Consider the following 60,948-nt stretch of genomic DNA (forward strand, 5'->3'; position numbering starts at 1 on the left):
AAGGGTACTGACAATTCTTTAGCTGCTTCTCGTACGACACGAGCTGGTATACCAACCAATCCGACAGATGTATTGATATTGAGGTTCTGCAATGGACCACTCACCTCCACTTCATTCACCACAATTCCCGTATAATCTACTGGTTCATTCATTTCTGCAATGTCACCACCTGGATGATATATTCTTGCAAAGTGCTCACTGAATAAATCAACTATATCAACTTATCTGATTCAGTTACCTCCCTACCATCGGCATTCTTTAAAATCATTCTGCCATATATATTTTTCCTTTTACTTGCAACATATCGAAAAAACTGTTTAGGATTCTCTTTAGCCTGCATAGCCAATGTTCTTTCGTAATCCTTTTTTGCTTTTCTTACCACACTCGTTACCCTCCTGGCCTGCGCTTTATACCGTTCATGTGCCTGGTGGTGGTTACCTTTCCTCCTTAAATTCTCTCCATAGTTGTTTTTTGTTTGCAGCTGAAGCTTAATGGTATTATTCATCCATTTAACCCCTACTTGATTTATTATTCGGACTCTGGGTATACAGTCAGCTTCATGCAAACACTTCTTAACTGCTTCCCATGCACTATCAACTTCCAGTCCTTGCAGTTGTACATGCCATAGCACTGAACCAATCAAACTCCTAAGCTTGTCATACTTTCCAGTCCGATAATTCCACATGTACCCTGTCTGAATTGTAAATTCCACACCTTTAGCCACCTCCCAAGACAAAACCCTAAGATCACTCACCAATTGGTGGCAATCTGGTCATATTTGTTACAGTCAAATCCTCAGATGTAATTACTAGGTCAAGCACTCTCTGACCCCTAGTGGTTTCCATTACATGCTGTTGCAGATAGTTATTCCTTAATAACCGCATAAAATCCAATTCCTTCCTCCCATGTTTCCTCTCCTCACCCCAATCAATGCGACCATAGTTGAAATCTCCCATAATAATTACCCTCCTTCCACTCATTTCTTCTATTTGCTTGTGTATACTGTCTCCACCATCTTTTCCATCACCTGGTCTATAGCAGCACCCAATTGTATATTTTGTTCTGCTAGCCACTAACTCACACCAAATGGCCTCAAATGTGCTCTTTTCTTTATCCTGCAATTCAACTTCTATTCTCCTTGGCTGGAGCTCATCAGCTATCATCAACAATACTCCTTCCCCCCATTTTATTTTCCCTGTCATTCCTGAACACACTATACCCATCACATTCAATCCCACTAGCTATATCATCTACAGTAAGCCATGATTCACTAATGCCAATAACCTGTGGTCCGGAAGTGCCAACCATGGCCAAAAGCTCTTCCTTCTTGTTCCTAATACTCCTAGTATTAGTGTACATGAATTTAAGACCCCCATTAGCCCCATTTCGTCGGTTTCTAAACGAAACATTGCCCAGCGTTGGATTGGAAGCATGGGACTCCACGACTTGGCATTACACTCTTGGCCTTCAAAATCTGATCTCCGGACATCACACCTTGTGGCTTCTTTTTATGGGGATACGTAAATGTGTTTATGTTCCTCCATTACCCGCTGACCTGGATGAGCTCAGAACCAGAATCATGGCTGCAGTAAATTATGTGACAGAAGACACTCTCAGACACGTTGGGATGAATCCAGCTATCGGCTTGATGTTGTTCGTGCAGCAGGTGGATGGCACATTGAGCTTTTGTAATTGCGGTGAGTGAAACTTTAGGCCTTACTTCATACTTGGTAATTTATTTTGTAACTGTACCACATTTTAATTATTAAATATAATTATTTGAAATCGGGTCATTCTTTTTGAAACACCATGTATAGTTCTTCGGTTTTCATGATAGAGCAATCTGACATCTTTAAATAATTTTCTTCAAAAATCAGTAGGTAGAGATGCATATATTTTCGGTGTCCATTTTTGACTTTTTGTAAAATAGAGTATCCGTTAGCAAATGACAAAATGAGCCATCTGTAGTACATGCTAAAATGCCCCAGGTGCTTGTTGAAGTTTTGAATGATGTCATACGATTGTCTCTGATTAATTCGATGCTTAAAAAAAATTGATGCTTTACAATTTTGCATTTAACGTTTAATAAAATATGCTGCATAATTTTATGCAATTCCATAAGCTCTATCGTACATTTTTTTTTTTTTTTAATTTTCGATAGTATGAAATTTTACTGGCAAATCGACCAAATAAAACACAAGCAATTTACAGATAAAATATACTATTATTAGTGGCAGTGGACGGTAGATGGCGTTGTGGTGGTATGATTGTAAGCAGTTGGGAAATTTAGCTGCTGAGGTGAGTTATTGGATTCATTGGAAGTTTCACGTAATAATTGTAATAACATTTTATTTATGAATTTCATTTATGAAACTTTTTTTCTTGGTTCTGTAGTTTCATTTCGAAGGAATTAACAGCAAGAATTCACTATTTTATTATTTTTTTCGTTACAATGTGATAACAGGTAATTACTACTTAAAGATTGGCAATAATGTATTAACTTTTACAATATTACCTTAACTACGTTGTCATAGCAATCCCAAGGAACTGTGAGATTTGTTTTCACTGTCAGTCTCACCTGATTGAAATGGGTGTGTCGGGGGGAAGCAACGTGTATGTATAAAAAATTCCTTGATTAGGTTGCGTAGTTTGACGACGGACCTTTGCCTTCTAGTTGCGTGTTACGTCAATTAGTTACATGGGTGTTGTGACGTTTCCTGGAAATTGGGTAAGGTGATAAAAGCATGATCTTTGGCTGTGGTTTGCAGAGGTACTGTACTCTTATCAGGAAATTGGAAGTACTTTTGATAATAGTTATTTTAATGATTCGAGCTTTTGTGTCTGGTATTAACAGAATTAATAAGTCAACAGGTTGTCGAATCATAAGTATGGATAAACAGGATGACGTCCGTAGTATACATGCTGCTCACATACGTGAAGTTTACGATATCCCCATGCATGTACTTATCAGGCCATTTCCCTCTGTATTAGATGAACCAAAGGTAGAAAGTCTAATGAAAACTCTCCAGGTAAGATGCCAGTTATCGATTAACGTATTGGATAGGAATGTAATAAATTTTGTATCCCTTACAGCGGAATTTCCAAGACGAGTCTTCTGGTTCTATGCAGGTTCATGTAATAATAAACTCATATATTTTTAGCGTTAATCATAAGTGACAGCATAAAAACTGTCACTTTTCACTTTTGTTTTTCGAATTTGTCACTTTTTAACGTATACTTGTGATATTCTATTTTTTCTAAGAGTATTTCGTCTAAATCTTTTTCACACTGCAATTAGGTAAGTGAAAAAAATGAAAATCGTGTTTCTAGTTTTGTTTCTACTGGCTGCTCAATGTAGGTTTATTTCTGAATTCATTTTAGGGCATGCATTGTAGCTTCATTTATTTGCACAAATAATAAAAAATCGGGATTTTTAAAACTAATTTTAAAATTTATGAGGATAGAGATCTGAAATTCAGAGGGCACATTGCAAGAGTTGGCAAAGTAGCTCAGAGGACTGGGATCGGAATGTGGTATAGAGGCTTCAGAGATGAGTACCAAGCTGGTAACAGATATGTGGAATGTTCCTGAATCTGCAATTATTTGGACAATTATCTGTAGAATGAGTGAGGATGAGAAGATAAAGACATTTATGTTTGGTATTTTGGATGGTTTAAACAGAAGAGATAGATCATACAGAAAATGGATAGACGATATAAAGGACTGGTATGGAATGGGTGTACAGAAAGCGCGACTGGACAAAGAAAGGTGGAAGAAGATAGTGAAGGAGCCATCGGACAGCAATGGGCAGTGAGCCCATGGTTTGTGATGATCAGCTACACTCAAATCCAAGTTACCAGATTGATATCCATCCCCATTTGTCTAATTAATGCAAGAGCGTTCTATGTGGAATCCTATCAAATGTTTTTGTAAAAAAAAAAAATCTATCATTATCACTGAGTAGCCATTTCCCTTATCCAAATCCATTGTCACTTTATTATAAAATGTAAGCAAATTACTAAGGCAGAACCTAACCTTCACAAAACCAAGTTGTCCCTTATAAAGTATATCATATTCCTATCCACTTAGTACTTTTTTTTTAATAAAAATTTTTTCTCCCATTTTTATAATTCTTTTAATTATGCCAACTCAGTATTTCATTATTGAAATACTGAGTTGGCAGTATTCAGTATTGAAACAAGCCTCTTTTATGCAGTGGGGTTATTTTGACCTCTTTCCTTTCACTGGCATGTTCTCAGTACTGAGGCTTAAATTAAATAACTTGGTCAGTGGAATTGATAATTCCTTTGCACATTCTCATAATACACAGGCTGACATGCCATCTAATCCAATAAGCACATTTACATTGAGGTTCTGCAATATCTAAGATATTGCAGAACCTCCAAATTTTTATGCCATGGTACTGCTGAAAGTGGACTCTTAGCTTGTCATAATCACCTGCTTTGTAATTCCACACATATATCCCTCCTTAATAGAAAATTTTGCATGTTTGGCAATCTACCAGGTTAAGACTACAAAAAATTTAGCCTAATCCTTTATCCAAGTATGAGCAAACAAAGTTTACGCCTGAAATTTCTTCATCCTCTATTCTCCATTCAGCATCATCTGGCATTGCAACATCACCACCTGGATGGTACATCTTTGCAAAATGATCTTTCAGTAATTCAACAACTTGGTTTGCTTCTGTTACCTCCCCACTATTAGCACATTTTAAAGTTATCCTTCCATAGCCATCTCTCCTTTAACTTATCACATAGCAAAAGAAACAACTCTTTAGGATTCCTTTCGGCCTCATCAGATAGCTTCTTCTCATAATTAGCTTTGCCCTTCCTTACCATAAATGTCACCCTTCTTACCTGTGTCTTGTACTGCTCACGGGCATGCGGATAACCTTTTCTTTAACATTCCCTCCACAACTTTTTTTTTGCAACTTCTCCATGATGCTATTCATCCATCTAACTCATGCCTGATTTATCCTTCTGACTTTGCTTTCTTCAAACATCCCTTGACCACCTTGCATGTACCACCACCACTTCTCACCATCCTCCAAATTTTTATGCCATGGTACTGCTGAAAGTGGACTCTTAGCTTGTCATAATCACCTGCTTTGTAATTCCACACATATATCTCTCCTTAATAGAAAATTTTGCATGTTTGGCAATCTACCAGGTTAAGACTACAAAAAATTTAGCCTAATCCTTTATCCAAGTGTGAGCAAACAAAGTTTGTGCCTGAAAGTATCTTCAGGACTGGGGTTAGGTGGTACAACACCAGGAAACTCGTTGCAAAGGTGGAGCAAGTTAACATCACTCCTTTCTCAGGAGTGATGTTAGGCACTTTCAGGTGCAAACTTTGTTTGCTCACACTTGGATAAAGGATTAAACTAAATTTATTATAATGTAACCATGTGAAAAATAAACTTTCAACATCTTTCTTTCTCTAAATCCAGAGTAATATAATAAAAAGGTGTACAGAAGAGACCTCAATAAAGTTCGAAACTATTTGGGTAGTGGCCCTTCCCTTAATGCATAACATTTTACATATCCGCAAGGGGATGTGTTTTGCATTATAAGAGGTACTGAGATAGGAGTGATGTTAGCTTGCTCCACCTTTGCAACAAGTTGCCTGGTGTTGTACCACCTTATTCCAGTCCTGAAGATACTTTCAGGTGCAAACTTTGTTTGCTCACACTTGGATAAAGGATTAAACTAAATTTATTATACTACATGATCACTTTTCGCAAGCAGAGGCAGCATAATTAGATTTGTTATTGTTAAGTTCTCTGATACCATGACTAGAACCAACTCTCAAACCTTGTCCCCCCCCCCCCCTACATCTGTCTCAGGTCATTATCACTCAGTAGCTGTATAAATTCCATTTTCTTCCCTCTCTGTTGTCATTCCTCCTCCTGTCTATTTAGGTTCCAATAGTTGAAATTCCCCATAATAATTACTCAACTTGCACTAATTGTGTTCATTTGCTAATACAGGTCATCTACAATTCTCCCTTTCTACTCATTCTCCCTTCTTGTGCGAATAAGACTTCTTTCATCTCTAGGCCATATGAAACACTATCCCCCTTTGGCCTTAACTCTACCTGGATTCCCTCTGCACCCAGGGGTCTTCTTAGTGTCATTAAGCTCCTTTAACTGATCTTTCACTCTGATGCATAAGTGGAGGTGGTTCTAACTTATATTTTCCTGGAGTCTCTTCAAATTTTTCCTCATTCACCCTGATGTATAGTTCCTTAAAGTATTATTTCCATATATTTTTGATCTTCTGTTTTTCTGACATTTCTCCATTCTTATCCTTGATCAATTTGGATTTAAAACTTGTACTTAAGGTCATGAACTAATCTAAACATCCTTTTATAATTGTGCCTCCTCATCTGTAACTCTCTCTTCACATTGTGCATATCCTGTCTGATATGTTTTCTAACTTCTATGTAATCTCTTACATCCTTCAGTCCATGTGTCTCTTTGCTTATTGAACATCCTTCTTGTGATCAGATCCTTTTGAACAGAAGGAATGACAAGTTTCTAATAACTTATCCTGGTAAACAACAATTTTGTAACCAAGATCCAAATAGATGGAATCAGTGTATTTTAAGGCACATAATTTGAAAACAAAACTTGTTTCTTTCCCAGCACATCAGGGATCTTAGCTTAGCCATTATTGCTCATTGATTTAAAATTCTTGACATCTCTCATGTCAGCAACAGTAGCTTCCCATTAAATTAGCATTCTGTTGTTGTTCCATTATTGTTGACATCCTTATGGAGCCATTCACTGAAAATCAAGTTTTCCAGGAAAGACATTCAGGTGATATTGCAGATAGTGAATCTTCATTTCAATAAATCTGGCCTGATTAGTCTAATGGTTAACATACTCAATCTCCAGCTAATAGGTTGCAGGTTTGAATCCCACCATGGGCATGGATATTTGTAATTGTTTTTAGCTGGAAGGTGGACAATAAATTTCAATATCCATTGTGAGACCACTGCTGTTTCACCTATTGGAAACTTGAAGTGGTTTGAAAAATGTTCCATGTTTAGTCTCTAGAGCAGGATTTTTGGACTATGTAGAAAATAAAATAATTTTTTGTAAAATTACAGTATATGGTAAAAAATATTTCCCCAGCTCACTCATGGTACTGATGTATGAATACTATGCATTTACAACCGTTTGAGTTGGAAAAACATTTTGTAGTGGTGGTATGTGGGCGGGGGGGGAGAACTAGTTTGTTATAATTTTCAGCGGTATTTCCCAAATGCTAATTGACCCTTTAAAAATATTTCAAAATGAAGTATAAAGCATTCAATTTTTTATTTATTTTTTTAAATTTTAGTGTTTTAAATTCTATATCTTTTAGTACTTTGCAAATTTGAGGCCAGAAAGGATACTCCTTTAAGTCAGGCTTCTGAAGTTTTTTGGAAATCTTTCAGAAAGGTACTGAAATGCAGTTCAGTTTTATTGCATGCTTTAATAGAAAAGCATATGATCTCAGTTTTTGTATTTAAATTGTTTAAATAGTAAAGGATTGCCAGATAGAAATGCACATGATATTTATGACATAAGTCTTTGAATTTGTTGTGGAAATCTGAATTATTTTCCTGAAGTCTGCCAAATCTTTCTATCAATTATAATATAAAGGATCAAGATGTGGTATGCAGTATGTACCACACACATTATAGGCAGTGATACTTAGCACTATGAACTTCAAACAAAGAATGATAATGCAGTACAATTGAGTGTCAACTGTAAATTATAATTGAAGGGAGAGTTATCTCCAGTGCAAAAAAAAAAAGCCACATCCATATGAACTGCAATGAAGAATATTTTATGGCAATAAATGCCTGTCAGTCAGGGAAAAAAAAAACTGGATTATATCCCAACAACGAAAGAGGCATTTTGTTTTTCAAAACTAGTCTATGTAATCAGTTTTCTTTCAGCAACCATACTAGATCTGTTTAAGATTATGCACAACTGCTGTCTTATGTTATCTGTGTGAATGCAAACCAAACGTTTACTTTAAAAATATGAATAAAACAATTACCAGTTTAAAATTGTAAGTATTGTTTATACTGTACTTAAGAACACACTGTATATTAATGAATAAATATTGTTGTTATTTATAGAATCCTTCTACAAGAAGCCAGGTTCCACCTATTGATGTTTTATGGATTACTGGGAGAGAAGGAGGAGATTATTACTATTCATTTGGAGGTTGTCATCGCTTTGAAGCACATAAGAGATTAAATTTACCAACTATAAAAGCCAAACTTGTGAAATCTACAGTTAGGGATCTAAGGACTTACTTAGGAGCATCAACACCAGACCTTAAATAACTTTGAACAAATGTTCTAGTCTATATGAAGAAATTTAGATCATTCTTTTTTCCTATTTGAATAAATTTTATTTTGTAATATATAAAGTTGTAAAAGTAAACTATAAAAACTATATTAAAGAAAATGTAGTTGAGTTATACTAAATAAATTTTAAGGTAGCATGCAGCAGGAATGTGCCAACATTTTTAGTTGTCTTTGAAATGGACTTAATTATTAGTACTGTTGACAGGAAATTATAAATAAATCTGATTGATTGAGCAGCAACATTGTTCTTAATGATATTTTGCTGCACTGCTTTTCACTCTTCTCATTTCATCTAGCTCTTTCAGCTACTAAAAATAAAGCTTTGTTTCAATATCAAATAGCATACAGCTTGCATAATAAATGATTTAATGGGATATGCTTTAAAGAATAAACAACTTTAAGTTATGGCCCAATAACTATATTCTGGACATCTCAGGAGAAAATCTAGACTGATGCACCAAATTCAGCACACATTCTCAGCTAGTTTCTCTTCTGAAAGATGGAAAAACCAGAGTTTTAAAAAACATACACAAAGCAAAAATCAGTTTCCTTCATTTTGTTCCATTTGCTTATACAGGAAGTAATACCTGAAGAATTTCTAAGAGAGCTTAGTCTTTTTATAAAAAATGAGGAGCGTGAGGGGAAAAAAATGTACATGACGTCATAGTAATTTGGGTATATTTTATCTACTTAATATTACATTTTCATTATGTTTATGCTTAATTTATTTTTTTTTAAGCACCATGTACTGCATGAAAATCTGAGCCACCTTATAATTGCTTACATCTAATCTCCTCCCTTTATTTATAAAGGGGAAAATCAATAATAGGTAGAATTCATTATAAATTGATAAAAAAAAATGTTTTTGTTAATAATCATTATTGCCACACAAAGTTTAATGATAAACAGATGCAGAATTTAAAAAAAAATTGTAATGAAATCTGTAAAAAGAAAATAACTATACTCTTTGAGGTTATCTTGGAAGTAAAGAAATATCCTACAGGCCGTACTGCTTCCAAAGGTAGCAGGATGTTAGTTTGCTGTTACTATGGCAACAGTCGTGATAGATAATTGCATTTTCCAAAAATAAGTTCCCTGTAACAATTTAATAGTATGAAACATATAATTCTAGCATCAGCAAGTAAGGAAGTAGTAAACTAATTATACACAAAGTATCACACGATGTGATAACATAAAAAATTTAAGGAACTATTCTATGCAGCGTAAGCCTATGGTAAGAAAAGCCAAAAATGTAGCTTATTCCGCTACTTCCAAGATAACCTGAATTATAATAATTGATCTCTGTTTATGTATATGTATTATACTATTTTTTTTTTTTTTTTTTTGTCAATTTTTAAAATTAAGTTTGAACAGTAAGTAGATTTAGAGAACTGACCCACATTCCTTCTTTTTCTTGTTACCCTGAGAATAATTCAGATGAGCATTTTAATGATTTGAAAGTAAAAATTATTCATGATTACTTTTCATAATCTAATATTATAGACTAGACTTCAAGAATTTTGGTATGGTTATAACCAGGCCCTTCCCTAACATTTGTGGCCAAGAGTACAAATGGAGGTCCTCATATCACATATTTAAAAGTTATAAATCAAGTTAACAGTGCTAACTTGATTTAAAACCGGCTTTAAAAAGCCAGTTAAAAACAGCTTCCTTGGAGAGGGATTCACAAAGGCTTTTGATAGATTACTGCACGATAAGTTGATATTCAAACTAGAGCAGACGGGATTGGATATTAGATTAGTGCATTGGATCGGAGACTGACTAACTGACAGGTATCAGCAAGTTGCGTATGAGGAAGCAATATCCAGGAGGATGAAAGTCACTAGTGGTGTGCCTCAGGGATCTGTTTTAGGGCCATTGCTATCTAACCTGTATGTTAATGATATTGGCAAAGATATGGATTGGGATATTCAGTTGTTTGCATATGATGCAAAATTGGGAGGAACTAAGAAGAGTAGAGAAGATGTTGTGGCCTTACAAAACTTGAATAGATTGAGTGAATGGGCACAGAAATGGGGATGCAATTTCAGTGTTGCAAAATTTGGAAAACAAAGATGGGATGTAGAATTTACACTTGCGGAGGGTATATTTTTGGAGATGGAGGAAATAAGAGTTCTTGGGGTGATAGTGGATAAGGATCTGAAATTTAGGGGTCACATTGCCAAAATTGTGAGGACAACACAAAGAATTCTGGGAATGATGCCGAGGACAATGACTTGAAGTAAGGAGATTCTTGTTCCAATGTATAAGCCTTTGATTAGGCCACACATGAACTTCTGTGCACAGATTTGGTCACCTAGTTTTCAAAAGGACAAAGAGATGCTGGAAAGGATCCAGAGATGACTTACTAAGGTAGTTTCTGATTTCTGAAATGTCAAATATGAGAAAAGGTTGAGAAGATGTAATTTACAAGGTTTAGTGGATAAGAGGAATGATATGATAGAGACCCAAGTTAGTAAGGGGTTGTTATAGGATCAATGTTGGAGAGGTTTTACAGCAAATGGTGGGAGATCGGGAAGAACCAGAGGACATCTCTGGATGCTATATAAGGAGTGATAAGCAGGTTTTTTGCATGTAGAGTTTTGAATGGAATACTTTGCCTGAGAGTGTGGTGTCTGCAGAGAATTTGAGTGCTTTTAAGGCATGGTATGATGAGCTGTGTGTATGAAAAAAGGACCTCCTAGATGAGTCTTTGACTCCATGGGGTCTTGGGATAATAATAACAAATTCTGTTCTCCTACCTTGACAAATAAACCTTCATAATGACAAAAATCAAAATGTATGCAAAGCTATGATTTCCTTAAATCGACAAAATATCGATGATGACCGAACTTGATTATTACTGCACATGTTCAGGTGTTCTGTTGATTGGTGGTGATGTTTGGATGAGTAATAAAATAAAAACACACCTGTCTAAATATTATATTTATTCCATAATATTTATTTTCCCCATCAGATTAATTTGAATATTTAATTGTTTATAACTCTTATTTTTTTGTATTTGTGATATGCGAGGCCCTTTAAAGTGCTGGGCTTGGGACATGCCCTCGTTTAGAAGTCTATGGATCGTTGTCATGTGGTCCTTAACATCATTTATTCCTCTCTTCAGTGATTCTCTTCATTTTTCTACATCTTGTTCCTGAATCTTCACACAGTTGTTTGAAGTCCATTTTTGGTTTTCCCTTGTTCTTTTACCCAGAATTTTCAATTCTATTACTGTTTTGAGGAAATTGTTTAGAAACTGCTTGGTTACATGCCTGTAGATGCCCTATCCATTTGAGTAAACTCTTCTTTAGTCTTCAATATACTTCTTTTCCAACTTCTCTGAGAGCTTTATCATTGGTTTTCTTTTCTTTCTAATTCACTTTCATTAACAGTCTCCAGCATCACATCTTGAAGTATTTTTGATCTTGTTTGAGGGGGTATCCAGGTTTCTGATGCATATAATGTAACTGGCCAGACAAAGGTCTTTACTAGTTTTTTCCTTAGTTTGATGTATGTAATATTTATCGTAAAATGCTTTTTTTTTTTTTTTTTTTTTGCCTATGCAATTCTTGATTTTCCTTCTTTTGTGCAATGTGCATCTTCTGTGACCATTTGTCCCAAGTATTGAAAGGAAGTTAATTTTTTAATGAGTTTATCTTCTATTCTAATGTTCACAGTATGGGGTTTCTTTCCTATTATCATTGCCTTTTGATTTTGTGTACTTTATTTTCATTCTTTTCAGCATTTTCTCTAGTCCATTGTACAAATCTTTAGAACAGTTGGAGAGATGCCAACAGAGTCAGGAGATATTCCACCATCAGCATTCGTTCCCAAATCAAATGAATACCCCCCCCCCTTCCCCAAAACACTTTTCCTTCTAGTGGACACTTTAAAAGTATGTTGCCACATGATAGTCTAAACTGTTCCTGCTGTTTTCACAGGCTTTTTCATTCTCTTCACACCTGGTAGCAATACTGGAAGGACATAAGCTTCTTTGCTTTATCCTCCATGGGTAGGCTACCATACCTTGGACTCCTTGGAGGTGCCATATAATAATAATATAAAGCTTCATACTTTGATCTGTGTAAATGCTTCATCATGCTCCTACAAGCCAATCCTGTTCTGAAAAATTTCCTTTGTATTAATCTTGTAAAAATCCTTTAGTAATTTGTATGTCTTAATCATACCACCCCTTTTCTGCCTGTCAACCAATTTCTGTAACACATAAATCTTCAACCTGTTATCATAAGGTTCATTCTATAAACCTGCTACTAACTTGGTTACTTGCCTCTAGATCCTCTTCACCTCTTCCTCATCACCAAGAAACCCAGGTAACCAGATCTGTGCTCAGTAGTCAAGATTGGATCTTATCAAGGCTTGATAAAGAAGGATAATAACCTGCTTGTAAAAGTCTTCTTCAGTAACCAAGTAATTTGATGAGCTGCTTTAGCCACTTTTGCGATGTGCCATCTAAACTTTAAATCCAAATCAATTTCTGGAGTACAGTTCCACCAATTATGGTATATAGCTAGCAATCTTTTCATCCTTAAATGTATAACCTTGCCCTTTATTGCATTAAACTGTCCACAGATTTCAGGGTTATGAACCCAGTACATAAAGTATAAATGGATTAATACTTATAGGCATTAGGATTATTTTCTTATACAGTGGAGTGCTACTATAGAAACGCAAATAGTTTCTTATAGAGAATAGATAACTGGATATAGTAAATTTTCTTCAGCATAATATCGCCTATGGGGCTCTGGTTGGAATTTTTAGTATTCTGTTACAGTGAGTGACTGTTATAATAATGGTGTTTGCTGTAGTGAAAACTGACTATAACTACAAACCCTTATCTGTGTAAAAAATAAAAAACTGTGTCTCATGTTTCTATTATAAATTTGCCTGGTTAATTGTAGAATGCTCATTTGCACATATTGCTATTTAACATACTGATGCTGGCCCAAAATTCACACTTTCCATTGCATTTTGTAAATGTTAATTAGTATTTTTTTTTATTTAATCTACAAATATTTTCTCTACTTTTCATTTAAACAATGATTATGTTCATGCAATATTCATGCCACATTTTCCAGTTTAACCCAAATTTACATGAATAATTTTTCCTGTTTGCTTGTTCTCGAAGATGTCTCTCACACACAGGGTTAAATACTATACATACTACACAACACATTCACATTTACTGATTGTTTCTTCAATAAATGAAAAATATGAAAAATTTCTTTATGCTATTGATTTTCTGAAGATTGAGATTTTTATGGAGTCAGACATCTTAGTAAGTTTGACATCTAAAAAAGGCAGAGATTCATTTTCTTCAATTTTGATAGTCAACTTGATGTCTGGGTGGAAGTTGTTTAAGTGATTTAAAAAAATGTGAAGATTATCTATACCGTATTCCAAAATAAGGAATATCTCATCAACATATTTTAGGTTTAAGTGTAGCAGAGGAGATTGCCTTTTCTTTGAAATCCTCAAAAAAAATGTTGGCTAGTATTGGAGACAGGGGGCTGCCCATTGCCAATCCCTTATTTTGTTTATAAATTTTTCCTTCAAACTCAAAGTAGCCTGAATTAACACGATGTGATAGCAGAGCAAACATCTTTTTTTGAGATCTTATTACTTAAAATATTAAGAATTTTCTGAAAATTCTTAATATTTTAAGTATTTCAACTCAAAATATTGAGTTGGAATATTTGTGAAGAGTGCCACCACGCCAAAGCCAGCCATGATATCTGAATTCTTGAGCTTTATATTTTTAATTTTAGATGGATCGTCATTTTTTAGATGTCAAACTTATTAAGATGTCTGACTCTATAAAAATCTCGATCTTCAGAAAATTAATGCACAAAAAATCAATGCACAGATAGATACCTGCATGCGTTCTCACACCACTATCCAGCACAGAAGTTGGGTATCATCTCCACTCTAGCGCATCGTGCCAGGTCTGTATTGTCAGATGAAGAGGAGCTAAAAAATGAACTACAACATATAAAAAGAACCTTTGCAAATAATGGCTACTCTTCAAAAACTATTAATAAACTATACTGCCGTCCTCAAAGCAACCTAGAAACACAGGACAACCCCAAAGGTTATATCTCTTTACTGTACATCAGCTCGCTCTCCCAGAAATTAAGAAATATTTTTAAAAAAATTAACATAAAAACATGCTTTTCCACTCTACCTAAACTCAATTCTAAGCAAACTAAAACAGGCTCACAACCATCTTCAGTTTTCCAGGGGTGTATAAAATCACATGCGACTGTGGGAAGCCATATTATGGTCAAACTGAGAAGTCCATCCTCCTACATCTTGAGGAACATCAAAGAGACATTGCTTACAACAGAACCAGAGCAAGTGCCCTCTCAAGCCATGTCCTCTTCTTGGGGAACAAAAATAGTGAAGGCCACCAACATGAGATAAACTGGGCCACAACATCAAACCTTCATATATGCCATGACGAGGTAGAATGCCACATAGTTGAGCCTAAAGAAATTGTCCTGAACTCTTATCATATAAACAGTAACCTTAGTTATAATTTACCAGGCTCATTTAGCTCTGCTATCAGATACTGGTGCACTCGTGAAGTTATATGCTCGCAGATGCCTAACAATAGAACTTTAGCCCAGACTGTAGCTTCAGTTCAAACTTAACAGTAGTTTGTAGTTGGTTTTGTAGTGATACAATGTTTCTTTATTGTGTTTTTTATGTTTGCTTTTAATGTTCTCATGCCTGAAGAAGTCAGCTTTCTGACGAGACATGTTGTGTGTTAAATAAAATTAACTGTTTGTCTAATTCTTGGAATTTGGTCAGTAAAAAATATGAACATGTATATATATCCCCTGATAATCACATGTTATGCTGAAAAAATCACTATGCAGTTAAGCATTGCAGTCTGTACTTACATACAATACAGACTAAAACTTTTCAGAGTAGAATTATTTCAATATGTTTTTTGTCCCTTTATGCTCCTGATAATTAGTTGACAAGTTTTATAAAGACTCCATATATCAAATTTGAGTAAAATTCATCCAGTCAGCATTCTGGAATAAACTTACAGACAACCACTCTTATAGATGAAGCATCCATAAGATATATTTTAAATCAAAGTACTGGCTACACCAATATTTCCTAATGAAAAGCCATTTCATTAAGAAATACTGATACAACAAATGAAAACTATTTAAACACTTCTTTACTATATTAAAGTTCCCATGGTGCATACATGCACTTAACAAATAATAAATTAGCAGCATTATCGCCCATGACGTGCATACACGTCAAAGTTATCACATGAGAAGTACATGTTAAAACTGTCGTACCAGTGATATTACATTGAAATATATGATGGATATGAAGTGTACGAGGAGTGATGTATTTTTTCTGTATTGACATCGATGTGGTTAAACTCTTGCATCTCTACCTTGTATGGACATAACTCTTTCTCTATCATCAATAGCACTCCCCCTCCCTTTTTACCCCTTCTATCCTCAGGAAACACATACCTTTCTATCTCTATTCCTGTCAGGATATCGTCCTCATATAACCATGTCTCACTTATTCCGACAATCTCTGGGTGCACAGACGCAATTAGTGCAACCATTTCATTTGCCTTGTTTCTTATACTTCTAGCATTGGTATACAAACACAACTCATTTCTGGATCTACAGCTAGTTCCACTGATACCACTCACTTGATGTGATCTCTCCATGCTGGACTGGGGCCATTTCCCTTTCTGCTTCTTCATTTTAGAACCCTTTGCAATTCCATTTATTTCCTCTTGATCCCTGGTCATCCCATTACTTTCCTGCCTACACATGCTCTCACCTCCTCTTGGAGCATCCACCTTTCCCAAGCTGTGTATCCCTGTCCACCCTGAGCCTCCCCATGCTCCTCTTGCACACCCATTCTCTCATTTTCTATACTCATACCACTCACTTCCCCATTAATTTCCACTTCTTCAATCTCTCCTGTCTTACTTTCCTGCTCTTCCACATCACTCCCCTCTCGATCTGATTCATTCTCTCTATTCACTTCTCTACTTTCCAGCAGCAGTCTCTCCAAGCGACTCACACCATAACTACTCAAATGCAGTCCATCTCTCCCATACAGCTCACTTTGTCCCTCAAACTCATTCCACACATTAACAAACTGTACTCCCATCTCCTCGCACATTTCAGCCAGAATATCATTCATAATCCTTGCTCTCTGCCTCATTTCACCACAATCATACCTAGGCAACACACTGACTACCCTTCCTGTCACACTATTCTCTTTTATCTTTCCAAGCAGTCTCCTGACATTCATTTTGACATGCTCTTTGTTCTCTCTCAAATCATTTGTACCAATTAATACAATTAACTCTTTTGCTCGCTCCCGCCTCATATTCAATGCCTCAATCACTCTACTCATTTTACCGCCTGGAAAACATACCTTGTGCATTTTATTCTCTAGCACACCTTTAATAATGGAGTTGCCATACAACGCCACTCGCTCATCTTTCGTTAACTCTTTCATGCCATCATGATTTATTTTAATAGTTTTGACCTGAATTCTCTTCATTTCATTCCGCATCCATTTCATTTCTTGCTTCATCCAATCCAATTCACCTTCCGAACCTCGCGACACATTCTCTCTATCATTAAATCTTTCTAACTCTCGACCCCCTCTTCTCAATTAGATGTGACTTCTCTATAACTTCTTCGAGCTATTCTTTTTCTCTTTATCCCTCCCAGAACATTTTTCCAATCAGACTATTCTCCCAACATTCCATGCTATACCTTCTTGTCCACATACACACTCATTCATTTCTCTTTTAGCAGCAAGCTTTCTCATGCTGTGTTCCCCCCTATCCATTTTGAATCCTCCATTTGTCATGTACACTTGTTCCCTCATTCTCTATACTAATGCAACCCAGTTCTCTATTCAATAAGCACCACTTCAATTTCTCTTTCCTTAGTGTCCTGCTCTTTTGCACCATTCAGATGACTTGCTCAGATTCATTCTCTGCACTCATTACTCTCCCTTCCAGCAGCAGCCTCTCCAAAGAAAGAAAGATGCCTGATGCATTTGATTTGACGTTTATGTTTGTATATTTTGCAAAATTCTCTTTCTTTTTTGCTGTTTTGTTGTGTATTATAATTTAAACAATTAAAAGTAGTAGTAAAAATCTATAAGTAATAGTAAAAAGCAGATAAAAGAAACAGATAACTTACATTAAATAAATAATTTTTAATGTTAGAATGTAAATACAACTTTAAGATTAGATGGGATATCAGTTGGGTTTTGCGAGAATGTGCAAGGAAACTGGCAATGCCTTTGACTAGATTAAGTCTCAGCTCTGGTAAGTTCCAAGTGAGTGGAAAGAGGACAAAATAATTTCTTTGCATAAGGGAGGTTCTAATAATAGCCCAATAATAATTACCAATAATAGCAAATAATAGACCAATCACTATCTCAGGTGTGGTAAAAGTACTAGAAAAATTGGTAAAAAAAAGAATTCAAGAATGGGTAGATAACAATATGATACTGTATGAGTGTCAACATGTCTTTATGAAGGGTCAAGCCATGCCGCAGTAATTTACTAACTTTTAATAATAGAGTAACAGCTGAGGTGGATAAAGGAAATGCTACAAGATGACTTTGCTGGATTTTTGCAAAGGCATTTGACAGAATACTACATGGAACTCTGTTATGCAAATTAGAACAAATGGGGATGGATATAACACTGGTTAAGAGGGAGACTGCTGAACAGATATCAGAAAGTAGTATATGGAGGGGAAGAAGCAAGGCAAAAACAGGTGACCAGTGTGCCGCAAGGTTCAGTGCTGGGACCACTGCTGTTTAATTTCTACATAAATGATATAGGAAATAATCAAATGAAATATTCAGTTGTTTGCTGATGGTTGCAAAATTAGATAAAGTAATAGTTAATCAAGGCAATGTGGAGAGCTTACAGGATTATTTAAATAGGCTGTCAGTATGGGCAAAAGTTAATGGGTGTCAGTTTAATGTCGAGAAACATAAAGTTATGCATTTTGGGATAAATACATTAGAAGCCATGTATCACATTGATGGCACTGTACTTACTCCAGCAAGTAGATGAAGCTAGAGATTTATAGAGATTTAGGAGTGGTGGCAGACAGTTAAATTTTAGAGGACATATTGCTAAAGTGGCCCATAAGATTGCTTAGATATTGAAGAACACATTAACAAATAAAAGATAAGTTAGTATTCCTCTTTATAAGGCCTTGATACACCCTCTTCTGCATTACAGTGCTCAAGTCTTTTCCCCTGGGTTTCTTGGGGATGAGGAAGCAGTGAAGAAGATTCAGAAGGGCAGTGACAAAGATGGTGAGTGTCCTTGGAATGTTCCCTATGAGAGTAGATTGAAGGTGTGTGGATTGCAGAAGTTGATTGATAGGAGAAAAAAGAGGGGATATGATAAAAATGTTTAAGTTGCTTAAAGGGTTTTATAGGATAGATGCAGGGAAAATGTTTCAGCACCTGGCTAGACGGACTAAATTTTTTGCTTGGAGAGTCATGAATGAGTGGAATGTGTTGCCAGATTCAGCTGTTAGTGCTTTGTTTGTTAATGGATTCAGGGAGAGGTATGATATGAGGTACTCATAGCTGGAGACCCATCCAGCTATGAGTCTTCGTACTCCATAAAGGTGCCTGTATAATAATAAATTTTCACCTATATATCTAAGGTATCTGAAGTACACTTATAAAAAATGAAAGAAATAATACAATTATCTGAAAGATTCTGAAAAGTGTCACAATAGCTTTAGTAAAATAGTCAAGCAAATCCTAATTAATAAAATGAAAATAAAATAAATTAGGAAAGGATAGCAGACTGAAAAAGTACTATCTTCCATAAAGAGGATAAATGTTGTTATATCTATTTATGTTGGAACAATGTAGTGAAGTTTCACAATTTTCCTTAACACATTCCATAAGGAATCTGCTATTACGTAGAATTTCAATCTTATTTCAGAGAACTCTGTGCTTAGTACAGACAGCATGTTTAGTAAGGCCAGACTGCTGAAGCTCAAGATACCCAATATATGAAAAATTTCCACATCAGAAGAGCCATTCCAAACTGCAAAATATATCAATAAATCTGCACCAAAGTATAGGTTTGAGAGAAGTATTGTTGAGGAGACACTGTTTGAAGCATTGCATAAAGTGTCACCAAGTGTGGGTGAAAGAAGAATTCCCATTTTTGTACCTTCAATTTATTGCTACAATTTATTTTCAATTATAAAATATCTAGAATAAAGAACAAAATGAAAAATTTTAACCATATAAGGAAAATTTTACTTGAATAATTTGAATAATCCAGTAAATGAAAGTTGGTGGATATATCAGACATTACTTGTATGCTATCAATTTTGATATAGCAAATACTATATATTACAAAAAATTAACTACTTTACATGAAAAGCTTCTAAGGAAGTATCTTCAATAATATTTATCCCAAACCTATACTTCGGTATAGATATGTTGTCATCTTTGCAATGTTTTTTTTTGGTCAAATAATAGATGCTGGTACCCATTCCTTGCTAGCAGGAAAATTTGAAAATCAAAATGATATTGGCCAGTACTCTGTACTGCCCCCCCCCCCCAAAGCTCTGTTTCTTGTTATTATTTCTAGAAAAGTACATATCCAAAATAAATACAGTTCCACCCAGAGTACACTTCACTTTAGAAAATGAAGAAAACAACCAATTAACCTTCTTGGATCTGCAGATTCTTTGTCAACCAGATGATAGTCTTCAATTCTAAGTAGTATTTCAGAAGAAAAATTGCACAGCAGACTATTATATTCATGCAACCATCCTTAAAAAAAAAAAAAAAAAAAGGAATATTACGACCTTAATACATAGCATTTATGCTTTATGTTCTATAGATAACTATCATAAAGAGTTGAATTACATCAACCATCTTGACAAATAGTTTCAGTGAAGTTTTCATTAACTAAATTTTTAACAGCTATAGAATTCCTGCTGCTTCTGTTCATGAAGAAATTACTTGTATTTGACTGCTCTATGTTAAAGAAATATTTGCATGCAATGTGAAAATTTTAGAGCCTCTCAATGTCTATGCTGAATTTTATCGTATAGAAAAAATCTTCATCTTTTTCTCTTCAAGAAAACACAGGATGCATCTGCTTAATTTTCCAGGTGTTCAAAGATTCCTTATATTGCAGCTTGTCTTATTTTGGACAAACTGGAAGATCTGCCTTTGTCCATCATAGGAACATAAATTATTATATATTATATATCATGGGAGTCACCCTCATGAAGTCACAAGACTCATTGTGGGAGGTCAACACTAGTGAACACAAATTCTATCATACTACTTAAAATCATCTACAATCTGCATGTTCACCACCCTCTCTGGCAATGCATTCCATTCTCCTACCACTCCCATGCAAAAACTTACTTTTTACCTTTTATTCACCCACCTTCTTTTGCAACTTCCAGGGATGGCCTCTTTGTCCTTTTCTTCATTCTACCATATGAAAAATCTGTTCAGTGTTAATATGATAATAACCATTCAACAGCTTAAATGTCTCAATCATATACCATCTTTGCCTTCTATCCACCAAATTCTGCAGTCTCTTCATGCCCTCAGACTATACTCACAATCAACATTGTACAGTCCTGACAGGTTGAAACCCAAGTCAAAAGTTAGAAGTTAGCAAAGAGAGAGGGTAGAATCCCTAGTATCGAATAATTCTTTGAATTTATTTTAATTAGCAGTTTTTTAATTTCAATATAAAGACTTTCCTCAAACAAAAAGTGAATAGGCATGAATATTTTTTTTAACATCCAGAAACATCAAAACAGTCATGATTGTCATGTTTCTAAGCCAGCCTGATCTGAGAATTATCTGATTACTCAATTACTATATTATACTTGAACAAGAAATTCTTGTTTTCATTCTTATTTTGCCTAAGCATCAAACAAAAGTATATGCATGAAATATCAGAAAACATGCAATTTACAGAAAAAAAAAAAAAAAGATACTAGTAGTGGGCAGTAGATAGTGTTGGTGTAGATGATGATGGTAGTTACAATTCCCTGTAGTTGGCAAATTAAGTGGTGGAGACAGAGCTGTAGATTAGATGCCCTCCCTCTATGAGTCTTTGGACTCCTTGGAGGTGTTGAGTAATCTCTATCCACAATCACCTTGTGGATCGAGATTTGGTTGCATTAAACTTTTAATTTTTAAAGCTTTTTTAAATTTTTAAAGCTTACATTTAGTTGCATTAAACTGACATTCCCATGGCTTTGCCCACCCTTCCAGCTTATTCATATCCTCTTTGAAGAGCCAAAACATCAGCACTATTACTAATAATTCTCTTAAGCTTCACATCATCTGCAAGCAACTGAACATCTCCCTATAGTCCTGTGACAATATTATTGATAAATATTGAACAGTAATGGTCCCAAGACTGAATCCTGTAGAACTACTTGTAGCCTTCCTACTCTCTGATACTGCTCTCCATATACAACTCTCTGATAGGGGAGCAGTACATGGAGAGAATTGTAAATCTTACATTAAGTATGACCCTGATCGATCTGGCCTTGCTGAGCATGCTATCAACTAGGTACAGAGTCCTCTGGAATAAGACTCAGATCCTACAGATTTCTTTAAATGTCTTTATAAGGAAACATTTTCTATATACTAATGCCAAAAGTATCAAGAACAAGAGGGAGAAGTTTTCAGCATTGGTTAATGCAACCTTGCCAAAAGTTATAGGCATTTGGCTAACAGCAAATGATGTAACTGGAATAGAATGTGAAGGGTTTAGTGTTTTCAGAGAAGATAGGATGGGGAGAGGAGGGGTACTGCTGATGATAGTGGATGAATTGCAGCCAAAAAGAATAGAAGATAGGCAGGAGGATGGCTGTTCATTTGAAGAATCTGGTGTGAGATTAAGGCCAGTAGAACAAAATATATAGTTGGTTGTTGCTATAGGCCAGGGAGTTCCACAGATGATCTAGAAGATATGCATTGCAAAATTAGTACAATGAGTATGGGTCAAGTGATTATTATGGGGGACTTTAACTATGGAGATATAGACTGGAAGGAAGAAAGATCACATGATGGGAAGGAATGTTATAATAGAGTAACAGCAGTTGGATACAGGAATGGTGATTCTGCTGGATTTTTCAAAAGCATTTGACAGAATGCCCCATTGAACTGTTACACAAATTAGGACAAATGGGGATGGATCTGTCATTATTTAAGTGAACAAGAGGGTGGCTGCTGGATAGATATCAAAAAAGTAGTATATGGAGGGACAGAATCAAAGTGAAAACAGGTGATAGGTCACTGCAGGGTTCAGTGCTGGGACGAATGCTGCTTAATTCATGCATAAATGATATTGGCAATGCCTGGCGTATATAGAGTACCTTTGCCTGTAAACTGGCTTACTTCGGAGAGACAGGCAGATTAGCATCCATCCGGTTAGAAGAACACAAATCATACATCTGCAATCATGATTATGGTCAATCTGGCCTTGCAGCCCACGTTTTGGATACAGCCCACAGGATCTCCTGGAAAAAAACCACCATGCTCCACCATAATAAATTCAAAAAAGAAAGTCTGTTTTTTGAATCTGCATCTGCGCTCAGGAATCAACCTAATTTAAACAAATATGGTTGCATTAAACTTCCCAAAATTTGGAAAACATTATTAGAGATCCCTCTTTACATCCTAGGCAGAGGTGTAGTTAGGGCAGTCCAACCAGGGCGGCAATTTGAACCTTTTTTGAACTTTCGCAGTTAATTCTAAAATACAGTCTCGAGAACTCATTTCCAAATATTGTAATACTACTGCGAATTTTCCTCACAATTGCTGTAAGAGTTGTGAGAGGAATTTTTCTAAATAAAATAGATTAAGAATTACCTACATTACTATAAAATAGACTTTGCCAATGTCATCGACAATTCTGCTAACAGAAAAGCAAGAAAAATAACATTTTAGAATGTTGAAATTAAAGTTTTACTTTAAAAATAAACACAGTGTTTTAATTTATTTCCCTATATGTTGTTGAGACTTTTTGTAGTATTTTAGGTGTGTATTGAGAGGAGCGGCAAACTCAGGAATTTCAGGATTGAGAGGGGTGGCAAACCCAGGCGGCAAAAACTCTAGCTATACCATTGATCCTAGGCCACCTGCAAATGCCCATAGAGTGCACACCACCTAGATAAGTCTTTAGTTTCACTCACTACTGTATTGTATTTGTATGTTATAAAAAGTTTTTTGTAGTCCATGAAGATGTCTCTGTGACAGAGATGAAATATTGGAAGTATTAAAATTAGTTTTAATCCTTTCTCGGTGCTGATAATATTCCATTAAACCTCCAACATGAATTCTGTACAGCACTTACGTCTCAATGCACTGATATCGGCAATAACTTGAAAGGAAATATTCAGTTGTTTGCTGATGATGTGAAATTAGGCAGAATAATAATTAAGGATGTGGAGAGCTTGCAGGATGATTTAAATAGGCTGTCAGTATGGGAAAAAGATAATGGGTATCAGTTTAATGGAAATATTACTATATAAGGAAACTATAAGGAGAAATGTAAAGTTATACATTTTAGGATAAATAGATTACGAGCTGTGTATCACATTAATGACACTGTACTCCAGGAAATAGATGAAGCTATAGATTTAGGGGGGGGGGTAGACAGAGAGTTAGTTTATAGGACATATTGTTAAGGTTGCTAAGATAGCTCATAAGATTACTTGGCTATTGAAGAATACATTAACATCTATAGATAAGGAAGTTGTTATTCCTCTTTATAAGGCCTTGATATGTCACAGCTGGTTTGCTCAAGTCTGGTTTCCTGGGTTTCTTGGGAATAAGTGGTGGAGAAGATTCTTAGATGAGTGGTCTGTGGAATGTTCCCTATGAAGACAGATTGAGCATGTGTGGATTGCAGCACTTGGTTGGAGGGGCCAGAACAATGGGTAATCCCTGGAAGTTGAATAAAGGTATGGTTAGTGATGGTGTGAGGACTAGATTTTTTGCTTGGAGAGTTGTAAATGAGTGGAATGGAATGCCAGAATCAGTTGAGTGATTTGTCTGCCAAGGGGTTCAAGGAGAAGTATGATAAATTGTGTGGATAGTTTAGGTCTCCAGTGATGAATGAGTCTTCAGACTCCATAGAGGCACCTGTAAAATAATAATAATTATTGCACTGTCCAAATTTAAAAAGATCACATAGTTTACATCTAATTCCTTTATGGGAGATAGTACTTTTTTTAATCTGTTAATGTTTCCTAATTTACTTTTCTTAAATTCAGAATTAGCTGGCTGTTACCTTACTAAATTATTGTAGGACTGTATTAGAATCTCAGAAAATTAATTAATTTAAACATAAGTAGTATGCTTCTTTTATTTCTGGTATGCTTTTTTCCAATTCTAAAACATGGGAGGAAAAAAAAACAAAAAAAAAACAGGATGCTTCGATTTGAAAAGAAAGTTTATTTATATAAATCATAACATAAATAATTGAAAATACTAAAACTTAAAAAAAAAAATTACTTGATAAACCTACAGTATACTGTATACTAGTTGAGTGCTGGAAAGTACATATAGCTATTGCCCCATGAGGTCCCTGGTTCAAAGTCAGGTGGTTATATGAATGTTCAAGTGCAAATTTTCTCATACAAGGCTATTAAAAATTACATACCTGGAAAATTTATTTAAAATTTTGCTTAATAAAATGCAATCACCTTTGACACATCCCACTAATTGCTCTTGCTCACAAAAATTCCATTCACATATGCTTCGGGTGAGAAAAGAGGGGAAAATTGTTTACAGGACATACCTTTCTGATATACTCAACATCAATCCCATGAACATTTCACTTCATTTTGAAATATGTCGGAAGAGCCAGGTAGAAGTTCATGAAGACCATACCAAGTGAATGCTATCTGGAATATAAAATTCATAAATTTGTAGCTTTCTGAAGATTTAGAAAGCAGAAAAACTTGTGAGTCTCCTACAAATGATTAATGAACAATTTATTGAAAAGAAAATAATATTCACCTAGGCTACCTAGCTACATTAGTAATAACCATTTCTCAGTAAGTTCTGGTCTATCAAGTTGGTGTAGCTATATTCATATCTTGCTCCCACTTTAAGAAGAATAGCATTCTTTAGTTCTTTGCTTGTAATCTTTACAAACTGACTTTACGTCACAAGAAAGTTCCATCTATATTGTTGCTACATCCGCACCTTTTGGCTATCTGTAATGTGTAAAACAGTAAGATACAAAATCAATACTTCCAATATCATTAAATAACTAATCACTTTTTTTTTATAATAATTAGAGCTTTCTTTGGGTAGGGTTCCTAAGGAATGGAAAGAAGGCAAAGTAGTACCACTGCACAAGCATGGTTCCAGGACAGGTCTCCAACTGTAGAACAACCTGTATAATTGCAGTTGTGGTCAGGAGATTAGTAAGGAATAGAATGCAGGATTGGGTTGATGGACATAGCATTCTTTATGATGGTCAGCATGAATCTGTAAAGGATAGGTCCTGTTTTAGCAATTTACTTGCATTTTATGATAAGGTAACAAGTGTGCTAGATAAGGGGGAATCATATACAGTGATATTCTAGGACTTTGCAAAAGCATTTGATAGATTACCACGTGATAAGTTGGTGTACAAGCTGCAGAGGATGGGAATAGATAGTATATTGGTTTGATGGATCAGAGATTGCTCTCTGAACAATACCAGCAGGTGGTGTATGATGGAGCAGTGTCTCAAGAAAGGAGGGCAACCAGTGGCATGCCCCAGGGTTCTGTTCTTAGGCTCCTGCTGTTTAACATATTTGTAAACAATATATCATGTGGGCTGACCAGGAATCTTCAGTTGTTTACTGATGATGCAAAGTTTGGAAGAATTATAAGTAGCACTACTGTGTTAATTTCCTTCAGGAAGAATTGAATAGACTTTTTATTTGGACGAAGGAGTGGGGTTGTGGTTTTAATATTAATATATCAATAAGTGCAAGGTGTTGCATTTTGGAGTGCAGAAATATAAGGCTATGTACTATATCACTGGTGCCATACTGTGGACAAGATTAGAGATTTGAGAATGATGTTGACAGTAGACTGAAGCTAAGAAGACATATTGCTAGTGTTGTACATCATGGGCTACACACTGTAGTGCTGCTATGATAAGAAGTATTCTAACATGTAGGGATAAGGAAGTGGTTGTGCCACTGTATAAAGCACTGGTCGGACCACACTTGGCCTATTATGCTCAAATCTGGTCACCTGTTTATTAACCACCTTACCGGCCATTATGGGTCAGATACGCATCCTCATGCGCTTCGTATCCATCATATATTTCAATGTAATATCAATGTTATTGCAATTTTAATATGCACTTCGCATCCATGATAATCTTGACGTCTATAGATGTCTTGGCCGGTAGCATGGTTAATGTGATGTGATGTGAAGACATTGGAGAGCAGGGGTGCACCGGCCATATGTGCAAGGCGCCAAAGATTTGGTATGATATTTTAAATAAAGTGAATTTTGTCAGCAAAATACTGCAGTCTTCATCTATGAATCTCCAACTTACTTTAGATGCATTAAATGATCTAAATCAATTTTTAACTGATTATAGGTCTGATGAAACTTTCAAAGAAATTCAAGGGCAAATGCTGGTCTTGAAATTCACACTTGTTCTTGTTATCGTTCAAGGAGCGAGAGGAGTGATTGAAGTCCGATTAGTGGAATAATGAATTACTGACCATTTAAAACTATATATTTCGAAATTTATGTACATTTAATCATACAAATACAACATTTATTTTACAAATGATATTCTATCCTTTTCAATTTAGCTACTTGAATGCAAATTCTACCCTACGGTTCTTCTTTATGAACTGGTCAATAACGTCGTCATAAAAAGTTGGTTGTAATATAATTTTCCCAAGCAACACGCACACTTGTAAAGACTGGCTGAAGCTCACTGGCTAGAGCTACTTTGACTGCATGTGGCCTTGTGTTTAAGACGACATGAAGGGAGCGGAAATGGCTATGCGCATGCATGAAATCACAGTGCTGCAGTGACAACCTGGACGCTCCTACAACCGAGCAAGCCAAGGTAGCTTTGACAAGCAACCTTGGCTTGCTCGGTTGTAGGAGCAAGCATGGAGAATTCGCCATGAAGAAATTGTAGAAAACTAAGATTAATTGCAGCAAAATTTGATGCAGAATCTGTATTTTGTAGTAGTAGACCTCGAAGGCGACGTAAAAAGACAACACAATTTGATTACGAACATAAAAATATAGTAGATCCTGAAATTTCATTTAAAGTAATTTTTTTTCTTTGCATAACAGATCAAATATTACAGTCTTTGAAGTAAAGATTTACTTTATTAATCATGAATTCCTTTCCATTTTTGTATTTGTTAAGTACTTCACGAAATGAAGAATATTTATTATCTTGTAAAAAGTTATGACAAAAATTAACACACAAGAATCATTGAGACACTGACACAGACAATTTATGCAAAGAAATTTTACACTGTCAACCATTTATTTCTAATTTTAAAAATGATATATATCAGATAATTCAGTATATTTATTCAAACGACTTAATCACAGTTTATCCAAACTTTACAATTGCTCTTCGTATTCTTCTGTCATTACTGGTATCTGTAGCATCTGCAGAATGGTCCTTTTTTAAACTAAAAATTATTAAAAAATACTTGCGCTCCACAATGGTACAAAACAGACTTTCAAATCTTGCCATTATATCAACAGAGTCAGATATTTGGATCAACTTGATATACATGATATTATTTGAGAATTTTCATTAATGAAAACTAGAAAAGTTCAATTCACTAAGTGATTTTTCTTTCTGTTTAAATATTTAACTATTTCTTTACCCAATAATGTTTAATATGTTCCTTTTATATACTTGTAAGTTACTATTATTTATTTACTTTATTTTTTTTCAAATTATTTTTGTTGTTTTTGTACCCTTATTGTATGTTTATTGTTTTTTATAAATTTTTTTTGTAATTTCTGCTTTTTGTTCAATAAACTTATAATTAATATATTTTGTATTTCATTTTAACTCACTGATATGTTTTTATAAAGTGATTTTTTATTGGGGGGAGGGTTATAGGGGTGCCAACTAAAGTTTTGCACACAGGTGCCAGACACTACTGGCACACCTCTGTTGGAGAGGGTCCAGAGGCAAGTGACTAAGACAATGTCAGGACTTTGAATGCTGGATATGGAGAAAGGTTAAAGAGATGTGGATTACAGAGTTTGGTAGATAATAGGAAACAAGGTGATATGATAGAGGCATTTCAGTTAATAAGAGGATTTTCTCAGATTAATCCAGAGGGAATTATAAAAAGAGTTGAAGGTGAGAGGGGAAGAACCAAAGGTCATCCCTGGAAGTTATGTAAAAGTGTGGTGAAGAGGGATGTGAGGAGTAGATTTTTTACATGGAGAATTGTCAATGAATGAAACATATTACCAGAATGTATTGTTAATTTAAGGAGTGTTAATGATTTTAAGATTTTATATGATAAATATATTGTCAGCTGAATGAACCTCCCACAGTGAGTCTGCTGAATCTATGGAGGGTGTAATAATAATAATATAGTCATATTTTATTCAATTTCTGTTTCTCAAGTGTATTATCATATTCATATTACTCAAGACATACTATTTATTACAGTCTCCAGGTATATATTGCTATGTGAATAATGCACTAAAGTTTCACCATAAAGTAACTAGAAAAAAAAAAAAGAGAAATGTTCAAATATCAGCGAATTTGTAATTACTCTTTAAAAACTTTCAGCTTAATAATATTAAATCATAACATGAAGGTATATAATGATGATGTGCATACTTAATCAGGTGAGACCAACAAGACAACCTTAAGCTTAACCATGATAGGTATTATTATTATCCTAAGATCCCATGGAGTCAAAGACATCTAGGAGGTCCTTTTGTCATACACAGAGCTCATCATAGCACACCTTAAACACTCAGATTTTCTGCAGACACCACACTCTTGGGCAAGGTATTCCAATCATTCACAACTCTGCATGCAAAAAACCTGCTTCTCACTTCCTATACAGCTTCAAGGGATGTCTACTGGTTCTCTCCTAATCTCCTACCATTTGCCAACACTGATCCTATAACAACTCCTTACTAACTTGTAGGTCTCTATCATATTGTTCCTCTTACTCCTATCCACTAGACTCTGAAAATTGCATCTTCTCAACCTTTCTTCATATTCGACATTCCAGAGATCAGAAACTACCTTAGTAAGTCGTCTATGGACCCTTTCCCACATCTCTTTGTCCTTTTGAAAACTAGGTGACCAAATCTGTACACAGAAGTCCATGCGTGGCTTAATCAAAGGCCTATACAATGGAACAAGAATCTCCTTACTTCAAGTCAGTGTCTTCTGCATCATTCCCAGAATTCTTTGTGTTGTCCTCACAATTTTGGCAATCTGTCCCCTAAATTTCAGATCCTTATCCACTATCACCTCAAGATCTCTTATTTCCTCCACCTCCAACAATATATCCCTTCCAAGCATAAGTTTTACATCCATCTTTGCAGTGATTAATTTTAAACAAATAAGTTTCGGTACTTAAAATAAGGATGATAAATGTGAAGATATTGCTCGATTGTCGCAACATATTTTTAATTTTATTTATTTATTTTGGTGGATTTAAAGCCATCAGGCTTTAACTAGTGAAATATAATACAGGACATCCCAAAAGTTGCCATGCATAGGAAATTAAATAAAGGTACATTTAGCTACAATTTTCCATTTTCCCTATGTATAGCATCTTTTGGGACACCCTGTATAACTAGTGAAATGTACAGGAAAGTGCACAAAAATATCGGTGGTTACCCTTAGCTAACAGTTGCAGGAGGTGTACAACAGTTTCTGCAAGGCCTCATTCGATTTGTCTGTCTCTGGATCAAGTCTCTTTTTACAATAAGCAAGGGCACTGTTTCATCCTTGGGATATCCAGCCTTTGATATATAGAAGAGAATCCCACTGGGAAATTGGTGGACCACAACTATTTACTGTCAGCAAAGATGAGGCATTTTCAACTATCAGCGCATTTCTTGTTGGTGTCACAATATTGTTCATAATGCTGAACATCCACTCACACTCTGCATTGTTCACTGGTATTGTTTCAACACACTTCAGAAGTCTCTTCATTGTGTCTGACACATGCTTATCTCCACTGTGCTTAAAATCCCTGTAAGATTGAATGACCTCACGATAACACAGAGAAACAAATCAAACAGATTTTTCAATTCTTGTTCACCATAGTCTATGGCAATATCATCCAGCCAATACTCAGGTAAAACTACTTTCATTATTTCTGAGTACTTTGTGGCCTTATCTGTAATGCACCAACTTGTCAAATTTGTGATTATACTCTCATAAAATTGTCCTTTATTTATTTTCATTATGCTGTTCCTATACCCAAATACTTTCAAGGGAACTCCTTTGAATTGATTTGCTTCTATAGCTTTCTGAATTTCCCTCCAGTAAATACCTCCTCTCTTTTTGCGACCGTTAAATACTTCTCTTGTTCTGTGCAGGAGTTGGTTTGCTCTAGGTAACGTCACAGTTTGTTTTTTGCAAAGATTCTGAGAGGCTAGAAAGCTCAGATAACACATCCATCATTATTCTTAAATTGTTTATGAAGTATGTTTTTTCAAGTTTACCAGCTAGCCCTTGAAATGTTGCTCTTTCTTTACTATCTCGATTTCCATCACAAGCTGCATGTGTAAAGAAACTGTGCAATGATGCATAGTTATTCCAAATAGAATTCACAGCCTGAAAACTTGATGCAACACTATGAGTTAACATTTTCCCACTTTGGTGAGACTGCAGAACAACTGTTCTGCAGTCTCACCTCTGCACATTTCCTTAGTTTGTGTAAATTCTTTGGAGACATACTAAAAGCAAAATATACCTTATCAAGAAACACCATAAAATGATTTGTTGTTGTACATCTTTTATTGAATCATGCACAGCAAGTTCTAAGAGATGATTTATACAGTGCCATGTTAAAATTGTTGGAAAATCTTCTTCAATGTTGGCAAACATGATCATTTCCCTAGCATAACTGAGGCCCTATCCATACATAATCTAATTAGAATTTCCTGCAGGATTTCTTTTTTCAGACCGTGCTTTTCAAGACACTTCATAAGTGAGTTCTTAATGTCCATTGCTTTGGTGTTTTCTAATTGAATTAAATCAAATAATAGTGTTGTAACATCATGACTATTTATTACTGTCATGTTGTACACTATCAGAGTAGTCTGGTTAGATATGTATGTACTTTCCAGAATAGTAGAAATTTTGGTTCTATGGTTTATAATACTGTCTGCAAGTTTGTGCTTCATTTGTTTTGCAATATGATTCACTATCTCAGTGCATATCACATTACTATGTAAAGCACGCCCATTAAGAATATGAAGATCAATTAATTTTGGATAAGCTACAAAATAATGAGTGCTTTGTAACATGATACACAGCACATGATACCGTGCTACAGTGTGTCGCAATGAATTCTCACTTTTACTTCTAATAATTGCTTCTGCATTTTTGTAATATTTGGTATCTCTATGTTCGTAAATTTTCTTTCTGAATTGCTTTTGTTGGCATTGTTTAGATCCTTCCCCTTTAATATGTATAAATCCATTTATCCACTCTGATGCTAAGTGAATACCCTGATGTGAAGAACTTTCGCCTAGGGTCTGTACCTTTGCACATGTTATACACCCCCAAACCTCTGTCCTTACAAAATAACCAACTGTATTTATCTTTGAATGCTATCCACTGGACTAGTGTCCAGCAAGTCGGCAAATCTTTCCTTTCATTCGACGTATTAATATTATCGCATTTTGCAACTGATGGGAATCCTGTATTTCTGTGGATTTGTTACAGACTTCTTTCTCTTCAGAAACGAGATGTAAACTATCATTACAAACTCGTTTTGTATTATCACTGTCATCCAAGCTTTTTTTCTGTTTAAAGAAGGTACCAATGTACTTACCCATAGTTGAAATAGTAGGCCTACATAAACACAGAAATATTACACGATTTTCTTTGTGCTTCTCGCAATCACAAGCTCTGATAAACAACTGTTAATCTGCTGTTCTATTGTTAGTTACTGACAGTGTTGCCAACCAGAAAAGACAAAATATCGCTACAAGTCTGTCAAAATTCCGCTGTAATGCGCAATATTACGCATTACAGGAAGCTCCAAACCTCCCTGTCCCTTTCATCGCGCATTCATCATCAGGTGACTATCAATATTGACTATATATACACATTCAAAACTGTAAACAATTGTTGAATCACAATAATGTAGGCAAAAAGTGACATAAGAGAAAATGCATAAAAAAGTTCCAGGGCTGGGCCCCAGCTGAATTTAATCACTGCATCATTGTTTTCCAAATTTTACAACCTTACATTTTGCAACTTGAAATTGCATCCACATTTTCGTGCCCATTCACTTAATCTATTCACGTCTTCTTGTAAGCCACAACATCTTCTCTCCTTTTCATAGTTCATCCGAACTTTGCATCATCTGCAAAAAACTGAATATCCCCATCCAAATCTTTGCCAATATCATTAACATACAGTTTAAACAGATAACATATCCATCATTATCATCTAAAACAGACCCCTGAGGCACACCACTAGTGACTTAACTCTTCTAGGATATTGCTCCCCCATACACAACTTGCTGATACCTATCAGATAGCCAGTCTCTGATCCATCTGATCTTAGATCAGATGGATCAGAGACTGGCTATCTGATAGGTGCACTAATCTAATATCAACCTATTCCACTCTAGTTTGATTATCAACTTATCATGAGGTAATCTATCAAAAGCCTTTGCAAAATCTAAGTATACTACTGTGTTTCCCTCTCCACTGCCCAATGAAGCCATCACCTTATTGTAATAAGTAAGTACATTATTAAAACATGACCTCCCTTTAGCAAATCCATGTTGTCCATCAAAGATAATACCATTGTTGTCAACCCAATTTTGGATTCTAGTTCTCACCAGCTTCTCCAACACCTTAACCACAACACCTGACACAGATAGGCCTACAATTTGATGCTTCAGTTCTATCATCTCCCTTATGAAGCAGCACAATCTTGCCCTCCTTCCACTCTTTTGGAACTTGACTCAGTGCAAGACCGATATTAAAAAAAATATGTCAAGGTAGATGTCAACTCCCTGGTACATTCTTTCAGAATATGTGGCGATATATATTATCAAGTCCCACAACCTTACTAACAACAAGTTTACTCTATTCCCCATACACCTCTTGCTCACTTACAGTTGTTCTCTCCTCCCCATCTTCAACTGCTCTCAATCTCTCCATGAAGTCACATTCACAAGAATGAAAGACCTTAATGAAGCATTTTCTCCAATCAATGTCATCCTTTCATAATAATTCTTTTTTTTTTATTGCTGGCTACATATTGAAAGAACTCCCTAGGACTAGATGGTGAACCTATTGCAAGTATCTATTTGAGTCATCCCAATTCAAAACTTATAAAGAGTATAGTATGTTCAAAAATTTAAAGCCAATAATTTCTGCACATAATATAAAAAACATAGTACAAGATAAATCATACTTGTCACTTATTTTATTCAGTAATTCCTCCAGTGTCTCCACTCCAAATATCACTCTAACCCATTCCAATTTAATACACTAATTAATTATTTTTAGCATGTATTGTGTGGGAAAATTTACATTGATGCCAGCAAGTGTTGGAGAGGCATATTTGTTTAGAGTATCTACGGTCTAGACCAGTGCTTCCCAAACTTACGGATGTAAAGGCCCCCTTGGAAAAATTAAAGTATTTCATGGCCCCCATCGAAAAAAAAAAATCGTAATACAGACATATATTATTTAATATTTATTGTATTTATATCAAATACAAAACACACGCAGCGAATATTGCAAAAATCAAATGCAAATATTACATTTTTAGCATCTTATATATACATTTAACATGGCACATTTGGTCTTAAAACATTTTAAATTTGTTTTCATTATTTCACGGCCCCCCCCTTCAACAAAACTAGCGGCCCCCAAAGGGGCTGCAGCCCACAGTTTGGGAAGCGCTGGTCTAGACAGTATAGTCACTTGAACTTGTGCAAATGGTGATGCATTTTGTAACTAAGCAGATTTAAGAGAATTATTTAGTGCTTCCAATTTAACAGGTTATAGCCAGACAAAAATGGGCAATATGAGAAATATTAGCAGTTTTAGTGCATCAAACCTTAGAATTTCCTATAGAGTTTAGGCATTGACATCTCTATTCTAGACTTTGACAGTTTGTTTATAAACTGTGTGTATATGCAGTATTTCAGTAACTGAAGATATTTGTATTTGAATTACAGGTGGGAAAAAAAAATCAGTCTGATATGCTGATGACATTGACCTAATAGCAGATAATGAACATCAGTTACAAGAACAACAAAGTTTTTAAGGCACATAGTGATTATGGATTAAAGATCAGCATTCACAAATAAACCTATGAAAATTTCAGTTAATGATGAAAATTGGTGCAGAAAGATTCACCTCCTTGGAAAGTGTACAACAGCGATGGCTAGTCAAAACATGACATTAAAGTGCATATTGCTAAAGCAATTGTTGTCCTTCAGAGGTTACAGCCACTTTGGAAGGACAATAAAATACAGCTAACTACAAGACTACCTCATTGATATCCTTGTTAACTGTGTCTTACTATATGGATGTGAAAGTTGGACATTCACATCCATATAGTAATATATGGATGTGAATCCATATAGTAAGATAAAGGAAGATGAGAAAAGACTATTGACTATTATTAGAGTATTCTTCAATAACTATGAAATCTTTTGAGCTATTTTAGCTACTTCTGCAATATGTCCCCTGAACTTCAAACTATCCACCAACACCCCCAAAATCCCTAGCTTCATCAATTTCCAGGAGTACAGTTCCATCAATGTAATACAAAGCTGGTAATCTTTTCAGCCCAAAACTCATAACCTTACACTCTGCCACATTAAACTGATAGCGCAAGTCTATTTTGAATCATCTTGATAGATTTCAACATTGTTTTTGACTATTGCTCTACCCAATATTGCTTCATCAACAAATAACTAAATATGCTACTAATCCAAGGTACTCCCAAACCAGCTACTGCTATCTTTCCATCAGCTACCATCTTATGCAAATCAACTTCATATTATTATTATTATTATTTCGGGCTACTCCAGGGAGTCCTTAGACTCATCAAGGGAGGCCCTAAATCATGTCCACACAACTATTCGACATTCTCACAGTATCTATCATATCTTGCCTTGAACTCGCTCACTGTCATAGCACCCACAACAGACTCTGGCAGCTTATTCCACTCATTTACCACTCTAAAAGTAAAGAACCCAACTCTAACACCCCTGCTAACCACACTCTTGCCCAGCTTTCATGGGTGTCCCCTAGTTCTCCCACCACCAGTCCTGATCTCAAAAATATCCTCTGAATTAATCCTATAGAATCCTTTTACCAATTTGAATGTCTCAATCATATCTCCCCTTTTCCGCCTATCAACTAGTTTCTGCAACCCACAAATCTTCAACCTGTTCTCATATGGTTCATTCCATAGACCTGCTATTATCTTTCACTCGCCTCTGGATCCTCTCCACCTCCTCCCCATCAAGAAGGAACCGAGGTGACCAAATCTGGGCACAGTAGTCGAGATGAGGTCTTATCAGGGCTCGGTACAGAGGTAGATCCAGAAGTAATTTGTGAGGAAGTGTGAATGAGGGGTGCAGGATTTGCAAATGTTGCTTGCTAGAAACAATAAAATGGAATAGTGTTAAAGGAGGAATTGGGAGTACATTGCCAAGGTATGGAACTGGGAAGAACAGAAATGATTACAAATGGCATAATATGCTATTTGTAATCATTTGAGAATGTGCAGGGAAAAACGACTTGATTATGTGGATGTATGGGATAAATTTGAAGGCAATTGAGAGAAAGAGCTATTTGCTAGATGGTTTGACATGCAGATAGTCTGCATTTTGAGTGAGAGCAGCAGCGTGAAGCAGGGTAGATTGTTGATGAGAGGAGGAAAGTGGGTAGTCAGTCAGAGAAACAAAATCTTGATGGCAGAACTGTGAGTGTAAACTACCTGAGATAGGGAGACAAGATAAGGATGCTGGGATGCCCTCAATGGGAACAACAGTCAAAGGACTTGAATGATGAGGTGAGGAATTATGGGAAGGAAACTGGAACAAGAAGAAAGCTAATGCAAAGGGTATTAGGAATAAGGGTGCCGAGTTTGTGGCCTTGATACAGTTAGTCAGCATACAAATCACTGGTTTCAGTGAAACACGGTTAACAAAGAATGCTGTACTCGCAGGACTAGAATATAATGGTTATAGCATTTTTTGAGAAGAAAGAAAATAAAAGAGATGGCAGGGTATTATGGATGATTACAAGAGAGTTGTATTGTGTCCTCTTCATACAGAACTTGTAAAACTGCAAGGGCTGGATGTCGATAGAGCATGGGAAGTGGTCAAGGAGCATTTACAGGAGGTTATGGCTGATTGTATACCTAGGGTCCAAATAGTAAAACAAGTAGGGGTTAAATGGATGAATAACACCATTAAGCTTGAGCTGCAAAAAAAGAAACAACTGTGGAGGGAATTTAAAGAGAAAAGTGACCTGCAGGCACACGAACGGTATAAAGCACAGGCCAAAAGGGTAAAAACGAGTGTAGTAAGAAAACCAAAAGCAGATTATGAAAGGAAACTAGCTATGCAAGCTAAAGAGAATCCCAAACAGTTCTTTCAATATGTTGCAAGCAAAAAAAATACTGTCCATGGCAGAATGATTTTAAGGAATGCCGATGGTAATGAGGTCACTGATTCAGTGGAATTACTGAGTGAGCACTTTGCAAGAGTATATCATCCAGGTGGTGACATTGAAAGAATGAAGGAACCATTAGTATATATGGGAATTGTGACGAATGAAGGGGAGGTGAATAGTCTATTATAGAACCTTAATGTGAATACATCTGTGGGATTGGATGGTATACTGGCATGGGTCTTACGTGAAGCGGCTAAGGAATTATCAGTGCCCTTGACCATGTTGTTTAATCTTAGTCTCAGGTCTGGTTTAGTCCTGAAGGTGTGAAAAGAGGGGAAAATAGTTTCACTGTATAAAGGAGGATCCAAGACTACGGTTGCAAATTACCGACCGATCAGCATATCAGGAATCGTTGTCAAAGTCTTGGAGAAAGTAGTCAATGGAAAAATACAGGAATGGATTGATGAAAATGAGATACTGTACAGAGGTCAGCATGGCTTTGTGAAGGGTAGATCATGCCTCAGTAACTTGCCAGAATATCACATGTAATTCTAATCCATAAACTGCAACATATGAGAATGGATATAGGGTTGGTGAAATGGATAGGTGGGTGGTTAATGGAGAGATATCAGAGAGTAGTTTATTCAGGAGTAGAGTACAAAAGACGGCCTGTGACTAGTGGTGTGACGCAGGGTTCTGTTCTTGGACTACTGCTGTTCAATGTGTTCATTAATGATATAGGGAAGGATCTATGAGGAACAGTTCATTTGTTCGCTGATGATGCAAAGTTGGGTAGGGCAATAGTGAATGCAGAAGATGTCAAAATCTTGCAGGATGATTTGGATAGATATTGGAGTTCTTGGCTAAGGAGAATGGATGTCATTTAATGTGACAAAATGTAAGGTTATGCATTTTGGGGTGAAAAGATTAGCGGCAGTATACCACATTGGTGGAACTGTACTCCAGGAGATTGAGGATGGCCAGGGACTTGGGAGTATTGGTGGATAGGGAGATGGAGTTTAGGGGACACATTGCAAAAGTGGCTAAATCAGCTCATCAAATCACTTGGTTGTTGAAAAATACTTTGACGAGCAGAGACAAGCAAGTTATTGTTCCTCTGTACCGAGCCTTGATAAGACCTCATCTTGACTACTGTACCCAGATTTGGTCACCTAGGTTTCTTCTTGATGGGGAGGAGGTGGAGAGGATCCAGAGGCGAGTGAAAGATAATAGCAGGTCTATGGAATGAACCATATGAGAACAGGTTGAAGATTTGTGGGTTGCAGAAACTAGTTGATAGGCGGAAAAGGGGAGATATGATTGAGACATTCAAATTGCTAAAAGGATTCTATACGATTAATTCAGAGGATATTAATGAGATCAGAACTGGTGGTGGGAAAACTAGGGGACATCTATGGAAGCTGGGCAAGAGTGTGGTTAGCAAGGGTGTCAGAGCTGGGTTCTTTACTTTTAGAGTTGTAAATGAGTGGAATAAGCTGCCAGAGTCTGTTGTGGGTGCTATGACAGTGAATGAGTTCAAGGCAAGGTATGATAGATACTGTGAGAATGCCGAATAGTTGTGTGGACATGATGTTTAGGGCCTCCCTCAATGAATCTAAGGACTTCCTGGAGTCGCCTGTAATAATAATAATAAAGCAGTGATGATGGCTTTGAGTGCATTTGGTGCGGCTGAGGTAAGCACAAATTTTAGATAACTAGAAGAACGTTGACACAGACCAGGAAATATAGAAGGCAGATGACTCTGAAATGTTTATAGAAATGATATTGGCGAGTGACATAACGATGATAATAATTTGTATGCCTATGGAAGCATTCATTGGAAGCAGAAAACAATGTGTCAGTAAGATGATTGAATTCCTTGAGTACAACTAGCTTATGCAGCAGTAGTTGAAACATGTGGGATACAAGTGTCATCCTCATCATCATCATCAAATTCCTGATATATACCCTCAAGGGATGTACAGAATATGATAGCACTACATGAAAAATTTACAACATTACTAACTTCCTATCTACAATTTTCCTTCAAATCAGTCTGTTACGTGTCAAGACTCCAATATTATCAGTTCTTACATTTCTGTCTTCTAAGGCACTTTTTACTGTATCAATATACTTATATCTTGGTCTTCCTCTAGGTCTTCTTTCTGCCAACCTGACAAAGAACACTTGTTTACACGGATTTATTTAGAAGTATAATATCATCTGCATAAAGCAAAGAGCTGAGATTGACATCTCCAATTTTGATATCAGGTTTAATACCACTTTCCTTCATAATGCGATCCATATAGATAATGAATAACAGAGGGGATAATGTACATCCTTTTTCTGAAACCAGATTTAACATTAAACCACCTTCCTCTACTTCCTTCAATTCTAACTACTGACTTACAACTCAAATAAAGACTGAGTATTGATTGATATAATATCCCATTAACACAATATAACTGTAGCGTTTTGAATAGCTTCTCTCTTGTCATATGTCTTTTCCAGATCTACAAAACTTAAATACAGATTATTATTTTTACAGCTATTTTACCTTCTTTTGTTTAGGAGTGCCTCTTTTTTAAGGTCATTAGCTTTAGACTCAAGAATTCTTAGGGCATTGTATCTAGTAGCAAGGCTTATACGTTGGTTAGACATAACTGGTAATTAGTTTACGGAATTAACAATGCATATAAAGTATATTAATTAAAGGTAACTTTAATGGTCCCTTGCAGCTGCAAATTCGGCAACGTCACATTGCCATCTTCAGGAACATAAAGATATGGTATGTGCACTCAAGGCACTAACACAAGCAAATGAGGAAGAAAGCAAGAAACTAATATTGTTCCAAAAGTCCTAATGGTGCCCTCTTGCAGGCTAATTTTGGTAGTCTTGGCAGTTGGGCTGAAGTTCTCATAACGTAAGTCTCCCAAATTTGGGGTAGTTTCATGCACCCAAATTTGTCGAAGTTAGGAACGTTTTTTAGCGCTGCTGAAGATTCTTTGAATAATCTTTCGTATTTAAACTTGCTGCGATGAATTATTTTTGTTTTCTTCCAACGAATTTTATGGTGGGTATCTAAGGCATGGTCTGCCAGCCTAGAGCGGCTGTACTGGTGAAACCAGATGTAGTCTTTGTGTTCTGAAATCCTGATATTTGTTGTTCTGCCTGTTTGGCCAAAGTAGGACAATTTGCAGCTGCAAGGGACCTGGTATACACCAAGTAGGTCTAGGGGAAGTGGTTAGTCTTTGGTAGAGCAGATAAGGGATGCCAACTTTTTATATGGTCTGTAACAGGAAGTAAGGTCATATTTTTTGAGGATATTGGTTATTTTCTCAGAGGTGCCCTGGATGTAGGGGATGGTGATAGACTTGGTGTAATCGTTATTGTGGAGAGGGGTTGTGGTTTACTGGTTTTAGTATTTTTTGGATTTTTTTTGGGTTATAGCCATTGGCTAAGAAGGTGTTGAGGATGTGGTTTAGTTCAGTAGTCGGGGCCTTGTCATCTGAGCAGATTAATTTTGCCCTGTTATATAGTGTTTTTATAACCCCATATTGTTGTGGGGGGAGGGGGATTGCTGGTGAATGTATCTGCCAGTATGGGTGGGTTTTCTGTAAACAGAGAAAACCAAAGATCCATCAAGCTGGTGGGTGATTAAAGTGTCTGGGAAGGGGAGGGTGTTGTTTTCCTCTTTTTCTAAGGTGAACTGGACTCTGGGGTGTTGGTTGTTTAAGTGTGTTAGGAAGGAGTGGAGTGTGTCTGAGCCATGTGGCCAAATACCAAACACATCATCCACATAACGAAGCCAAATAGTGGGTTTTTGTGGGGTGGAGTTTAAGGCTTTCTCTTCAAATGTCTCCATAAAGAAATTGGCCAAGGGTGGGGAAAGTGGTGAACCCATGGCTGTCCCCCTCTATCTGTTTGTAGAACTTTCCTTGTCAAATGAAATAGCCTGAGTTCATTATGAACTAAAATAGGGCTGAGATATCGGGAGGAAACTTGGCTTGGATGAGCTCAAGGGTTTCTTTGAGTGGGACATTAGTGAATAGGGAGGAGACGTCAAAACTGACCATTATGTCAGTGTGTTGGAGTGTGAGGTTTTCTATACTGGCTTTAAAGTGGGCTGAGTTTTTTATGTGTGATGGTGTGTTGCCAGTATAGTGTGTGAGCATTTTGGCTAATTTATATGTGGGGGAATCAATGCCATCCACTATGGGATGCAATGGCACATTTCGTTTATGTATTTTTCGGAGTCCATATAATCGGGGGGTCTAGAGTTATAAGGTTTAAGTTTGTTGGTGACTTCCATAGGCCAAGAAGTGACTTTCTTAAGGAGTCCGTGGAGAGTTCTAATCTGAGAACTGGTCGGATTATATTCAATGGGGAGGTAAGTAGTATGGTCTAGTACTAAAGCATTTAGCTTACCTTTGTAGTCTTTTTGATTGAGCACCACAGTGGCGCTTCCCTTATCAGCTTTGGTGATTACTATTTTTTTGTTGTTTTTCAATTCTTGTAGGGCCGCATATTCGTTTTTGGATAAGTTGGTTTTTGGAGGTTTGGCTTTAGTGAGAACACTGACTACATCCAGTCTAACGTTGTTGGCGATATGGTTAGGCAGGTTGCGAATCCCACGCTCTATTTGGATCATGATTTCTTCAGCAGGTATCCTTTTAGGAGTTAGGGCGAAATTGTGACCATGTGAAAGTGCAGTGAGTGCTTCAGGCTTTAAAACTGCTGACGAGAGGTTGACTACAGTGCGCATGAGATGTCATAAAGTATCGACCATAGATCACGGCCGAGTGTATTCGAAGAAAACGTATTCGGAAGAAAACAAAAATAATTCATCGCAGCAAGTTTAAATACGAAAGATTATTCAAAGAATCTTCAGCAGCTCTAAAAAACGTTCCTAACCTCAACAAATTTGGGTGCATGAAACTACCCCAAATTTGGGAGACTTACATTATGAGAACTTCAGCCCAACTGCCGCCAAGACTACCAAATTAGCCATTGTTAATTCTGTAAACTAATTACCAGTTAGGGCATTGTAGATGTATTTTTAGAGACAAATATATGTAGCATAACAAAAGAAAATTTGCACATACCTTTTCTTGGATGTTGTTGCCTGTCTTCTTTCTGTGGTGTGCATAACCCATAAACCCTTCCCCTAAAACAGTTTCTAATTTCAGGTCCCCTTTTTCATCTTTTCCCACCATACAAAAAAAGCGCTCTGCCCACCTTTAATATAATATATGTATATATTATATAAAAAAACCCAGGTTCTTTCAAATTAATTCTCCTACACTGCCCCTCCACTCCCCTTTCAACACCATAACAGCAGAAGCATGCACACCGCAGAAAGAAGACAGGCAACATCATCCAAGAAAAGGTATGTGTGAATTTTCTTCTATTGTGCTACACATATTTGTCTCTAAAAATACATCTACAATGCCCTAAGAATTCTTGAGTAAAAAGCCAATGACATTAAAAAAGGGGCACTTCTAAACAAAAGCAGGCAAAATAGCCATAAAAATAATAGTTTTTAAGAGTAACATGGGAGTTTTCCCAGAAAATACAGATCTTTATTATACTCCCACGATTTCTCATCTATCTGTCATAAAGTGAAGATCTGATCCTGACAGCCTCTATTTGGCCTGAATCCAGCTTGTTCTTCACCAAGCTTCTCTTCCACAATCCTTCTCAACCGTTTCTCAAGTATACTTGCATATATCTTACCAGGAACAATGAAACCTGGCTGGAATAAAGACTTGCTGTCTAGAGCCCCCTCGAGATCATCAACACACATACAGGAGGTTAAATGAACACTCAGAAACATACAACAAAGTGCAGCTGACAGTTCCCAATTTTCAAGAGAATTTATCACAGACGAAATAACCGAGGCCTTAAAGTAAGTGAAAACCGGAAAGCGTCAAGTTTTATGGTATTCACCCTGAATTCTTGGTAAAATGTGGAAAAAAATCTCGTCAATGGCTAACAAGATTCTTTTCTCCCATTTTAAGGACGGGAAACCTTCCAACAGCCTTTAAGAGAACCAATATAATAGCCATATTAAAACCCAACAAGCCAAGATTAAGCAGAGCTATCACCCAATTGCGCTCCTTATTTGCTGTTATAAGCTTCTTGAGAGACTCCTCCTTAACAGAATTGGGCCCAAAATATCTCAAGTTATCCCTGTTGAGCAAGCAAGCAAGCTTTAGGACTCAAAGCAGTTATACAGACCAAGTATTAAGCCTTACTACCCATATCGAAGCAGACTTTCAGAGATGTTTAAAAACCCCTCTGTCGTGTTTGTTGACCTTACTGCTGCATACGACACGGTATGGAAAGAGGGGATGCTATGCAAGCTGATACAAGTCGTACCAATCCATCACACGACTTATTGGTAACATGCTTTCTGACAGGTTCTTCCATGTGGTACTGGGAAACAAAATGAGCAAACTGAGAAAGCTGAACAATGGGATCCCACAGGACTCAGTAACAGCACCAATCTTATTCAACTTATATACATCTGATCTACTGACAACTAGGTCAAAAAAATTTGCTTATGCTGATGATATAGCCCTCGCCATCCAACAAAAGAGCATCGAAGTAACTGAAGATATTCTCACAAATGACCATAGAACCATTGGGAAATACTTTCATAAATGGAGACTAACACCAAACCTCAATAAGACCAAGGTTAGCTGTTTTCACCTAAACACCAAATTGGCAAATAGGAAACTTCACGTTAGCTTTAACAACACAATGCTGCAAGATTTCTCTAAATATCTGGGTGGTATACCTTGGATAGAACACTATCTTTCAAAAGACATCTGGAGAATCTCTCTTTAAAGATCAGAACCAGTAATAACATCATGCAAAAACTGTGTGGTTCTACATGGGGTTCTTCTGGTATTACACTGCGATACTCCACGTTGGCCTTGGTCTACTCTGCAGCAGAATATTGTTCACCAGTATGGGTAAACAGTCCTCATATCAAGAAAATCGACATGCAAATAAATGCAGCGATGAGGACAATAACAGGTTGTGTCAAATCCACTCCTCTCTACTGGCTTCCAACTTTGAGCAATATTGCATCACCAAACCTGTGCAGACAAGATGCTCTAGTAAAAGAGTACAAAAAAATAAACAGCAATCCCCCTGTTGCCAATACATGAAGACCTCCCATATATAAATATGGATCATCTTAAATCCAGATGGTCTCCACTAATACTGGCTGAAGAACTAGTAAATAGCAATTTCAATGTTAATTCGAAAGGCTAGAAACTTGGAAAGAAAAATCGCCACCAGACTTAAACAAGTATATCCTTCCTAACCAAAATCCGAAAGGGATTGAGCATCCATGTCACCTATGGAAAGCCTAAATAGGATACACACAAGACATGGTATCTGCACAGACAGCTTACACAAGTGGAAAAGATCACCTACACCCCAATGTGACTGTGGGTCCATAACACAAACCATCTGGCACATTTTGGAGAACTGCAGCATAAGAGCCTACCCTGATGACCTGAGAGACTTTTTTGAGGCAGATCCTTCAGCTCTTGATTGGCTATCTGAATTAGACTTAAAATTTTAGTGATTTTTTTTTTTTTACCTGATATTGGTATATGTGCATTACTTGTCTCATTTTTATCGTCTACACAAATATGTATTTATATATTCTGATGTCATGTGTCTTTATTTTGCCATAATAAATAAATTTCCCTTTTTTATATATGGGTACTATGAGAGCTCTACTCCAATCATCTGGAATTCGTTCCTCTGTGCAGGCCTTTTGAACCAGGCAGTGCAGCCACTTTAAGACTTTTATATCTCCATACTTGAGCATTTCTGGTCGAATACCATGTACTCCTGCTGCCTTTCCACATTTCATATTTTTGATGGATTATTCTACTTCAAGTATGGATATGTATTCCTGGCTGCATGCCTGGGAAGTGTTTTTTACCACTGTGCTGTCATCACTGCTTGTTTCGTTTAGTAATTTTTCAAAAGTAATTATTCCATACTTCAAGGATATCTTTTTCTTCAGTTTTCATGTCACTTTTATCATCTCGAATTCCTTTTACAGCAGTCTTTCCTCCATTTCTGAGCTTCTTACAGCCTCCAGAATATCTTGCCACCTTCTTGATATTTATTTTCTACGTTATTACCAAAATAAATATTTTGGTAATAACATAGAAAATAAATAGAGAAAAGCTAAACACAGTTTTACACAGTGTTTAGCTTTTCTCTGAATCAATCAGCATTTTTTTCAAGGCTTGCCACTGAATCTCCAATATTTGGTTCATGTTCCCAAATTCTTTCATTTTTTCTTGAATAATATTTGTGTATGTTAGTCTACAGTTCACATCTGAGAGCTGCTCAACTTTTATTCACTTTAATACTTTCTTACATGTTCTTCTTTTAAGCATGAAATTCAATTTTATCCTGCTCAAGACTAAATGGTGATCACTTCCAATTTCAAATCCTCTGTACATGCTAGTGTCCTGCACCAAGGAAAAAACATCACTATCAACAATAACATAGTTCAATGAGACTTTTCTTATTCCTTGTCTCCATGTGAATTTGTGCACATTTTTATGTTGGAACATTGTGTTAGTAGTAACCAGTCCATGTCCCAAGCAGAAATCCAACAGGTATTTGCCATTATTATTAGCTTTGCTCGTTTATCCAAATTTTCCGAAAATATTTTTGTACGTCTGACAATCGCTTCCTACTCTGCTATTTAGATCCCTAACAAGGACTAACTTTTCCTTTTTCAGTGTCAGTTGCTTTCTCTAAAGCCTCAAAAAATTCTTCCACTTCTACCTTAGTAGAATCTTCTGTGGGACCATAGGCACAAATAAGTCTCATTGTTCAGTTTCCCATTCTCATAATTGCCCATATCACTCTACTTGAGACTGCCTGCCATTCAAGAAGATTAGCCTCGTATTTAGTGTTGAATAATATGGCTACTCCTTCTTTTCCTTGATTGTCACTGCCTGAATATAACATTTTGTATTTATTGCTCAGAAAGATCTCACCAGTTTTTGCCTTTTTTGTTTCAGTCACCCATATTATGTCGATCTGGTACTTATCCAATTCCACAGCTTGCTCCATTTTTTGCCATTCAGGCTTCTTATGTTGATAGTACCGATCTTGAACTCTGGTGATGTTAAGTTGGGGTGAGTTTTAAAAAATTTCAAATGATGGGATACAAGTTTTGGATTTATTAACATTGTCTCATGCAGTAATATTAGAAGATGTCACTACAATGTCAACAGTTGGAGAGAGAACGATCATATGGTTTTGATGAGGAAGCAGCTAGGCAGATACAAGCTTCATGGAACAAAAGAGATGCATGGAATTACAGAGCAGGTGACCAAGATAAATTAAGGAAACAGACTGGAAGTGCATAGTGGCTTGATATATTGAAGGGGAGAGAAACCAGCAATGCCTGGGACTTGTTTCAAAATGTACTTATGAGAATATCAGATTGTATACGTAAAGTTAGGAAGATAAATACAGTAGGAGGGAAATGGACGAATCATGGAATTATACAGAAGCTTCAGAGAAAGAGAATGTTATTGAAGAGAAATAAAGAACAAGGTAACCCTCAGCACTATGAGGAATATAACACACAAGCTAGAAGGGTGACAAGTGCAGTGAGGAAAGAGAAATTAGCATATAAAAGGAGATAAGGGTTTTGCTTTACTGCTTCAGCGAGAAATATTACAGTTGTGTCACCAGTAGAAGAAAGGTGAATATGAAAGACTAACTTTAGTTGCTGGAGATGCAGTGGAAATATTCAGCAAGTATTTCATGTAGGGGATTGGGAGTAGTTTTGAATAAAAATAGGAAGGAGACCTAAGACTGACAGTTTAGGAATGGAAGTATTTAGAATATTAAGTAACCTTGATGTTTAATAAGGCTGGAGGATGGATGGGCTATCACCTTGTGTTATGGGAATGTGCAAATGAGCTGCAACTGCCCTTAATGGCTGATCAACAGAGGAACAGCAACAGGAACAGGCTCAGAAGTTGAAAGAAAAATAGTACCACTGCATAAGAGAGAATCCAAGCCAGCAGTGTCAAACTACAGGTCAGTGTGTATATCAAGTGTAGTAGTGAAGTCATTAGAGAGACAGAATACAAACTTGGAGTGATGAAAATGGAAATCTTTAAGGGGAGCATCATGGGTTTGTTAAGAGGTCTCACTTAAATAAATAAATAACTTAGTTACCTTTTACAACAGGGTAACTTTTACAATAGGAAATGCTTATGCAGTGATTATCTAGACTCTGCTAAAGCATTTGATAGAGTACCACATGATAAACTACTGTCAAAATTAGCAAGATAGGATGGATAATTAGTTGGTAGATTAGTTGCAGGGATGGTTGACTGATAGGGACCAGAAAGTTGTATATGGGGGTGTAGTGTTAAAAAAAAAGAAAGGTGATGATGAGTAGGATACTACAGGGTTCTGTTCTAAGACCACTGTTAATTTATATATCAATGATATAATTCAGGGTATGAGAGGAGATATTCAGTTGTTTACTTATGCTAAACAACTATGGAGGGAATTTAAGGAGAAAGGTGACCGGCAGGCACATGAATGGTATAAAGCGCAGGACAGAAGGGTAACGAGTGTGGTAAGAAAAGCAACGGATTATACGGGAATTGTGGTGAATGAAGTGGAAGTGAGTAGTCTATTGCAAAACCTCAATGGCAATACATCTGTGGGATTGGATGGTATACCAGCTCGTGTTGTACGTGAAGCGGCTAAAGAATTGTCAGTACCCTTGACCATTCTGTTTAATTTCAGTCTCAGGTCTGGGTTAGTCCTGAAGGGTGGAAAGAGGGGAAAATAGTTCCACTGTATAAAGCAGGTTCCAAGACTGCTGTTGTAAATTACCGACCGATTAGCATATCAGGAATCATTGTCAAGGTCTTAGAGAAATTAGTCAAGAAAAGAATACAGGATTGGATAGATAAAAATGGGATACTGTATGGGGGACAACATGGTTTTGTGAAGGGTAGATCATGCCTCAGTAACTTGCTCACGTTTTATAACACAGTGACGGCTGAACTGGATAAGTGTAATGGGTTTATAGTGATTCTACAGGACCTTGTCAAGGCCTTTGACAGGATACCACATGGAACTAATCAGCAAACTGGATCAGATGGGGATGGATATAGGGTTGATGAGATGGATAGGAGGGTGGTTGATGGAGAGATACCAGAGAGTAGTTTATTCAGGAGTGGAGTCCAAAAGACGGCTTGTGACTAGTGGTGTGCCGCAGGGTTCTGATCTTGGACCACTACTTTTCAATTTGTTCATTAATGATATAGGAAAGGATCTGAGAGGAAGTGTTCACTTGTTTGCTGATGATGCAAAGTTGGGTAGAGCAATTATGAGTGCACAGGATGTCAAAATTTTGCAGGATGATTTGGATAGTTTGGAGGACTGGGCTAGGGAAAATGGATGTCAAATTAATGTGGAAGAGTGTAAGGTTATGCATTTTGGAGTGAAAAGATTAGCAGCAGTATATCACATTGGTGGAACCGTACTCCAGGAGATTGATGAGCCCAGGGATTTGGGAGTGTTGGTGGACAGGGAGTTGAAGTTTAGGGGGCACATTGCAAAAGTGGCTAAATCAGCTCATCAAATCACTTGGTTGCTGAAAAATATTTTAACAAGCAGAGACAAACAAGTTATTGTTCCTCTATATCGAGCCTTGATAAGACCCCATCTAGACTACTGTGCCCAGATATGGGCGGCAGGGTTTCTTCTTCATGGGGAGAAGGTGGAGAGGATCCAGAGACGAGTGACCAAGATGACAGCAGGTGGTCTGTGGAATGAACCTTATGAGAACAGGTTGAAGATTTGTGGGTTGCAAAAATTGGTTGATAGGCGGAAAAGGGGTGATATGATTGAGGCATTCAAATTACTGAAGGGTTTCTATAAGATTAATCCAGAAGATATTTTTGAGAATAGGACTGGTGGTGGGAGGACTAGGGGCCATACATGGAAGCTGGGCAAGAATGTGGTTAGCAGGGGTGTTAGAGCTAGATTTTTTACTTGGAGAGTGGTGAATGAGTGGAATAAGGTGCCAGAGTCTGCTGTGGGTGCTAAGACCGTGAACACGGTCATAGCACCCACAACAAGAGTTCAAGGCGAGGTATGATAGATACTGTGTGAATGTCGAATAGTTGTTCTTGACATGAGGGAGGCGCTAATAATATAGTTGTTAGGGCCTCCCTCGATGAGTCTGTCGACTCCTTGGAGTTGCCCGAAATAATAATAATAATTATAAAATCAGGAAGAGCTACATCAGAAGTTCTGATGCGATGCTGTAGCAAGAGGATATGAATTGGCTGGTGGCTGAGACTGAAGAATGGGGGATGTCACTTCAATGTTGCTAAGTGGAAAGTTACGTACTTTTGGCCATTGATAATGAAATGAGGTTTATCATACTTGAGTTGACATGGGATCTAGAGATCTAAGCTGGAGAGGGAAGTTCAAGGGACACATGAAATTTGTAAGGGCTATCAGAAAATTGCAGCCATAATGCAAATAATTCTTACAAGTATAGATAAGGAGGTGAGAATTCCATTGTATAAAGAACACCAGTTAGGCTATGTTTGGATTTCTGTGCATCGATTTGGTCACTTGGCTATACTGGCAGTAAAGAAACATTGGCAAGAGTATATACAGGTGATATTGACATATGGTGATAATATAGGTGATAATTAAGACTGTCTCAGGACTCTTGAATGTTGAATACGAGGACAGATTAAGAGAATGAACTTGGGGGATGGGAAAAGAATAGGTGATATGATTAAGATGTAAAATGGTTAGAGCCTATGAGATAGATATGGGAGAATTATTGCATAAGTAATGGGATAAGAAGAGATACTAGTGTTGTGAATAAGGAAGTGGAAAGGGGATTGAATTTTTCATGACAGGTGGTCAGTGAGTGGAATGCTTTGCCAGAGTGGGTGGGTGGTGAGCACTCCAGTGCTGAATGTTTTCAAGGCAAGGTACAATAGTTATTGTGGCATAAGCCCATTCAATCTCCCATGGAAGTCTTTAGACTTTGTAAAAGCTTGAAAGTAATGGTAATTTACATAACAGAATTCCATACTTTATTCTAACAAATGCCTTGGCAAAGTCCAGTAGTACCACCATGTCATCACTGCCATTATCCAACTCAGCTGTCACTTCATTATAACAAAAAAGTCAAGTGAGTAGTTATTGAGGCATGACCTACCCTTCACAAAACTATAGTATTTTCTCACCTACTTCCTATAGGGGAATAAAATGCATTAGCTGATTTTTTTTTTCATTCTCATTTCTCCTATATCTTCACTACTGAGATACTGATTAATCAATAATTTATTACCTTGGAGCCTCCTTTATGCAATGGAACTGTTTTGTTGTCTTTCTATTCTCTTGGGACCACCCCACAGCTGAGACAATCTGGTCAAAGGCACTGCCAATTCTTTAGAACATTCTGATATATAAGCTTATATGCCATTTAATCCCACAGGTGTATTCACATCAAAGTTCTGTATATCCTATGTACATCCAGTTCATCTACCCCTCCTTTCCATGTCAGCACCTGCCATTTTTGTACTGCAGTATCTCCATCTAGATGATTATAGCTTTGCAAAGTGATCAATTAGTACTTCAACTATATCATATATATAATGTGTATAAGGCTCTAGAGTCGCTAGAGAACATGGCAGGGAATTTGAGCTGTGCTGAAAAACAGTGCTTTTTAATCGGTGAATAGTCTTGACTTCTGTCGAGATTTGTGCTACGTTGTTTTTCTGGAATACAATTGTCTTTTTGTGGCTGTTTTTGAAGTTAGTTGTTGTCGCTATATTGTATATTTTGGTTACCAAGAAGACGGGGTCGGAATCGGATACATACTGATGAAAGAGAAGACAAAGATAACATAACTTTTCATTATTTAGTTTTATTTTATTTATATTTAATATACTTAAATGTTTTGTTTGTACTTTTACTTATATAGTTATACTCCCTTATACTTATTTAGCATTTAGTTGTAATAGTTCCTCGACATATTTTGAATAACGGCAGCAGCTGTTAAAATTGGAAATGACGTATCACCAAGTCCTCCCACATTTAAGGACCGCATTTTGCGTGATATCATACGGATTTTGTAGCATGCGGGATTTGGGGAATGTATGCATCTCGGCAGTTGTATATGTAGCAGGTGAGAGAAGGGGGAAATACATATATGTGCAAAATGCAGGCGATGGGAGGAACTCGGTGAGTTAGAGATGACTATAACTGACCTCACTGAATCAGAAGAAGGAGAGGCATTCCCCATGTAGAGAGATGAGTGGTATGACAGAGGGTGAGAGAAATATGAATAAAATAATGAGAGTGGGGAGTATGGAAAGTTTGAATGATTGTGAAGTTTTCAGAGATGGTCTCAATTGGGAGGATGAATGGCAAATAAGAATGGCTGACCTGCAGAGAGAGAGAGATAGGTGAGCTGAAAGAGCAGGTGGAATGAGATGAGAAGTGTGAAAGAGATGAATGCAAGGCAAATCAGAGTAGGAGAGAGAGAGAGGGAGAGAGTTATGGGAATGATAGAAGAGGAGAGAATAGGAACAGTAGAAGAGAGGGAATGGGAAAGAGTTACAAGAATGATAGAAGAGGAGAGAATGGAAACAGCAGGAGAGAAGGAATGAGAAGAATGTGAGAGAGCACTGGAACCAGGGATAGAGTGATGTCAGGAAGGCAGGTAAGTAGGGGAACACAGAGAGAAAGTGTTAGAGGAGAGAGAGTGAGGGATGCATGTGAGCAATCAAGGAACAGGGTGGTAAGAGGTGTAATGTATGGGGACTCAATGATCTGTGGTGTGCAAGATAGGATGTGTGAGAAGTGTTTGCCTGAAGGAATGATAGAAAGTGTGGCTATGGCAATTAAGAGGGGTGAGAGGGTGGATGAAATGATTGTGATGGTAGGAACAAGACTTGAGAGGTAATGTGAATTGGGCAGCGAGAGATATGAGATTCTTGCTTGAGGTTGTATGAAGAAGATGCAGAGAGGAAAGATAGTGTGCCTGTTGCCTAGTTATGATAGTAAAGAGCTGAGCAGAAGAGCAGTAATATTGAATAACATAATAGCTAGAATGTGTCAGAAGAAGGGCTGGAATATGCGGATGCTTGGAGGGTGTTTGAGGCATCTCAAGAGATTGCTGTTCTGAACGAGTCGGTGTGTCAATGCAGGGAAACTAGAATGCCCAGGGTGAATGGTAGAGGCAGTGGCGCACTCAGGATTTAATCTTGGAGGGGGAGGGCCGAGTTGAGTAGACGATTAAGAATACACACTATGCATCGCATATGACCTATGACTGAGCATCTGCAATGATAAATAAAAAAAATAATAATTTTAATTAGGAAAAGATTTTTGAAATTTTTCTAGTGTTTATTCCTTTTTCTTTGAGGGGTGCCAGGCCCCCCTCCCCCTCTGGGTGCACCACTGGTAGCCTCTTGTGGGAATGGGTACTTGGGAGAAGGGGGAGACATCAGGTAATGCTGAGCCCAGTGGAGTCTAGATGGGATAATGCTGGGTATAGAAACAGTGGCATTTTTATGCTTTATACTAATGCCAGGAGTATCCGGAATAAAGGAGTGGAATTGGTGGCGCTGATAGCATCAGCCTGGCCAAAGACTATTGGGATCACTGAGACATAGTTGACAGAAGAGGATATAATAACAGGAATAAAGTAGCAGAGTACAACATTTTTTGGCAGGATAGGAAGGGAAAGCCTGGTGGTTGAGTAGTGTTTATGATAAGTGACGACTCATGTCCTCTAAGAGCGGAGGCTTTGCAAGGCAGTGACACTAATGATTTTGAAAGCATATGATGTGAGGCAGAGGTGGGCAAGACAGGGTATTTAGTGGGGTGTTGCTACAAACCAAGCAGCACAGAGGGTGGAGACCAGGAGATGTTTAGACAGTTGAGCTTGGCAAGAAGAATGATTGTTATGGGAGATTTTAACTACAGCAGAATTAAATGGGGAGAAGAAGATGCATTTAACAATAAGGGAATGGAATTTCTAGAATTCTTGAGGGACAAATGTCTTGGGCAACATGTAATAGAGGGAATAAGAGGTTCAAGAGTGTTGGATTTGGTCATAGCATCAGAAGAGTTGATAATAACTGAGATGACATCTCTCCCACCAGTTGGAGAGAGTGACCATGTGGTTTTGACTTGGAAAATGAATAGACATGCAGGAGTATCAAAGAGCTCCTTTGACCTGGCTTTTTTCAATGAAAGTTTGGCCATGGGAAAGGTGCCCAGGGAATGGAAGGAAGGTTAAGATAGTGCTATTGCATAAGGGCAGTAGCAGATTGGAAGTGTCTAATTATAGGCCAGTTTGTGTGCCATCAGTAGTTGTTAAGATCTTGGAGAAATTAGTGAGGGACCATATACAGTATTGGGCAGATGAGGGTAATGTTATCTGTGAGAGTCAACATGGATTTGTGAAGGGGCGCTCTTGTTTTAGTAATATGCTAGCCTTTTATAATAAAGTTACAAGAGCAATAGATGAGAGAAAAGCATTTGACAGGGTGCCACATTGATAAGCTGATGTTTAAGTTGCAGCACATGGGTTTGGATGTCAGGTTGGTCAACTGGATTCGCAGCAAATTCGCTCTTGTTTTAGTAATATGCTAGCCTTTTATAATAAAGTTACAAGAGCAGTAGATGAGGGAAAAGCATTTGACAGGGTGCCACATTGATAAGCTGATATTTAAGTTGCAGCACATGGGTTTGGATGTCAGGTTGGTCAACTGGATTCGCGGCAAATGAATGGGTGTGTCGGTTTAATGCAGCAAAATGTAAGATTTCGAGGTTTGGGATACATCGATGGGATGCTGCATACTCTATTGGAGGAAGCAGGAGAGACAAGAAATCTGGGGTTGATGATTGATAGAAACCTGAAATTTAGGGGACATATTGCAAAGGTGGTGAAGGTAACACAGAGGATTGCTGCAATAATGAGAAGGATGCTGACCTGCAGAGATAAAAGAGTTATCATTCTGCTGTATAAGATCCTGATCAGACCACACATGTAATGTGTGGTCTGATCAGGGAAGACTATTGTTCTCAGATTTGGTCCCCAGGATTTGAAGGGGATAAATTAACTGTCGAAAGAGTACAAAGGCAGATAACAAAGACAGTTTCAGGACTGTACAATGTTAGTTATAAGGATCGGCTGAGGGAATGTGGACTGCAGAGTTTGGTGGATAGAAGAAGAAGAGGTGATATGATTGAGACTTTTAAATTGTTGAGAGGTGGTTACAGGGTTGACATTGGGGAGTTCTTTCACTTGGTTGAACAGCAGGAAGGAGTAATGACAAGGGGCCATCACTGGAAGTTACGAAACAAAACATTAAGCAAAAGGGGATGAGGAGTGGTTTCTTTGCATGGAGGGTGGTTGAACCATGGAATGCATTGCCTGATATAGTGAGAGCGAGAACGGTCAATGAGTTTAAGGAGTGGTATGGTAGACTTTGTGTTTCCTAGGAGGGACCTCCCACGGTGAGTCTTGATAGACTGCGTTTCCTAAGAAGGACCTCCCGCAATGAGTCTTTTGACTCCATGGAGGTCTGAATAATAATAATGTTGCGATCAGTAACCTAATGCTATTTTAATTACATTTCCATCTATTTCCTGATCACAACATTATATAGTAAGCCTATAACCATTACACTATCTCCAAATTTCAGTGTCCTCTTCATTACTGCTTTCCTCAATTCTTGCAATGGTTCTAAATTTCGGGTCTTTGTTTACCATTACCAAGGACTTATCTCCTCCACTTCTTTCAATATATCTTCATTAAATGAATGCATAGAATCTCAACCTTGCTTTCAACATATGTGGAATTACAGTGGGAAGTATGGAAAGTTCACCAAATCAGAAAGTTCCACCAATTCCTTATGGCATGCAACAGTATGGAATGCGGAATTGTGTGGAAAGGAGATTAAGGAATGATGAAGGAATATTTTTAACAGTAAAAATGTTTGAATAGACCAAAGGTTAGCTGAATGAATAGGATACGTGTAAAATGAATGAATAAGATTACACAGAAATGTGCAATACCAGGCAGAAAGTAATAATTAATTAGAGAGTTTTTTTACTTGTAGAGGGGTAATCACTGTCCTAGAAACCAAATTATGTTTCTAAAACCACTGCCAACTATAAGCAAGTCTTATACTGGACAATGGAAATCATCTACTACCTAAGAACATTCATAAACATCAATGACACAATGGAAGTCATGGCTGCAGCCTGTTGTAAAGTCAAAATTCTATCTGCTCAGCCTACCAGAACATACAGTGGCACATCCAGATTTTGTAAAGACTTTCTATATATTGCTAAGACCAGTCAGATGGATGAGGTCAGACAATAAATAGAAGTTAAGGTAGTGTGGTCTTTTTGAGCCATTATTAACTTAGATGTTAATGATATTGCAAATGATATAAATAATATGAGGTTGTCTGCAAATTAAGCAATATTGAGTAGCAACAAGGAATAATGAATTGATTTAGTGGCTACCTATATATAATTAGTGCAGATGTAGTGAGGAAAGTGAAGGAAAAAAGAAAAGGATCTATGGAGTATAGTGATGTGAAATTTAGGTGCTGTATGCAAGAACTGTACAAACAGCATAAGAGATTAAGGAAATTTGGCACAAAGTGCCATCATACAAGCTTCTGATCAGACTGAATTTCTACTACTGTATACAGAATACTGATAGAGATTTTGGAAAAGCACCAGATATGATGAAAGATCGAAGGAAATCCTGAGGGGGGGTGTCTTTTGTCTTTTTTTGGGGGGGGGGCAAAAAAGACAAAAACACTAGAAAATTTTCCAAAAATCTCTTCCTAATTAAACTTATTTTTTTTTTATTTATGTTGTGTCATGTCTTCTATTTCTATACTACTTATGAATTAGTGGTTACATAAGGTGGGAATACCCTATAGCTCTCGGGAATCACAGCTGCTGTGAACACAAGGCGAATGAGGTAGTACTTGGGCGGACTGAGCACTACTTCGTTTGCCCAAGCTGGGCCAAAGGAGATCATGGGTTTCATGTATTGGCAATCACCGCAGATGTCAATCATACACCATATGCAATGCTTAGTGTCTATTCTTAAATCGTCTACTCAACTCAGCCATCCCCAAGATTAAATCTTGAGTGCAAGGTCACCCCCCCCCCCCACACACACACAATTTGCATTACCTGAGTAGTGCAAAAAATATTTTCATAGTATGGAAAGAGCTAAGAACAGTCCATCTCTGGAAGTTTGTATAAGAGAATTTCCAAAAATTCTGAGTTATAGGTGTTTCGGATAGTAGAGCAGTATGCAACTGGAATGAAATGGCTGATAACGTGCAAAGAGCAGAAACAGTAAATTAAATTAGGGCATGACTAGATGAGTACTGTTTGATAGCCCTCTCACAAGGAATTCCAATTCCTTGGAGACCTAGTAATAATAATAATAATAATAATAACCTGTATATTTCATAATGTCTGTGAATGGCTTTTCCAGATAAAAACAAAAAAATTGTATACTAATGAAAATATGATAAACTTCATTATTTAAGCAGATAGAAAACCTATTCTGCAAAGCCAAGATATTGCTATTAGGCAAAATGCTGCATTGCTCAACTGGAAGCTGATGTTTATTACAGTGCAGGTATCTCCACAGAGGCAGATGACTCATTGTAAGAGATCCATTATTCACACAATACCTATAACACCTCTCCTTAAACTCATTCACTGACGAAGCACTTGCAAACATCTCTGTGGCTACCTATATATAATATAGGTAACCACAGACAAAAAATCTAGTCCTAAGACCCTTGCTTATCACATGCTTACACAATTTCTGCAGGAGACCTCTTGTTCTTTTCCTTCCTGCCATGTACTGAAAAAAATGATATAATTCTATCACGTTTCATCATTTTTTGTCTATCAGCTAGTTTTTGAAACCTGCAGACCTTTAATCTATTCTCATAGGAAGCATTCTATAGACCTGCCACAATCTTTGTCACTTGTCTCTGGATCATCTCCACCACTTCTTCATTCTCATGGAATCCATAATAAATTTAGTTTAATCCTTTATCCAAGTGTGAGCAAACAAAGTGTGTGCCTGAAAGTATCTTCAGGACTGGGGTAAGGTGGTACAACACCGGGAAACTCGTTGCAAAGGTGGAGCAAGCTAACATCACTCCTATCTCAGTATCTCCCATAATGCAAAACACATCTCCTTGCGGATATGTATAATGTTATGCATTAAGGGAAGGGCCACTACCCAGACTAGTTTCGACCTTTATTGAAGTGTCTTCAGTGGGAGCCAAGCCCAAGTGGAGATACCAGGCAGAAGCATTAGCAAGGTCATCTCTACCTATAGGAGTTGCCAAACGGTATGCCACCTTTTTATTAAATTACTCTGGATTTAGAGAATGATGTTAGTGGCCCTTCCCTTAATGCATAACATTATACATATCCGCAAGGAGATGTGTTTTGCATTATGGGAGATGTTAGCTTGCTCCACCTTTGCAGCGAGTTTCCCGGTGTTGTACCACCTTACCCCAGTCCTGAAGATACTTTCAGGTGCAAACTTTGTTTGCTCACACTTGGATAAAGGATTAAACTAACATTACCATGGAATCCAGATTTACAATCTGTGCATAGTAATCCAGATGTGGCATATTAAAGCTTTATAAAGGGGAACAATAACTTCCCTATCCCTGCTTATTAGTGTTCTTCGATGAACATGTAATCTGATGTCTTTGCAATATGCCCTCTAAACTTCAACTGTGTCCACAATCATTTCCAAGTCCCTGGCTTCATCATTGTCCTACAGTTAAGTTCCATCAATATAGTACTCATCTTGTGATCTCTTCCCAAAGTGCATCACCTTCTGCTTGGCCATATTAAACTATTTCTCTAATACTTAACCACCACTTTTGAGATTTTGATTAGTCTATATGCTACTTTGTTTATGTTAGCACTTCACATAGTATAGCGTTCATGATGCAGATGTAAATAAAGGCTGCAATAGCATATGGCCTTTACTATATGCATAATGAACGATATGATCTAGCTAGATCAAAGAAGCAATCTCCTAGATTCTTAACATTTTTGCAACCTTTGAACAATGAGTAAGAAGAAGAAGGGCGAGCGAGTTCTATTTTAATTTATGTTTCTGTTTACAACTGGAGACCTCATTAATTAAAATGGCTCTGTAGTAAACTTAATAAATTATGCAATTTATTAAGTAATTACGTATTCGATGAAATCCCACTAAAAGTCCCAAATTATTTAAAACCACACTACTTATTTAAGCTAATACTAACCAAAGTCATCAACCATATGTACAGTATATGATTCTGAATTATTTCATGCCAATTGCAATTATTAATAAGCGATGATATAAAACTACAAATGGTGGAAAAAATAATCCAACACTTCATGTCCAATCTAAACAACCACTTACGCAGTTCCTTTATAAGTAACATTACATACTGATAAAATTCTGAAAAAAAAAAAAAAAACACGTAGAAACATGTATAAAAATTATTTCACAGAACAATAGAACGAGTTTATACACTATAAAAAAGTGATTATATAAACCCATACAGAAACGTTTTACAACTGTATGGGTTTATACAATAACTTTTTTTTTTTTTGCGATATTAAAACCTATACAAATTCGAACCGCGTGTCGCCAAAGTAATCAAATTACCAAAGTACATTATATACTACTATTTACCTTTTAAATTTCTGGCAAACAAGGATTGTATGAAAATGAACATCTTGTGAAAGATAAACAATCGCAATTATTCCCAAACTGACGACGAGTGATTTTCGAGTTTTGCATAATCTTTAATATAATACAGTAAATCCTCATTTAACGCCATCGTTTCAGTTCCTAAATGTGCAAACTTCCAGCGGATTCGATTTTCCAGTCAAAATTAGTTGAAAAAACTTACACTTTATATCATTCCTGATGTTACTTATACGTTAAATTTCTAAAATATGCTGTAATGCTCACCCAATAACGGTTAACTTTGTTTATAAAAGGTAGTGCGGTGCCTGGAAAGGTTACTTAATACGACAACGGAGCAGAATAGTCTGTATCCACTTCCTCCTTTATACGAAAAGAAAGAAATTGTTCAAACACGGATGAATAGTTTCTAGTATTGTTTTGCTCATAAATTTCCTTGTAACATTTAATACTATCGCTGATTGCCGTAGTTACTTGGAAACTGCGTTCTCTATCCGGATCGTCCTTAGTAAAGATTTCAAGTGCATCTTCTATGAGCTGAAAAGCTTTTGATAACCGTTCTGTAGTTATTATTTGGGAGGATAGTGTTTCAGTTTGCTTTTCTTCTTCAACAAAGTTTTCTGTCGCTTTCCCAGTCACTTCACACACCAATGGTGTATTAATCAAATTACTACGTCTTTTGAAACGTTCAAACCAACCACGACTGGCATTGAAGGTTTCATCTTGCGAAATGTTACCTTCCTCCTTTTTGAAATCTTCATACAAGCTTTTAGCTTTTGTTTGAATTGCTGCCATACTAAGAGGCACTTTGCGATGAATCTGCTGTTCGATCCACACAACCAAAAATCTTTCCATATTTTCCATACAGCTGTTTCTGGCGCGACTTATCATAGCAGCACTTAGAGGTGTCCCATTTTGCGCGCTTTCTGTGATTCTGTCAGCATTGGAACGGATTGATCTAACAGTTGTCGCTGGCAGTCCAAGCGCCCTTCCGATATCAACTGCTCTTTGCCCAGAATTAAAACGCCTTAAAACTTCTAATTTCTTTTCCAAAGTAACACTTTTCCTTTTCCTTTTAAAACCAGTCTTACTTGCTCGACGTTTTTTATTTAAATTAGGATTTAATTTCTGCATCTTTGTGATGATGTTATTAGCATTAGTACGAATTGTTCTAACCGTTGTAGGAGGCAACCCAAGTGCTCTCGCTATATCAACCGATCGTTCTCCAGCATCACCCCGCTTTATAACCTCTAATTTCTTTTCTAAAGTGATTCTTCGTTTCTTAGAAACAGGCTTAATATTATTACTTGCTGAGCGCGCCCGACTCATGTGTAATTTGGGATAAAATCACCAAATATCAATGCAAAAAAAGGTTCCTGATCACAACATCAAACCAATATAGAACCACGAAGAACGAGAAGGGAAGTTGCGCAGTAATACAACAATACTGCTGCCCCGGTTATAAAAGACGTAATAGCGAACATTGCGACGTAAAAAGCATAATGCTTCCTCTTATATATTCGACACTTAAACAATTACATATGTTACAGTTCTTGGAACCAAAGAATACTATAGACTGGATGCTTTTAACCCCATTACGTTCTTTATGAATTATGAATTTTCGAGGAAAGTTAATGTGAACTACTTTGTACCGCATGAATGTATGGAGTGAAAGATCGCGTACTGCGCAGCCCCTCCACGCAATGTTTAGCGCATCACTCCATTTTGACGAACTGAGTAACACG

The 60,948-nt window shown here is 36.8% G+C and overlaps 2 protein-coding genes across 3 annotated transcripts; one reads left to right on the plus strand and one right to left on the minus strand.

The window, feature by feature from the left end:
- Window positions 1–2,715: 2,715 nt before the first annotated feature.
- On the plus strand, window positions 2,716–8,532 carry Srx (sulfiredoxin). Its single transcript, XM_090404549.1, has 2 exons — window positions 2,716–3,029; window positions 8,158–8,532. Exons 1-2 carry the CDS (start codon window positions 2,745–2,747, stop codon window positions 8,365–8,367), a joined length of 495 nt encoding a protein of 164 aa, XP_090260675.1. The 5' UTR covers window positions 2,716–2,744; the 3' UTR covers window positions 8,368–8,532.
- A 16,380-nt stretch (window positions 8,533–24,912) lies between these two features.
- Window positions 24,913–60,591, minus strand: LOC150098347 (uncharacterized). 2 transcript variants are annotated; one of them, XM_090405087.1, is made up of 3 exons: window positions 59,471–60,591; window positions 25,495–25,694; window positions 24,913–25,379 (listed from the first exon to the last, which is right to left on the minus strand). In XM_090405087.1, the coding sequence occupies exon 1, from the start codon at window positions 60,530–60,532 to the stop codon at window positions 59,525–59,527; it is 1,008 nt and encodes a 335-aa protein (XP_090261213.1). In that variant the 5' UTR covers window positions 60,533–60,591; the 3' UTR covers window positions 24,913–25,379; window positions 25,495–25,694; window positions 59,471–59,524. The 2 variants fall into 2 exon arrangements, with proteins under 2 accessions (XP_090261213.1, XP_090261212.1); XM_090405086.1 differs by having other exon boundaries at window positions 59,189–60,591.
- Between the last annotated feature and the right edge of the window lie 357 nt (window positions 60,592–60,948).

This window comes from Typopeltis vanoorti, chromosome 15 (assembly GCF_054136105.1).
Source record: "Typopeltis vanoorti isolate ZY-2024b chromosome 15, IOZ_Tvanoo_1.0, whole genome shotgun sequence".
NCBI lineage: Eukaryota > Metazoa > Arthropoda > Arachnida > Uropygi > Thelyphonidae > Typopeltis > Typopeltis vanoorti.

Excerpts from the sequence above, each read along its gene's own strand:
- Srx (XM_090404549.1), top strand. The coding sequence starts at position 2,745 with ATGATCTTTGGCTGTGGTTTGCAGAGGTACTGTACTCTTATCAGGAAA. Across the intron at positions 3,030-8,157 it reads GTCTAATGAAAACTCTCCAG|AATCCTTCTACAAGAAGCCA; the intron begins GTAAGATGCCAG and ends TGTTATTTATAG.
- LOC150098347 (XM_090405087.1), bottom strand. The coding sequence starts at position 60,532 with ATGAGTCGGGCGCGCTCAGCAAGTAATAATATTAAGCCTGTTTCTAAG.